Source organism: Neoarius graeffei, chromosome 12 (genome assembly GCF_027579695.1).
Source record: "Neoarius graeffei isolate fNeoGra1 chromosome 12, fNeoGra1.pri, whole genome shotgun sequence".
NCBI lineage: Eukaryota > Metazoa > Chordata > Actinopteri > Siluriformes > Ariidae > Neoarius > Neoarius graeffei.
In genome coordinates, this window is record NC_083580.1 from 12,281,898 (window position 1) to 12,353,434 (window position 71,537).

Genomic DNA, 71,537 nt, shown 5'->3' on the forward strand with positions numbered 1-71,537 from the left:
TCTTGAAAGATGCTGACTTTTTCCTATACCACTGCTTGAAGGTTTCTTCCAGGAACTGGCAGTAGGTCTGGGAGTTGAGTTTGAGTCCATCCTCAACTCGAAAAGGTCCAACAAGCTCGTCTTTGATGATACCAGCCCATAGCAGTACTCCACCTCCACCTTGCTGGTGTCCGAGTCGGAGTGGAGCTCTGTGCCCATTACTGATCCAGCCACAGGCCCATTCATCTGGCCCATCAAGAGTCACTCTCATCTCATCAGACCACAGCACCTTAGAAAAATCAGTCTTAAGATATTTCTTGGCCCAGTCTTGACGTTTTATCTTGTGTGCCTTACTCAGTGGTGGTCGTTTTTCAGCCTTCCTTACCTTGGCCATGTCCCTCAGTATTGCACACCTTGTACTCTTTGACACTCCAGGAATGTTGTAACTCTGGAATATGGCAGAACTGGATGCTAATGGCTGCTTGTTAGCTTCACGCTTGATTTTCCGCAGATCATGTGCAGTTATTTTGCGCCTTTTTTTTCCCCACATGCTTCTTTCGACCCTGTTGACTATTTGCAATGAAATGCTTGATTGTTCGGTGATCACGTTTCAACATCTTCGCAATTTCAAGAGTGCTGCATCCGTCTGCAAGACATCTCACAATTTTATACTTTTCAAAGTCTGTCAGATCTCTCTTCTGACCCATTTTGCCAGAGGAAAAGAGGTTGCCTAATAATTATGCACACCTGATATAGGGTGTTGATGTCATTAGACCACACCCCCTCTCATTACACAGATGCACAGCACCTGATATACTTAATTGGTAGTAGGCTTTCAAGCCTAAACAGCTTGGAGTGGGACAACATGCATTAAAAGGATGTTGTGGTCAAAATACTCACTTGCCTAATAATTCTGCACTCAGTGTATATAGCACATTATGTACAGGGTGTCCCAAAAAATGTAAACACACTTTAAATCATTGTAAAGTAGGTGTTTAGAATGTACAGACCTTAATTTAGTATTTTGTCATCACTTATTCTCAAAAACTGACATTCAGTCTGGTCAAGGCACTGCTGAGTACATGAAATCACAATTCTCTTGGAATTACTGCACTGACCTTCAGTGACTCTTGCAGGTCTCATAACAAACTTTAAACATCAGTTTGAGAATAGGTGGTGACAAAACAATAAAATGATGTCTGTAAATTAAACTTTGAATATTATGTACATTTTATTAAAGACCAACATTACAGTGATTTAAAGTGTGTATGCATTTTTTCGGAACACCCTATATTTACTATATGTGCAAGTGTATGTGTAAAAAACTTACTTAATGCCATTACATGTTGCTGTGAAGAAACAGAAGTGCATTAACATTCTCTGGGTCAAGGGAGGTATGCCTTGTACCTATGAGTTGTCCTGAGGTGTCTTTGTTTTTCACCTTACTTTGCAGGTCACTCTTCATTTTTTCTCCGTTGCATCAGAGACCGACTTTGGTTGCATCTCGTGTTCTTCATTTGATTTCGTGCCGCCTTTACAGCATGCAAGTTCCGGTAGCGGAAGTTAAAGCATTGTTGGAAGTGTAGTTCTTTAGACTGTTTTTGGTTCATTGAAAGAGGACTGTAAAAACGACGTTCCCACTCCCGTCCGCTGTAAAAACGACGTTTCCGCTCCTGTCCGCTCCCGTTGAATTTTTATTCCCGTCCCATCCCAATCACGGGATGAATAAAATTTTGATTCCCATCCCGTGGGAATCCCACGGGATTCACGTGACCCGCGGGAATTCCCGACAAATGTCATGCTCTAATAGACACAGACAACCATTCACACTCGCATTCACACCTACGGTCAATTTAGAGTCACCAGTTAACCTAACCTGCATGTCTTTGGACTGTGGGGGAAACCGGAGCACCCGGAGGAAACCCACGTGGACACGGGGAGAACATGCAAACTCCGCACAGAAAGGCCCTCGCCGGCCACAAGGCTCGAACCCGGACCTTCTTGCTGTGAGGCGACAGCGCTAACCACTACACCACCATGCCACCCCAGTATATAACGTATTTAGTTATAAAAGAGCACTCACTGGGCGAGGAGGCTGCCGTATTTGAGGTAGTGGATTGACATGAATCTTGTTCAGTTGACTCGGTGATCGTTTGGGAAGATTCTTCAATAATTTTGCGTTTCTTTCTGCACTCTAACATTTCGAGCCACCACTTTAGTACCATCTTTGATTTTGTTGTGGCCCATATTTTTTATTGGAGCCTAGTCTGGATCTGTAAAATTGTCGAGATCAGTTGGTTTCCCGAATGGAAAGAAAAAGCAAAATAAAAGCAGCGTCATCAAAAATTATATACAGCTGTTTTTAAAATGAAATAATCGTAGAAGCTTTTGATTGTCGGATCACGGCTTTGTTACGTTTGGCAGTGGCGAGTTTCTGCACGACCAGGCTATTAAACAATCCAATATTTCTTATATATTGCAATCTTTCATTAATAACTAGTTCGCAGCACATACCATTGATAAAATGTTCACTGCAGACTCGTATAGTTTTTGCTTTCTCGTCGCTTAGATCAGCCCGGTTTATGTTGGACAGCCATTGACGTCTGCGCTCTGTGGACAACTCTCTTGTTTTGTATCTTTCATTATTTATAATTGCTGGAATTCTAGAGAACGTATAAGTCCTCTTGTCTCGAATAGAGTTGCACCCGCATCCAATTACAGCTCAGAGTTGGCATAGCGAAGAAACAAAAGGAATTCTTGAGCGTAACGACCTCTCGAGCATACCTTCAAAAGTAAATGTGCGCCGAGCGAGTTTGTGTATATCCTCCAACATGACCCACTTCCGGTTCAAAGCCTCATGCGTAATTAGCTACAACATTACGTGCAAACAAGAATACGTTGATGAAAATCCGCAACAACGTGATACAGCAGCAGAGAAAATGCACAAAATGCAAGGGTGAACATGTAGAAGATAATAAATACAAATTAAGTATGTAGTTTTATTCTCGTTATCATCCCTGGTCATGGCACTACAAATGAACTATTTACGTACAGTGCAACCCCGTTATAACAAACTCCTTGAGGGACGTCCAAACAGTTCATCAAATTGAAAAGTTCATAATGCTGTCACACCAAACCCTCACATTTATATGTGAAACTTTTGGTATTTTTATAGGTTATGCAGACCTGTTTACTCCTACGATTTGTCCGTAGTTCCTACGATTTTTCAAAACAAAATACGGACTACGAATTCTTGTCCAAAAACTACGATTTATGGCCGAAATGTTGCCAAATGTTTCATGACTTACTTTATAATCATATTTATTGTGGGAATCGAACATCGATCGTATAGTCATGGGCGCGGCCATGTTTAATCACATTTAAGCCACGTTTACCGTACGTTGCATTGAATGCCATAATTGAGTTGCCATAAATGCATGTTCAGTTATTAACCAATGTCAAACTTTGTTAACTTGAAATTAAACTTTTTTGATGTTGACATTTTTTTCTTGTTTTGTCAAGTTGCCAGGTATCAATGACTTGTGATTTGTTAGTAAAGAGTGTGAGATCAGTGTAGCTGCCAATCAAGTATTAAGTCGCCTATTAGAGCATAGTATGGTCTCTGAAATATTTTTTCTTATTGTAGCATCCTAAATAAGTATTACTGCTAGTCTTCTGGTTATTTCAGAGATACTGAAATAATGAAATGTATGAGGAGTCAACAAGCAGACCTTAGAGCAGGGGTGGGCAATTATTTTTTCCATGGGGCCACATGAGAAACAGAAAATTTTGTGGAGGGCCGGACCATAAGGCTGAACTAAATTCTGCATAATATTAATTGTATTTCTTTATATAAAGCAGTAAATAACACTGTTTTTACAAGCTGCTAAGACTGGTAAGAGTATGGAAAAAACGAGGTTGCCTTACAAAAAATGTCATTTATTCAATCAAATTTCCCAAAACAATGGTTAACAAAATGTGAACGTTTGTACCATTTTTTTTTCAGTCACATTCACCCCAAAACACAATAAAGACATCACAATATTGTCTTTCTACTCCAAATATCAAGCAAGATACATCATGTTATAATAATGATGCCCACATTTGTAGTCTAATCACCTCATTTGTTGCTTTTCGCCGGAGATTGGCTCCGGCGCCTGCTGGTGACGTCACACTATGTGATTGGCTGGACCGTTTGAAGGATGACATGCAAGTTTGTGGTTGGTCTGGACAAATTACGGAAGTAGTTATCGCGGGATTAGGTTTCGTGGGATTTCATGTCATTTTCATGTCGCGCGCATTGCGTTTTTGTTGAACACAACTTCAAAATAAAAGCAATGCGCATTCAGTCCATGCATGAGGTAAAATTAGAAAATACGTTTATTTTGTAATTTCTCATTAACCTTACGCGGGCCGGTCAGAATGAACCAAAGGGCCGGATGCGGCCCGCGGGCCGTAAAATGCCCAGGTCTGCCTTAGAGTCTAGGCTTGGTAATATGAGGATTATGGAGCAGATCTAGAATCTTACATGGGTTTGCTTTTTGGTTCTCACAGGTGCTTAACTTGACAGAAAAAATAAGACCAGTGCTCGATTTTAATTTTTAAAATTTTGTTCATGTAATCTATCACTTACTTTCAACTTGAATGAGTACTATTATCTAATAGGCTGCTTTCTACTTTTTGTCTTCGATACAATACATAGATTGGACCCCAGTAAAATTCCTACTGACAGCTTACCAAAACTACTGACAAGATACTGCAAGACTACTGACAGGGCAAATTTGGGGTAAACAGGTCTGGTTATGGTATTGAATTTTTTTTTGTGTGTGCGCGCAAGTGACAGCATGGTGCTGACATCACACAGCGTGGCAGAAAGCTGTGTATCTGTGCTTTGGGGAAAGTACTAGTAGTTATACTACAAATAGTAGTGAAGTAGACATGAAAACGTTTACAGATGGAGTAATTCAAAATTCACTACATTCATTAATATATTTTTTTTAATTGTTACTAAAGGGGTCCAAAAAGCCACCAAATCTAGCGAAAGAGATGTAAGGTCAGCAGCACTGCTCATATTGAAAATGTTGACTGTTGGTTTGTTTGAACACAAATTCCCTTTCTGTTTTTATTAGAGGAATTCTGGAAATTCCCAGTTTAAAACCATCGAAGATGAACTGGTCACTGCGCTCATCAAAGCTGGGTGTATTCCCGAAAACCACGGCGATGATATGAAAAAGATGTCTTTCCAGAGATGTGCCAGGACCGACAAGGTGAGAGCAGGAAATCGTATTGTAACCATCTGATGTAACAAAAGTTTCTATCGCGGTACCTGAAGATATTTCAGCGAGACTCGAGATGTATCATGCAGGGATCCCAGACATCCGCTATTTAGCGGAATTCCGCTATTTTTCTAGCCAAAGTGGTGGTGTTTTTTTTTTTTAAATCTCTTGTATATCCGTTAAAAATGTTTGTTTAAGTAAAATGACCAGCAGAATACGTTCTGATTTGGTTTGCTTGTTTAGCGATGTTTTTGTCAGCTTCGTTTGTTCTCGTTGACATTCGGGAACACTCGGAAGTTAAATTGATGTAAATACCGCGAGACTGTACGCGATAGAACGAGAAAACAATATGGCTGCGCCCATTTGCTAGAAAATGTGTTTTAACTCCGTTTGTGCTTTTGTTTCTAATGCGTTGAACTTCATTCAATATGTCGTGGAAAAAAGATATCGTCCACAAAAGAGATAGCGGAACAGTGTCCGGGTTAGAAGAAGTATATTCTTCAAAGCGGGCGGCACGGTGGTGTAGTGGTTAGCGCTGTCGCCTCACAGCAAGAAGGTCCTGGGTTCGAGCCCCGGGGCCGGCGAGGGCCTTTCTGTGTGGAGTTTGCATGTTCTCCCCGTGTCCGCGTGGGTTTCCTCCGGGTGCTCCGGTTTCCCCCACAGTCCAAAGACATGCAGGTTAGGTTAACTGGTGACTCTAAATTGACCGTAGGTGTGAATGTGAGTGTGAATGGTTGTCTGTGTCTATGTGTCAGCCCTGTGATGACCTGGCGACTTGTCCAGGGTGTACCCCGCCTTTCGCCCGTAGTCAGCTGGGATAGGCTCCAGCTTGCCTGCGACCCTGTAGAAGGATAAAGCGGCTAGAGATAATGAGATGAGATGAGATATTCTTCAAAGCTACATTTTCATCTAATTTTTATAAATAACAATTTTCTTTTGCCACTTATGTCATTGATTACAAAATATGGCATCAAATAGATACACATTATTGTTAAATTCTGTTGCTTTTCTATGTTAAATCTATGTAAAAAATGTGTTCTATAGCATCTTTAAATGTTAAAATCTCAACAGCTTCAGGGGGCTTGCAGCCCCCGTGACCCCTGCTGATAGTTTCTTACAGTCCTCTATTTTTTTCAATTACTGCTGGGATCCCTGATCATGATATATAGGTTTGATGTTGTTGAACGATTGGGAGCTGTTTATTTAGTTGAACATTTGTGGAAGGAGTCTGCAGTGTTCGTGTTTAAGTATCGGTAGGTTTTCTGCCATGGAAGAATCTTCAGAATGGAAAACTTTGCACACAGAATGTTGTAATCCGTTAAAAATTGTAATCAGTTGCAAATAGTCGTATAAAAGGAATAAAATATTTTGGTTCTGATTTATTTTACAGGGCGTTTCTGCAGCTGGCCAGGTCGTATCTCTAAAGCTGTGGTTGATTGAAAACATTCTGGAAAAGATCAACACCCACCTTCCACCACAGATTAGAGTTCTAGGTGAGAGCGTGATTCAGATTTTTTTCTTTCCTCATCTTTGCATGCTGATTTAATAAAAAGTCTCCTCTGACAGGTTTGAAGAGAGTCACAGGCGGCTTTAACTCCAAAAACAACTGCGATGCCCGGACCTACTCCTACATGCTTCCCACTATTGCGTTCTCTCAAAAAGACACTGACCAAGAGGACGCGTCATTCCGCTTGGACCCCGAGACACTTCAGAAGGTTAACAAGCTCTTTGCACTCTACAAAGGCACGCATAATTTCCACAACTTCACTTCACAGAAGGGCCCTCGGGACCCGAGCGCTAAGCGCTACATCACGCAAATGTCCTGCGGAGAACCGTTCATCCGGCAGGGGGCGGAGTTTGCCGTGATCACAGTGCGAGGCCAGAGCTTCATGATGCACCAGATCCGGAAGATGATCGGCTTGGTGATCGCCGTAGTGAAGGGGTACGCACAAGAGGAGATCATCGAAAGGAGCTGGGACGAAGAGAAGGTCGACGTGCCCAAGGCTCCCGGCCTCGGCCTGGTGTTGGAGTGTGTGCACTTTGACCGCTACAACAAGCGTTTTGGAGGAGACGGTCTTCATGAGACCCTGGAGTGGAAGCAAGAAGAGGACGCTATAGCTGCCTTTAAAGAAGCGCACATTTACCCGAGTATAGTTGAGACGGAGTGTCAGGAGAAGTCCATGATCAGCTGGATGAGTACACTGCCGATTCATGACTTTACTGCCACGGCAACCGGCAAGCAAGAACGCAAGGTGTGCATTTTTAAAAAAACTCATATTTATTCCATTTGGTCCGTATTTCGCTCATGTGGCCAAAAGGCCGATGAGTTATCGCCATGGCGTGGCGTCCGTTGTCCATCTGTCGTCCACAATTCAGTTAAATCCTATCTCCTCCGTCAGTTCTCCACGGATTTCCGTTCTGATTGTTTTGTTGGAAAAAACTCATCATGCCGCACAAGACTCGGTCGTTGTTTTGTCGAATTTTTTGCTAACGAGTTACTAATTAGGTCAAATTAACAAATTTTCCAGGCCTCTCACTAGAATTGTATCTCCTCTCTCATTTCTCATCTGATTTCAGTTCTGATCTATGTTTTGCGTAGATCTTCGCTCAGGGAACAAAACTTGGTCGTTTTGTTTGTTGATTTTCCTGTTGTCAACCGTTTGTTTACAACTTTGTTTTCAGTTAAATCGTGTCTCCTCCCTTCATCAGTTCTCAATGGATTTCAGTTCTGATGGATGTTTTGGGTCGATCTTCCGTCGGGGAACAAAATGTAGTCCTTTTGTTGATTTTCCTGTTGTAAACAGTTAGTCGTGGAGGTTGGTCCTCTCTCACATCGTCACATTTCAGTTCTGTTTGATGTTTTGGTCGTCACGGTTGTTTTGATGGCAGGCCAGATGAGCTGCTTCGTCCTTGACGTTCTGGTTTCTTCTTGGCATGATATTAAGTAGCACTCGAGTGCCGGAAGCTGACTTATACCACACTGCTGTTGAATTCTGGAATCTGATTGGTTAGAAGGTGCTTAGTAAATTTCAGTGGTTCTGGCTGAAATTCAAATCACATGTTTATATTAATATGCTCGTTATCGTTTCTATAGTAACAACTCGTTCACAGGTAATTGTATGGTGGATTTTTTGCATAGTCCAAGGCTGATTATGTAACAAAGAAATACAATAATGGATATGGGGACGTTGTCTTTGAGGAGATTTAACATTTATTTCACATTTATAAAAGGAGTCTTTCATGTCAGTGCTTTGTAACAGTCAGTAGGTTTTCCTCCACGGGAAAGTCTTCAAGACAGAGGACTTTGTAGTTTCCTGTTTCTCGGAAACCAGCTGCTTTTTTTTTTTTTTTTTGTCTTATTAACTTTAATGGCGTATTCACACCTACGTTGTTTGGTCCGGACCAAACGAACCAAATTTCCCTTGGTCCGGACCTTTTGGGTTGGTCTGAATACAAACCACCGAACTCTGGTCCGGACCAAACAAGCGAACCGAGACCGAGCTGCAAGGCAAGGCAAGTTTATTTATATAGCACATTTCATACACAATGGCAGTTCAATGTGCTTTACAGAAGCAAAAACAAAAACAGTAAACAATAGAGAAATAAAATTACATAAAATAATTTTATTTTTAATCTAAAACAATTAATTAAAAGAATTAAAAGAAAATAATAAGACTTAAACAATAGTAGAAATAAAATAATAAAATGCCAAAAAGAAAAAAAGGAGAAAAAGAAACCAGCGGAATAAAATAGAATAAAATTAAAGTAAATTTAAAACATGCAGAGAAAGTAAAGATTATAAAAAATGTAAAAATATTAATTATTTAACAGAAAGCATCTGAGAACAGCTTGGTCTTTAACCTAGATTTGACCTAGCTGCAAGGTCGGACTCGGTCCGGACCAAAGGAACCCTGGTGCGGATCTTTTGGAGGTGTGAAAGCAGACCGGACCTAATCCGACAGTTTTGCTTTTTTGTACCTCGGGAGCTTCCGTCGTTTGTCGAGCATTATGGGAAACAGAGTCTTGACACTCCACCGCAAAGTGCAAACACTGTTTCGGTTGTCAAGGGAACCTTACAACAGTCGTTCAGTCATTCAGACCAGTGGTAGGCTAGACTACAGAGTACAGAAAATGAGTAGGGGCAAACGTGGGCCGAGGAAGAAACGCGTCCCCTTGTGGATATATGGGCAGATGTCCACATATCTGAGCTTTTGGAGAGAACACACAAAAATGCAGACGTGTTTGCTGTATTCAGTGAGAAAATGAAGAAGGGGTTCACGCGCTCCCCAGAACAATGTCGGCTAAAAGTGAAGAAACTCCGTCAGACCTACATTAAAATCAGGGACATTCTTTCAAAAAGTGGCGGTACTAGCGACGCAAAAAAGAAATTCATCTATTGCGTGAAGAGCCAGAACTGTCACAACATGATGTGCGCTCATCAGCGCTATCCTCCGTAGCCGCCTTGCCCTTTGTCGTCGTCGTTGATAAATTACTTGTACAACAGCATAGTAATCGTACAATTGTGAAAACAGTAAAAACTGGAAAAAGCATATAGCTTTGATGACATTAAAAAGAATAACAGCACGGAAAGCCTCCATGACTACTTTTGAACTTAACGCTTTGTGCGCGTGTCGTCTCTGACCAATAGCTGAACGGCCTCAGGGCGCGTGGCTTTGTTGACAGATTTTGGTCCGCTTACTAAAATGTACAGTGTGAAAGCGAACCGCACCAAAATAAAAAAATAAAAAAAACATTTGGTTCGGACCAAAGCAAGTGAACTATCGAACTATCCTGGTCTGAATACACCCTAAGACTGGAGAGGGAATAACAGTGCATATGTTGTGAGAATGTAAGTGATAAGTGTCTCACGGATCTTCCACACCATTAAATGTAACTATAAACGGATAAAATGTAAAATTGTAATTGTTGGCAGTGTGATGTGGTGTCAGAGGAATACTTTAAACCGAACGAAAAAAAAAAATTATAGGTTATTGTTTTATTCTTTACAGATAGCTTTAAATGAGTTTTAATTTGAGTGTGCAAAAGTTTGCGTACCCTTAAGACAAGGAATTGGTTTTATCTCAGCAGCAACTTAATGTCTGAGCTGTTTACAGGTTTATTCATTATTATTAAACTTTGTTTGAGATTATGGGTCTCCTCTTGTTTCAGGAGACACCCATTTTTAATATTCTTGAATACATTTTTTTGTCTAAATTTAAAAAAGAAAAGAAGTGACCATCTTGCCCAGAAATCATCAGGGAAGCAAACCTTTGTATTACTGACTTGTATGAATGTGTTGTAACTCATACCAAACCTTTCTCTAAAAAGAGAATATTCTTTTTTATTTTTTCCAGGATGAAGATGATGATGGAAATGCTTCAGACTGACACATCTGCAAATCATTTTTTCTTTATTTTTTTGTTTGTTTTCTCCCCCAAACCTGTTTTTATTTCGTGTTCCAGTGTTTTCAACATGACCCTTTTGAAATAAGCCTTTTATTTTATTTGCGGATTTTATTGATATTTGTGTTCTTTCATATGAAATGTGTATATATATTAAATGTCAAATTAGAAGTTTGGCCTCCGTGACCTCAATTTCATTTAAAATAATCTCAAACAGACCTGCTTGTGTGGTTTCTGACACTCGATTACACACTTCAGTGTTTTGTGAGGTGAGTGTATGATGAGGCCAAGAAAAAATAATTGTTTGTTTCCGGTTACCCGACCGACCGTTTAAAAAATGCCCCGACCCTAGACTTTTGTTAGATGTTAAAAAAAAAAAGTATTTTCGCCGACCAACAATACATTTTGAAAAAAAATATATCTGCATGACGATTTGCATAATATTGTCGATCTGACAAGTGACTAATTCTAAAACGCATATATCGGACAAGAAACACTCATTGATTTCTCACGGCCTCAATCTGACGTCATGACCTCTTTCCGGGAAACTCCGGCTTGTGTTGTACACAGCGTTAGGCATCATGGCGGCCAACGAAGTGTTCTCGATTACCGTGATCGGTTGCGACCACACGGAAGATTGTAAGACAATAAGTTCATTTTATAAGTTTTCAACTGTAAAAGAACTCTACGAACATTATCATCCTCCGCTGGACGAGTCATGCAAACAGTATACACACAGCGCCCAGGCTAACGGCGGTATCGATATCACGATGGAAGTCACGTTGGAAAGCCTGCTCAGCAATTTTGGCTTGCGGGCACTGACATTTGAATGTAAACGGAAGCCGGAGTTTCAAAAAATGTTAGCTATCAAAACAAAAATACTAAAAGTACACAAGGACGCAAAAGTAGAGGCAACAAAGGTGACAAATAATGCCACACCTAAAATTTATTTAAAAAAAAAAAAACTACCTACCCGGTATTTTGTGTGATAAAAAAAAATAAAATAAAAAGACCTACCTACCTACCCTATTTTTTTTTCAAGATGTAATAGGAAACAAACAATTATTTTTTCTTGGCCTGACTGACAATATGCACAACTTTAAACTGATAGTTATGATGCCCTTAAGCCTCGGTCACAACCGGCCGTACGTGCTCCTACGGCCGGTCTACGTGCAAGAAACGCACGGAGGGCGCGCGTGTGACGTGCTGATTTTCGAGCCGTAGACTGGCCGCAGACCGGCCGCAGAGGTTCTTTGTCATGTCACACAAACTCTACGGGCGCTTACGTTTTTTTCAGGTTGCAAGACAAACTTACGGCCAACGTGCGTCTTTCTCCACGAACAAAAAAAACCGCAGCAATTTGGGAAACGCCAAAAATCGCACGGCCAAAAAATCGTACGTCCGGTTGTGACCTAGGCTTTACTTGGACCACAGCACTACTGATTTCATGATTCTGATTGGTCAGAAGGTGTTAGTTAATTTTTTTTTTTTATAGCAGCAGCTCAGAACAACATCAGCATCTGTTGATGTTTTTTATTATGGAAAAAAAATCTGCTTGAATCAGTATAGTAGTAAACGATGATGGTTTGGAGAATATTATCTGAACCATCCTGATACAAACCTGTTATTACACTGAACATTCATGAAAAATATCCCTGTTTACTGCAGGGTTCTGGAGATCTTCAAATTATTTAATGGTTACAAGAAGTTTGGGAATATACTTTTCTGAAAGATAATGCAAACTAAAATGGAAACATTATATCTCCATCAAGAAAACTGCTGGAAAACCAAACAGGACTTGGAAAAAGATCAGTTCTCTGAACATTTCTATAATGTTCTGGTTAAGTATAAGCTGGTTGATAATGTTACTTTCACGTCCTCTTTGGAATTTTTTTGTTGTTGTTTGTTTGCTTGGCTTTTTATTGAGTAAAGTCAACATAAAGGCACCATGCAAGCATAAATTGTGAACAGTGGCACCAATTAACAAAGAATAATTACAAAGAGGAATAAAATAACAAGGGAATTGATCAAAAGAAAGCTAGGGGTCTTTAAAAAATCAAATTTGATTTTGCTGCTTCATGTTTGTGAAACATCACAAAAGTCTCTTAGCATTCTTATGTGTTATTTCGTGTAAGGAAAAAGACATACAAAGACAATTCCTCCATAAAACAGAAAAATGTGGTGGAACTCAATATATTTACATTTATGAATATGATACGTCATTAAATGAATAATAAGGCTAATAATCAGATCAAACGTTTGGAGGTCATTATTACGACGTGATGTGTTCAAGTGGTTCAAAATGGAAGGTGTGTTTTTAAACTTTCTTGTTTCATCAGTCAACAGAAGTTTATTTCGCCTTAATTAAAGAAAATGAAGAACTGAACAGTTAACGTGCAAAATTACTCCTTGTATCTTACAGCCTGCTGTCGGCATCACATTCATACTGAGCCTCTAAATTCCCAAAAGGCTATTTATTTATTTATGAAATCTTGAGTACCCGAGTTAATTATCTTGTGCGAACAAGATAATTTACTAGAAATTGAAATGCTTTTCTCAAGACTTCAGATACGGGGCGCCAAAAGTCCCGTAAGGTGATTATTATTTATTTATCTATCTATCTTGTGCACACAAGTTATCTTGTGGGAACAAGGTACAACCCCGATTCCAAAAAAGTTGGGACAAAGTACAAATTGTAAATAAAAACGGAATGCAATAATTTACAAATCTCAAACTGATATTGTATTCACAAGAGAACATAGACAACATATCAAATGTTGAAAGTGAGACATTTTGAAATTTCATGCCAAATATTGGCTCATTTGAAATTTCATGACAGCAACACATCTCAAAAAAGTTGGGACAGGGGCAATAAGAGGCTGGAAAAGTTAAAGGTACAAAAAAGGAACAGCTGGAGGACCAAACTGCAACTCATTAGGTCAATTGGCAATAGGTCATTAACATGACTGGGTATAAAAAGAGCATCTTGGAGTGGCAGTGGCTCTCAGAAGTAAAGATGGGAAGAGGATCACCAATCCCCCTAATTCTGCACCGACAAATAGTGGAGCAATATCAGAAAGGAGTTCGACAGTGTAAAATTGCAAAGAGTCTGAACATATCATCATCTACAGTGCATAATATCATCAAAAGATTCAGAGAATCTGGAAGAATCTCTGTGCGTAAGGGTCAAGGCCGGAAAACCATACTGGGTGCCCGTGATCTTCGGGCCCTTAGACGGCACTGCATCACATACAGGCGTGCTTCTGTATTGGAAATCACAAAATAGGCTCAGGAATATTTCCAGAGAACATTATCTGTGAACACAATTCACCGTGCCATCCGCCGTTGCCAGCTAAAACGCTATAGTTCAAAGAAGAAGCCGTATCTAAACATGATCCAGAAGCACAGACGTCTTCTCTGGGCCAAGGCTCATTTAAAATGGACTGTGGCAAAGTGGAAAACTGTTCTGTGGTCAGACGAATCAAAATTTGAAGTTCTTTATGGAAATCAGGGACGCCGTGTCATTCGGACTAAAGAGGAGAAGGACGACCCAAGTTGTTATCAGCGCTCAGTTCAGAAGCCTGCATCTCTGATGGTATGGGGTTGCATTACTGCGTGTGGCATGGGCAGCTTACACATCTGGAAAGACACCATCAATGCTGAAAGGTAGATCCAGGTTCTAGAGCAACATATGCTCCCATCCAGACGACGTCTCTTTCAGGGAAGACCTTGCATTTTCCAACATGACAATGCCAAACCACATACTGCATCAATTACAGCATCATGGCTGCGTAGAAGAAGGGTCCGGGTACTGAACTGGCCAGCCTGCAGTCCAGATCTTTCACCCATAGAAAACATTTGGCGCATCATAAAACGGAAGATACGACAAAAAAGACCTAAGACAGTTGAGCAACTAGAATCCTACATTAGACAAGAATGGGTTAACATTCCTATCCCTAAACTTGAGCAACTTGTCTCCTCAGTCCCCAGACGTTTACAGACTGTTGTAAAGAGAAAAGGGGATGTCTCACAGTGGTAAACATGGCCTTGTCCCAACTTTTTTGAGATGTGTTGTTGTCATGAAATTTAAAATCACCTAATTTTCCTCTTTAAATGATACATTTTCTCAGTTTAAACATTTGATATGTCATCTATGTTCTATTCTGAATAAAATATGGAATTTTGAAACTTCCACATCATTGCATTCCGTTTTTATTTACAATTTGTACTTTGTCCCAACTTTTTTGGAATCGGGGTTGTATTTGAATGTGGTTTATAGCTAGAAGACATCCCAGGTCACCAAAGATCAAACGAAAAACAACCATCAGAAAGGTATAGTGACTGATATGATGACGGTAGGAGATATTTATTAAAGATCTTCAATGTCATCGACTTGTACCAGTCAGAGGTAAACCTGTTTTACGTTTAGGTTTTTGACTTGCCAATGGCATCAGGATAGCAGGCTTGCTTGCTTATTTATTTATTTATTTATTTATTTATATGAACTTACAGAGAGACAGAAGCAAAAATCAAACGAAAAAAAAAGAACAGGGTTGAAAATCCCCAAAAGCAGTGCTCATTTAAACTGCTCAACAGAGTGTTCAGTTTAACAATGATTTTTGTGTTGCGTCGCTACTGGGAAGGTCGAAAATATGATTATCTGTTGGGTCAGCCTTCAAATTGGAGCCCACTTGAGGAATAGTGCATTAATAATACAGGGTTTGCCGAGGAGTCTGTAATATTTTCCTTGTCACCTCTGATCCTACATAAGGATCGAAGCAAACCTGCACGCTGTAGATAAAGCGCTGTATATTTCAACTGGAGCTGGCTGTTCGTCTCATTCTCAGATGGAGCTGTTTTGAACGCTCTGCTGATTGGTTTGGCAGGACCACGCTAAAGGTCTCACTTTGACAGTTTTTGCCTAGGGCCATCTTTCTGTCTCGGTATCTCCCCACTCCCCAGTCTTTCTGTTCGCTTGCTTTTATTTTGGGTTCTAACAGCACTTCATTGTCTCGCTTTTATTTTTTTTAAACCCAATGGGAAGATCAATGGAGTTGGGGGGAGATTGGGTTTAACACACGAGTATTGGGTGATTCTCTTTTTGGGGCAACATTTCATGTCTGCATGTTTTACTTGCCCTGATTTTTGCCCAAACTGTGCCAAATATTAAAAAATAAGGTAAATCAATGATGTGTCAAGTGTTTGCCAAACATTATATGCAATTCAAATGCATTTAAAATATTATTTCATATTTTACACACCCCCTGTGATGACCTGGCGACTTGTCCAGGGTGTACCCCGCCTTTCGCCCGTAGTCAGCTGGGATAGGCTCCAGCTTGCCTGCGACCCTGTAGAAGGATAAAGCGGCTAGAGATAATGAGATGAGATTTTACACACCTTTTTGGTATCACACGCACTTAATTTTACTGTGTCCCACAGTGCCAGGTAATCAACATCATCTAGTAGAATGACATAAAAAAATATATTTATATAAAAAACTCTTTCACAGTTGAATAGACCAAACTAAGTTTTATTAAATCATGTAATTTAAAATGGTAAAGTTCTATTTCTTATATACTATTTTAATCCTACTTTACATGTCTCAGTAGTAATTTTCCCCCCTGTTAGAATGAGTGTCATTGCGATGTAATAAAAAACTACAATTCCATACAAGCCATTTACAGGAAGTGACATCATTTTGGAGGCATTTTCAAACTGTGGAAACTGAGGCAAGCTTCTACTAAGAGTCTCTCCTCACTATTTTTTATCTTAAACATGTTACTCCCTTATGGGTCAAGCTTAAAGTTCCCCCCTGTTAAGCTAACTTAAGTGGAATGTTAATTCAGTTTTTTGTTTGTTTTTTTAATATTCAATTTAGTTATTAAAGTAGTGTTAATCTACTGAAGGTCAGATAGCTAATTTTTCATCTATTAAGGAGCTAGCATGAGATTAGTGAAAAATTTTCCACCCTGTCGGGTTCCCCCCTGTTAGAACTATGAGCCTAACAGGGGGGAATGGGAATCTTCCAGGGTGGAAATATTTAAATTATATTATTATTATTATTATTATTATTGTTATTATTATTATTATTGTTATTATTGTCGTTATTACTATTGTTATTGTTATCGAACCTGCAGTTCATGGCAAGCCCTCTTTACAGATGTGGGCTTTTGTCAACTAAACACCTGGAAGAGCTGACAGACGCATCCATGTGCAACACTGTGTCCAAATCCTGTGCCTATGGAGAATGTGGCACTTGTAAGACCACGGCCATCCCAACACTCCGGCCTGCCACAGGGAGCTGAGGGAGAATCTGCTGAGCCACGAGTGCCTGCTGCACATAGACTTTAGTGAAAATTATGTGTGCCAATACAGTGATGAGGTGCAGTCTGTGCATTTTGGGGGGGTCCCACCAGCAGGCCACCCTCCACACAGGCGTGCTGTATACAGCACAGAATCCTCCCCTTCCGTTCTGCTCAATCTCACCCAGCAGACGGCATGACCCGCCGGCAATATGTGCACACCTCCACCCAGTGCTGGATATGATCAAGCCAAAGTTCCCCGAAGTCAGCTGCCTGCACTTTTTCAGTGATGGCCCAGCGACACAGTATCGACAGAAGGGGAACTTTTTTCTTCTATCCAGGGAACCATTCAAAAATGGGTTTCAAGAGGTGACCTGGAGTTTCTTTGAGGCCAATCACGGCAAAGGGGCTCCAGACGGTGTTGGGGGCACCCTCAAACGTTCAGCAGACAGGCTTGTTTGCATGGGCATTGACATACCATCTGCTGAAATGCTCTACACAAAACTGAAGGAGCAGGAATCGGCTGTGCAGCTGTTTTTTACAAGGGAGGAGAGTGTGGAGGCCAAAGTGCATGAAATGTTACAGGTAAGAGTTTTATTTTACCCCAGACTTGTGCCACACCCACCTATAATGGCGTTTCAGACTTGTATTGATATGCACTCTCATTCATTTGCCATCTTTCTGTTGTATTTTAAATAGCTACCCCCATTGACAGCCATCAAAGGGACCATGCGCATACACCAGGTCCTCAGCAAACAGAGAAGCAAGATCCTCTACAGAGATGTCTCTTGTTTCTGTAGAAGACAGCAGGGGGTGATCGACTGCCCCTGCTATGAGCTGAAAGAGGCAGTCTTGCAAGAGGAGGAAGAGGAGGAAGCTCAAGGGCAAGAGATGACGAGAGCCTCTCGGCCAGAGGTATTCGGCGCCGACCATGTCGGAAGGTGGGTTGTGGTCGAGTACGACCACGACTTCTACCCTGGAGTCATAACTCGGGTAGAAGATGGAAATGTGGAGGTGGACTGTCTACACAAAAAAGGGATCAACAAATTTTACTGGCCAAGCCCAAGGCGAGATATAAGCTGGTACGATGAAAGCCAGGTGCTCTGCCTCATCGAGCCAACAGCCGAACCAACAGCTCATGCAAGATACTTGCAGCTTAATACAGCCACATGGAAACTCATTGAAGAGCAAATGTAATGAACCATAATGATTAACTGATATGTGAATGAAATTATATGTATGATGATATGTGATGATATATGTGATTTGTGTTATTGTTAGGCTATAATAGCTAAATGTTGTTGTTTTTATTATTGTTATAATGGCTAAATTGAAACGTATGCCATACCGCAGATGAAATGAAATATGTGATGATTTGTGTTTTTCATTGATAACTTTTAAATGTTTGTTCCTCAAACTTTTATTCACATCTTTTAAGGATTACATAACTAAATAAAAAATAAGTATTGTGTGAAATAGGTGTTGTTGTATGATTTTAAATACTGAAACACTGCTTCCACCCTGTTATATTCCATTCCACCCTGTTAAGTTAAATGTTTTTTTTAAATATTTTGACATAATCACTAAATCTTGTTAATATGTTTGTGCTACATTGGAAGGTTAGGAATATTAAATGCACCTATATATGTAGGTTTGAAGAGATGACAATTTGTTCAGTGATATCAGTAAAAGGGATGTTCAAAAAAGTCATTTCATATAGGATACACCCATATACTGTTTTATTATCAAATAACTTTTTATAGATTAAAACTAAATCCTATTATGGGATCAAAAAGGACAAATTATTACTATGAAAATGTTCTTATTCATCAATATTACTATATTGAACTATATGCAATTTATAGGTTAATGTCCCTAACAGGGTGGAACACTTTCAGCAACAACATTTAATAAAACTACCTGTAATTATTACTATATTCATCTCTGAGCTTGACCTTTATGCATTTCTTATAGTTAAACATGTCAATATTGAAAAACAATATGAAAAAATATATTCCACTAGTATTTTTTTCCCCAACTTTACAAACCTGAAATGTTGCCGCAAAAAGAGAATCACCCTATTGTAAAGGTAGTGCAGCAAGCAGCTTTGGGAAGCGTAACATATACCATCAAAGTCACTGTGTATACTATTTGTTGCTAAAGAGGCATTTAAAAGGTTGATGGCTTTCTATTTTTATTCCAGGGATTAAGTCTATAGGGGGCGAGAATGTACTGATTCTGTCTGAGCTATGCAGTAGCTTTGAAAGGTTGAAAGGTTTTTAAATATACACTACCGTTCAAAAGTTTGGGGTCACCCAGACAATTTTGTGTTTTCCATGAAAAGTCACACTTTTATTTCCCACCATAAGTTGTAAAATGAATAGAAAATATAGTCAAGACATTTTTCTGGCCATTTTGAGCATTTAATCGACCCCACAAATGTGATGCTCCAGAAACTCAATCTGCTCAAAGGAAGGTCAGTTTTATAGCTTCTCTAAAGAGCTCAACTGTTTTCAGCTGTGCTAACATGATTGTACAAGGGTTTTCTAATCATCCATTAGCCTTCTGAGGCAATGAGCAAACACATTGTACCATTAGAACACTGGAGTGAGAGTTGCTGGAAATGGGCCTCTATACACCTATGGAGATATTGCACCAAAAACCAGACATTTGCAGCTAGAATAGTCATTTACCACATTAGCAATGTATAGAGTGGATTTCTGATTAGTTTAAAGTGATCTTCATTGAAAAGAACAGTGCTTTTCTTTCAAAAATAAGGACATTTCAAAGTGACCCCAAACTTTTGAATGGTAGTGTACCCAATATTGTGTTATATCACAGTTCTATTGAGTTCTCAATTCTGGTCGCTTAGAAGGTGTTTACTGATGGGGTGTAATTCAAATCACAGGTTTCTATCACTGCATTCATTCCATAACAGTATACAGTATGTACACTATATTGCCAAAAGTATTTGCTCACCTGCCTTGACTCACATACGGTATGAGCTTAAGTGACATCCCATTCCTAATCCATAGGGTTCAATATGATGTCAGTCCACCCTTTGCAGCTAGAACAGCTTCAACTCTTCTGGGAAGGCTGTCCACAAGGTTTAGGAGTGTGTTTATGGCAATTTTTGACCATTCTTCCAGAAGCGCATTTGTGAGGTCACACACTGATGTTGGACGAGAAGGCCTGGCTCTCAGTCTCCGTTCTAATTCATCCCAAAGGTGTTCTATCGGGTTGAGGTCAGGACTCTGTGCAGGCCAGTCAAGTTCATCCACACCAGACTCTGTCATCCATGTCTTTATGGGCCTTGCTTTGTGCACTGGCGCACAGTCATGTTGGAAGAGGAAGGGGCCAGCTCCAAACTGTAAAAACAGTCTGCATGCCTAGGTGGTCGATTTTATACACCTGTGGCCATGGAAGTGATTGGAACACCTGATTCCGATAATTTGGATGGGTGAGCAAATACTTTTGGCAATATAGTGTATATTACTGTTTCTATAGTAATAGCTAATTTAAAGGGGCTTGGTATGACAGACACTCCACATAAGACTAATAATGAACAACACCATGTTATTTACAAAGATATGCTTTTCTTTGAGGAAATGTATATTTCAAAATTTTTGGAAGGAGCCTCCGGGGTCAGTGCTTTGTAAGAGTCAGACCAATAATTTTATAGTTTCCTACTCAAGGACTGTCAGACGAAGGGTTTTGCATTTTCTCAGGAACATAAGTTAGGTTGTTGTTGGTGTTGTTACTTTGTAGGACAAGGTTATGGTTTCACCTCCGTTTGTTTGTTTGTTTGTCTTTTCCCAACGCAACTCAAAAAAATGGATTTGATGGGGGTGTAGTGGTTAGCACTGTCACCTCACAGCAAGAAGGTCCTGGGTTCGAGCCCAGCGGCTGACGAGGACCTTTCTGTGCGGAGTTTGCATGTTCTCCTCGTGTCTGTGTGGGTTTCCTCCGGGTGCTCCGGTTTCCCCCACAGTCCAAAGACATGCAGGTTAGGTTAACTGGTGACTCTAAATTGACCGTAGGTGTGAATGTGAGTGTGAATGGTTGTCTGTGTCTATGTGTCAGCCCTGTGATGATCTGGCAACTTGTCCAGGGTGTACCCCGCCTTTCGCCCGTAGTCAGCTGGTGCTTGCAACCCTGTACAGGATAAGTGGCTACAGATAGTGAATGGATGGATTTTGATTAAATTTGGAGGAAAGATGGGCCAAGGAACAATTGATTAGATTCTGATGCAAATCTAGATATGTATGCAGATAGAGGATTTTTTTTTTTCTGTTCCTAATGTAACTCAAAAAGTAGTGAACAGATTTTGGTGAAATTTGGTGGACAACTTTAGTATTATCCTAAGTTCAAGTGATTTTGATTTTAATGTTAATAATATGTGGCTTGATGGAGGTATGCACTCTACCAAGCACCCTTCTAGTTTTCTAGTTTTAACTTAACTGGTGCTGTTAACTTGAAGAGAGAGGAAAAAGACAGGCTGATGAAGGACTGACTGTTTATAACTTCTCTGACTAAATTCCACAACATTAAATGTACCAGTGGCGGCTGGTAGTCTTTCAAACAGGGGAGGCTGGTCGGTTATGATATTTCCAGATTTTAAAAGAAAAAAGAAAAAACACATCAATTTTGCCCATACTCTTGCCTCTGATCTGGCTGATTGTTGGCAGGGTCACAAACTGTGAAATAACAGGTTCTTTTGGCCCATTAGCCTACTGTCCAATATACATGATGGTGGTGTTGGGGGGGGGGGGGGGGGGGGGGGGGCATATTTTAACATTTTATATTTTAAAATTGTGGCATGTTGTTTAAAAATTGATCATTATTGAAAGCAGCTCTTTGTCAGGAACCTCAGCAGTAACAGCAGAGTGTTCTGGAATAGGCACAAGCACTGACCTTGGGGAGCCAAACATAGAGCTGGGTGCCACACATTTCATTCAATGACACTTTCCCTATATTTTACTTATTTTGACTGAGAAATGTTTTATTGACAATTTTGATAACCCTTCACTTTTAATCCAGGTCTGTAGTGTGAAATGTTCTCGGCTGTGTTTTTGTTTAAAAATGTTTTCCAAATTGTAGCTGTGTTTTAATTCATATCCAGAAAAATATACATTCAAATATAATATACTCAGCATAAACATTTTAAATAGATTCTATATTTTTGGTCCATCCATGACATATTACTAAAGTAGCCTATTTACTGTTGTTGATGTGGGTCACTTGCTGTTAGCCAATTCACTTTCTCGTACCAGGAGAGCTGAAAGGAACGAGTATTATTCCCTACCTTTTTCACCAAGTCAATTTGAGGCGTTGGTCTACCCTGCTCTTTAATTTTAATTTTTTCCTCGAAAGGAAGACTGGCAAATGGCTTCGCCAAAATTAAATCAGCAATGCTTGGCATCCGTGCGCAGCTTTCTTGCTAGCTGACTAGCCCCCTCAAGTTCAAGTTCAGTCACTCAAATAAACGACATTTCTGGAACTAAGATAGCAAACTTGACAACACTATATTTACACTTTATTTACAATGAAAATATATACAAACTAAAAAAGCTGGTAGAAACCGTATGTAATGAACGAAATCGAAATGTAAGCCGATCTCTTACAATACACCACAGCACTTGCGAATCCTCATGGGACTGAACTGAAATTCACCGCTGCCTGTCTATAGTTGAAACGAGCTGTCAATCAAAGAAAATATCCGGCAGCTTTCACTAATCACCAGTCTCCTCGCGGAAACTGCCATGTCCCTCCCACTGTGAGGCTCGGAGTCCGTGGGCGGGCGTTTTCGCAGTATTTGTCCAATAATCGTCTTGCATTTTGAGATTGAAAAGTGCAGAGCTCCCAAATGCCATTGAAGTCCACTGAGGCTGGGCTGCATCGCGCTGTCACGAGGGGGAAAAACTCACGCACACATTAGGTGAACTGGGGAAAGTTATAACGGAATGATTTCGCACTGTAGTTGGGTTGAGCACATATATTTCTATGATTCTGGATCTGAAATAGCAATGTTATAAGGTCGGCTATAACATAAGCCTAGCGCAATTCATCCTACACGATGTTCGTCATTTTTAGAGGAGGCTGAGCCTCCCTCGTTGTCTTAGAGCAATCGCCCATGAAATGTACCTATATATGGATACAAGTTACAAAGCTGTGTTGTTGTTCATGAATGAATTTTTTATAAACTTACTTGTTGGCAAATTGCTGTGGTACAAGAGAAATAAAACACGCTGGTGTTATTGGAAAATACTCAATTTCAGGCCACATGCACAGCACCTTGTCAACGATCATTTTCCTTTAACAGCATGCCGTGTCATGAGGTGTCTCATCTCATCTCATTATCTCTAGCCGCTTTATCCTGTTTTACAGGGTCGCAGGAAAGCTGGAGCCTATCCCAGCTGACTACGGGCGAAAGGCGGGGTACACCCTGGACAAGTCGCCAGGTCATCACAGGGCTGACACATAGACACAGACAACCATTCACACTCACATTCACACCTACGGCCAATTTAGAGCCACCAGTTAACCTAACCTGCATGTCTTTGGACTGTGGGGGAAACCGGAGCACCCAGAGGAAACCCACGAGGACACGGAGAGAACATGCAAACTCCACACAGAAAGGCCCTCGCCAGCCCCGGGGCTCAAACCCAGACCTTCTTGCTGTGAGGCGACAGCGCTAACCACTACACCACCGTGCCGCCCGTCATGAGGTGTTTTTTTTTATTTTCTTCCCCAAAATAGTCCACTGCAAGTAACCTCTAATCCGTAGTATAGTTTATTTCCTCAATCAAAATAATTCATATTCACATCACATAACAGAATTTTCAGAAGAATATTTAGGAGTTGTGTGTGTGTGTGTTTGGTTAAACTGACTGCTCTATTAACAATTTTTTTTTTTTTTGTGGTTTATACCCTGAGAAATCAGAACAGTTAAACGAAGCAGAGGGTCCCGAGGACCTGCACAAGCAGGCAGAGCAAATGAAGCACCCAGTGAAGGAAAACGGTAAAAAAAAAAAAAAAAAGAAGAAACTGCACTTGCTGAAAAAGCGCTGACGCAGGAAAAAGACAAAGAACCTTTTCCCCCTGAAATGAGCAGACTTTTGGAGCTCAGTGATGCCCATCTAATTGCAACTAAATTTGACGGAACTTAATGTGTCCTGGTGGAAAATGTAATTTCATGTAGTACAGATATAAGCTTTAGAGCTGAAGCCCAATTAACCGGGCTGATTGATACACCAATGGGTTGAACATAATTGATTACTTGAAAAAAATTATGATGTGATGTAAACAGAAATGGATAGCAAGGTTCTTTAATAGGGTAGCGCTGCTATGAGCATCAGCATTTCTTTCGCCTGGATTTCAATTTGATTTTTCACTCGAGTCGAAATAGTTTTCAGCAATTTGCATTAAGTGATACTCCTTGTACGCGCCATGTACTGTAATGAAGTCCTGAAAAGAACTGACCACAATATATCTGGAATTAAATTACTGCTTGCATGCAGGCTTGGTTCACTGAGAACTAAATAGTGTTTATTTAAGTGACTAAACAAAATATCCATGATAACAACGTGGCATTTTTTTGTTTACATATTAAGTAAATATAGTATGTGTACTCTAAATATGGTGGCACGGTGGTGTAGTGGTTAGCACGGTCGCCTTACAGCAAGAAGGTTCTGGGTTCGAGCCCAGTGGCCGGTGAGGGCCTTTCTGTGTGGAGTTTGCATGTTCTCCCCGTGTCTGTGTGGGTTTCCTCCGGGTGCTCTGGTTTCCCCCACAGTCCAAAGACATGTGGGTCAGGTTAACTGGTGACTCTAAATTGACCGTAGGTGTGAATGGTTGTCTGTGTCTATGTGTCAGCCCTGTGATGACCTGGCGACTTGTCCAGGGTGTACCCTGCCTTTCGCCCATAGTCAGCTGGGATAGGCTCCAGCTTGCCTGTGACCCTGTAGAAGGATAAAGCGGCTAGAGATAATGAGATGAGATGAGATCAAGCAGTGGTGCCACCTTGTTGGTTTCTGGTCCAATATCTTCAATGCCTGTTTATACAATGACAACAAACAGTGATTCGCCTCAATCTTGGTGCTATGCGCCTTGTCGGCTATCAGCTCATGTACGATTCGATTTCGTGGAATATCTCATCTCATTATCTCTAGCCGCTTTATCCTTCTACAGGGTCGCAGGCAAGCCGGAGCCTATCCCAGCTGACTACGGGCGAAAGGCGGGGTACACCCTGGACAAGTCGCCAGGTCATCACAGGGCTGACACATAGACACAGACAACCATTCACACTCACATTCACACCTACGGTCAATTTAGACTCACCAGTTAACCTAACCTGCATGTCTTTGGACTGTGGGGGAAACCAGAGCACCCGGAGGAAACCCACGCGGACACAGGGAGAACATGCAAACTCCGCACAGAAAGGCCCTCGCCGGCCATGGGGCTCGAACCCGGACCTTCTTGCTGTGAGGTGACAGCGCTAACCACTACAGCACCGTGCTGCCCTAAATATAGTATGTGTACTCTAAATATGGCGGCACGGTGGTGTAGTGGTCAGCACTGTCGCCTTCCAGTAAGAAGGTTCTGGGCTCGAGCCCAGTGGCTGACAAGGGCCTTTCTGTGTGGAGTTTGCATGTTCTCCCCGTGTCCGCGTGGGTTTCCTCCGGGTGCTCCAGTTTCACCCACAGTCCAAAGACATGCGGGTTAGGTTAATTGGTGGCTCTAAATTGACCGTAGGTGTGAATGGTGAACCCTTGAGGATAGACACACAAGCAGGAGGTTGTTTCTTGACCTCTCTGAGCGCCTCATATCCTCCGACCACACGAGGGCGCTATTTACACTCTGACCCTCGGCGCGTGCTTCTTTCTCAGCGACAGAGCAGACAACATGGCGCCGTCCAAGAAGCCCAACGTGAAGAAGAGCGACGCCGAAAACGGCCAGACTTCATATAAACAAACCCTAAACACCAAAACAGAGCTTATATTACAGAGCAGGAAGCATGCGAACAGTATATTCGACCTGCTGGAATACCTCCAGGTAAGATTAGCTTGAGTTTTGGAGGAGCTCTTTGTTGGTCTCTCACATTGGTTCACTTTCTGTATTTCTTTCTAATCTGCAGTCTGAAAACGAGAAAGAAGTCGTTTTTGCGATCAGCGCCTGCCAGAGGTTATTCTGCAAGTTATTACAGAGAGGAGCGCTGTATGTTGGTCAACTACCAAGAGAAGAAGAGGTTCTCCAAGGTAAATGTAGATTTAAGTGCAACATTCCAAAAATGTTGGGACAAAGTACAAACTGTAAATAAAAACGGAATGCAATGATGTGGAAGTTTCAGAATTCCATATTTTATTCAGAATAGAACATAGATGACATATCAAATGTTTAAACTGAGAAAATGTATCATTTAAAGAGAAAAATTAGGTGATTTTAAATTTCATGACAACAACACATCTCAAAAAAGTTGGGACAAGGCCATGTTTACCACTGTGAGACATCCCCTTTTCTCTTTACAACAGTCTGTAAACGTCTGGGGACTGAGGAGACAAGTTGCTCAAGTTTAGGGATAGGAATGTTAACCCATTCTTGTCTAATGTAGGATTCTAGTTGCTCAGCTGTCTTAGGTCTTTTTTGTCGTATCTTCCGTTTTATGATGCGCCAAATGTTTTCTATGGGTGAAAGATCTGGACTGCAGGCTGGCCAGTTCAGTACCCGGACCCTTCTTCTACGCAGCCATGATGCTGTAATTGATGCAGTATGTGGGTTGGCATTGTCATGTTGGAAAATGCAAGGTCTTCCCTGAAAGAGACGTCGTCTGGATGGGAGCATATGTTGCTCTAGAACCTGGATATACCTTTCAGCATTGATGGTGTCTTTCTAGATGTGTAAGCTGCCCATGCCACACGCACTAATGCAACCCCATACCATCAGAGATGCAGGCTTCTGAACTGAGCGCTGATAACAACTTGGGTCGTCCTTCTGCTCTTTAGTCTGAATGACACGGCGTCCCTGATTTCCATAAAGAACTTCAAATTTTGATTCGTCTGACCACAGAACAGTTTTCCACTTTGCCACAGTCCATTTTAAATGAGCCTTGGCCCAGAGAAGACGTCTGTGCTTCTGGATCATGTTTAGATACGGCTTCTTCTTTGAACTATAGAGTTTTCGCTGGCAACGGCGGATGGCACGGTGAATTGTGTTCACAGATAATGTTCTCTGGAAATATTCCTGAGCCCATTTTGTGATTTCCAATACAGAAGCATGCCTGTATGTGATGCAGTGCCGTCTAAGGGCCCGAAGATCACGGGCACCCAGTATGGTTTTCCGGCCTTGACCCTTACGCACAGAGATTCTTCCAGATTCTCTAAATCTTTTGATGATATTATGCACTGTAGATGATGAGGTGTTCAAACTCTTTGCAATTTTACACTGTCGAACTCCTTTCTGATATTGCTCCACTATTTGTCGGCGCAGAATTAGTTACTTCTGAGAGCCGCTGCCACTCCAAGATACTCTTTTTATACCCAGTCATGTTAATGACCTATTGCCAATTGACCTAATGAGTTGCAATTTAGTCCTCCAGCTGTTCCTTTTTTGTACCTTTAACTTTTCCAGCTTCTTATTGCCCCTGTTCCAACTTTTTTGAGATGTGTTGCTGTCATGAAATTTCAAATGAGCCAATATTTGGCATGAAATTTCAAAATGTCTCACTTTCGACATTTGATATGTTGCCTATGTTCTATTGTGAATACAATATCAGTTTTTGAGATTTGTAAATGATTGCATTCTGTTTTTATTTACAATTTGTACTTTGTCCCAACTTTTTTGGAATCGGGGTTGTAGTTGTGGAGGAGAGGAACAATCACATCTGGTCCTGATCTGGGATTGATTTCACAGAACATGCACAAGGTGCTCAGGATATTGGAAATACACGAATATAACCTGAACCCATGTACACTTTCAGTGCCCTCATCCCCTGAAGGTACAGTATCTGGGTAGGAGTGGTCATAGTGCATTTAGATTTGCTTAATTGGCTGACACTTTGATCCAAATTTACGATTAAGGGTTTTTCCTCAAGGGCCTAACAGTGACAACAGTAATAATAATTATAATACATAGGGCCAAATTACTCAATTCTGATTGGTCAATCAAGGAGGGCTTTTTTTCCTTAAAGTGCATATCCTGGACCAAATTCGTTTTTTTTTTTTTTTTTAATATGAAAGAATGTCCCTTTACACACTCATCCAGAAGGGTAATTTTGCACAAGGCCATCTGTCTACAGCAAAAAAAACCAAAACACGTCTGGAAAAATCCCAAGGGAGTCTGGAGCCAGATTCGTGACGTCACCTGTGGAAGCGCCAGCAGGCTGCGCGAGCTTGCACGGTTTCAGTGCACAGTCTGTGTAGACCAAGTTTAGCAGCTAGCGATTTTGCATTGAAATATGGAATTGTCACCTGAGCGCAATCTTACTTCACCTTTGGATGAAGAATGTAATGTTGCTACACCCTCCTACGATACATCTGTTAACCGTTTTAATAATTACGCGATAACGTTGAAGAAATTTGCAGAAAACCACCAGGTCGTTTTCTCATAAACAAACCAGCGCTGATGTAGGATTCAGAAGGAGGCGTCCCACACGCGACGTCACGAAAATCAATGTTTCCTGGGAAATCCAAATGCCAAGTTTTTTCAGAGGCGGACCAATTCGCCTCAAATGGCTTGATTTTCACCTGAATTTTTCTGGTATTGCACAAGGTAAAAAAATTGCACAAAATGTGACATATTTTGACCAAAGTTTAATATAAAATAGGAGAATTACATTGATCTTGCTCCTGAGTTTACCCAAGATGTGCCCTTTAAGATCGCATGGTAAGGAAGACGTAGATTAAATTTTTGTCTTTCCCTCATTACAGTAGAGGCCTACTTGACTAGCGGCATATTCTAGCGATTGTAGTAATAACTCCGCATCTTTTATGGATTCTGAGATCTCAGATGATAATAATAATAATAATAATAATAATAAACTTTATTATACCCTCCACAAAGAAAGTTGAGGGGGGGTATATAGGAATCACCCTGTCCGTTGGTCCATGTGTCTTGTAAGCGCAACTCCTCCTAAACGGTTTAATGGGTTCTGATGAAACTTTACACAGTTGCAGTATACCACCTGAAGATGTCCATGAAGGAAAATAATCCCGAACCAAGGTCTTAAAGATACTCATTTTCGTACATGGGTCATTATCTGATAATGTGGCTGTTGTTCTACTCCATGAAATTGTACCAAATGGATTTAGACCCCATATATTATTGAGATGAATGACGAATAGGAATTTGAATCATGATATTGCAGGGGTATCGTTTTTGAAGTTCACACACCGTTCCAGTTGACAAATTTAGTTGGGGGGGGATATTCTATACTGAGTTTACTTACAGTCCGAGTTCATATAGTGCTCTGTATGCAATACTCTAAAGTACTTAACAAATTATATTCAAAACATGGAGGAAAAAATTACTTCATTGAAGAAACTACATATGGGAAAGCCATTTTATTTGAAAAATAAAGATACATTATTACCATTAAATACTTCTATTACATATTTTGTTGCTTTTTTTTTATTGGAGTTTTTGAGGAGTTTATATTTTGTCCTCGGTTGGTTCAGCAACACACACCGCAATTTTTTTCCTCAACTCATGGTATATGAGTTGATATCTTAGTAGTAGAGTAGCCAATCAGACCGCGTGATTGCTCATATCCAGTGAATGATAGAATAATCGATGATTGATTTTTTCCAATAACGGCACATCCCGAATTCTGATTTTCCTCTTCTACCAAAGTGACTTTTATCCATTTAGAGTTACATTAAAATTATATTGGCTTGCTTTTTTTTTTTTTCCGTGGTCTATCAGATATATTCCATTCAGCTAGCATGATACTGAACGAGTCGAAGTGAATGGAATATATCTGATATAGAGGGCTACCACATGACGTCACCGCGCTGCGAGATTTTGTTAGGCACCATATTGGAAGACCAAGTACATGCACTCACAATATAAAACAAAGTACAAGCGAGAGTAAAGTGACACAATGGATGATAATTCGGGTTATGTGAGTACATTCCCAGCTGCAGAATGGGCACGGTATGTGGAGAAACTGGCTGTGATTGATGGGTTTGACCCATATGATAAGACTCGCGGCAAGGGAGAATGGGAGGACCTGACACCAATTCTGCCATCTGTTTGCTACCCAGACATTGTAAACTATTTGTTGTTTACACCCAGTGCCTACACTGCTGATGACTTGAAAGCCTACAAAGGGCTACAGGCTTACAATTATGTTGTTAGTGGCTTGGGTCGTGATATTACAGCTGTTATTAAGAATAACCTACACATAGTTATGGCCAAGGTAATCTTGTTGATATCTTTTAATAATATATCTTTTCAGTTGAAAAATTAATACTTTTCGTTACTATTAAGGTATCCATAATTTAGGTTAATTTATCCAAATTATACATATGTATTTATGATCTATGCCTACACAACAACTATGCTTTATTTATATAATAGGAGGGAGAGCAAGCCCCAAACCATCCTAAATTATTATTATTATTATTATTATTATTATTAAATTGTAGAAGTCTGGGAGGCTTGCTCCTCATACAGTTATCAACTTGGGGCCAATTTAGCATGTTTTAAATCTGAATTTCTTGCGTTTGCTTACCTCAAAGTGTCCACAGATCATGCACAGACTTATCCATTATATCCACAGTTTTTTGCCAAGTCTCACACAGGTTTCTTTCAAGTCTACTGTTGGGCCAGTAAATCATAAATAAAACAGCTCAGATTTGTTTGTTTAAGTCGTTTGCCACTCCACTTTATTCTCGTGGGTTCACATACCGCTGCCGTTATTTCCCCCTAATCACGAGTTTGTTGGTCTTCCAAAATGGCGCAGGGTCGGTTTACTCCCGGTTTCGGGTGACGTCAGTGAAATCCCTCGATGGAGCACTTGCATGTGACGTCACAGCCGATCCAGATTGTGACATACGCCATCTTGTCGGTCAAACGCCATATTCCGCCTTCTACTTCTGGTTCTACTTCTGCTTTTACTTCTACCTTTTCTTCTGGAAAACCCTACTATATACAATTCTACTACAACGGCTGCGGCTACAAGCTCTCCCTACCTGTGCACGTTTTTTTATGTTTTTTGTGTGTATTTTTGCGTGTTGTTCGTCTGTACCGGACTTCAATATCCACTACAACCGTATGGACTTACTGGACATTGGTTTCCAGCAGAAAATGATGATTTGTAGCGATTTCCATCGCATGCACAACATTCCAGACGAGATAGCGAGACCAGCAGGGTCTCCGTGGATTGTTATCGGAGGCAAAGCGAAGGAGGCGGCGCCGGGAGCGGAAGCAAAAGCGAGGCTGCAGAGCCGGCCTGTTGACTAAGCTCAGAAAACAGCCACTCAAACCTCCACTGCTAAGCCTCTATCTCTCCAACGCCAGATCCATGTAAACAAGACGGACGATTTGGAATTACAGCTGGAATTACCTTATTCTATTCTATAATCGGCTGGTCAGTGCTATACTCAATACTTAAGTGACTTACCCATCCAATGAGGATTCTTGTTTACAAGATGCCACATCTGAGTCGCTGACAAATCCTGAATTTCTGTAAAGATAACTGTCCAGAGATTTATAGGCACGCAGTGCTTCACCACTGAACAGCGAGGGAAAGTTAATGAGGTAATTATACACGTCCGGGTATTCTGCTGGCATTTCAAAATCCGGTCGTGAAAACTCCGTCCGGTAAGCCATAAGGGTCACAAATCTGTAGATCGTTTATTTTAGACATATATCTAGTTATCTGTTCATTAGAAAAATGAGCCGTGTAGTCCGTTGGTTGAAATTGATCCATTCTGTACACGAGTGCAGCAGTATTCAGCTGTGTTTTTGACCGACAAGATGGCGGTTGTGTACTTTCCGGTCACGTGACTGCAAGATCTCTATACCACAAAAAGAGCCATTATTATTATTATACACACTCCTTTCGGGTGTTTAACGCGTCTTTCTCTTTCAAACTTCTCTCAAAACCTTCCCTGTTTGACAAGGCAAACCTGGCGGCCATGTTTGTTTACAAATTGTCACAGTTGCTCGATAGTGCGGAAGTTTTACGTGTCCAACGTGTGATGTCATGCTGTCTTGACGACAATGCAATATTGTAAACCATATTCAACGCTCATGCCGCCTTTTTCTTCTTTAGGGTTTTTTGGTGGTTGGCAAACCAACTTAAAGGTGCATTACCACCACCAACTCGGCTGGAGTGCGGAACAACAGATTTTTTCTGGGGGGGGGGTAGACGACTATATTCTTTTAGCTCTTTCTGTTTCTTTTAAATACTTGATGATAAAGTGATATCTGGCTTGATGTGCGCTGCCATTTTGTTTTTCTCTACTCACGGTATATGAATTTATTTATTTATTTATTTTTACTGATTTTGGATTTCTTTTATCTCTCCAGGTGACCGGGATGCAGATGAAAAGTACCACATATTTGTAAGACACCGTTATAAGAGCTGTGTGGAGCTGCTGCTGGAGAACATGAGCCATGAATCTTACCAAGTAAAGGTGAGTGAACTAAGCTATGAGGGCTGTTCATTTAAAAACCAACCAACCAAACAAACAAACCCAACCCTAGCTATTGTACATGTCTGTGTACGTGCAGTATGTGCTCAGTATCCTGTGGAACATGTGACACTTCAGAATCTTGTACGTCCTACATTGCGTTTGTATTTGTTATGGTAGGAGAGCGCGCTGTGTGCTATTATGAAGTTCGCAGCAGCCGAGGGGAAGCATCCTCTACAGAAACAGGACTGGACTGAGCATCACAGATTCCCCAAAGAGCTTCTATCAGTGAGTACTTCAGAAAACAAAATGCTTTCACTTTAAATGTTCCTCATTCAGGGATGAGAATTTTCCGCCGATTGGCGGATTTCCGACTTTTTCAGACCAAAATGATCGTTTTTGAGATCGATGTAAATCCGTTGAGATTTTTTTTTTTTGGGGGGGGGGTTTTGATTAACGATCTGTGGTCACCTTATAACGCAGACATCCCAAGTCTCCCGGAAGTTCCGGGAGTCTCCTGCATATTGATAGAAGCGAGCAAGAGCGTGCGCGCGCAACATTAAGGTCTGCATCACGCATCTTAGAATGTGCGCGTGCGAGGGAGACTGTGTGCAGTGTTGCCAGATACTGCTGACGTTTTCCAGCCCAAAATATGTTCAAAACCTGCCAAAATGCACTTAAAACCACCCAATCTGGCAACACTGCCCGTGTGCCTGTTCATGTAGCGCATGCCAGACAAAGAGCATCTTGATTGGGTTACTCAGCAAAATAAGCCAGTCAGCTTTCAGTGTGGGCGGGCTTTTATCTCTCTTCTCGAGGACCGGAGTTTTCAGCAGTGTTGCCAGATTGGGCAGTTTCCCGCCCAAGTTGGGCGGTTTCAAGTGCATTTTGGCGGGTTTTGAACATATTTTGGGCAGGAAAACGTCAGCAGTATCTGGCAACACTGGTTTTCAGTTGTATTGAGTCAGTGCAGCCTACAGGATCGGCATGGCAGAGAGAGAGCGCGTGCCCCCAAAAATATATATCAATTACATGTCATATATAAGTGTGTATCTTTTATAAATGGGATTAGCTTATCTAATGTAGCATGTTGGGGGAGAATCATAGTATCATATCTATATTTCTGATGAAATTTTAAGTATGATAGCATGTATAACTCTCCTACTTATTGCTCATTTCATGGGGGGGAATTGCTGGGATGTGCCGCGCGGGAGCGTCTGCCCAAATTTTTTAGGCTGAGATGAACTTATAGTTTTTGATTTAAAAAAAATTTCCAATTTGTAATGCCTATTGTACATGCCTGTTCTTTAATTCAAAATCACCATCTCGATCTTCAGATTGCCCGTATGGTATCTGTATTACATTACACAACATCCTGTCCAGATAAAACCTAGTTAGTCCACACAACAGTTGAAAGGGAAGTGATGAGTGATGTTGAATGTTGCCTGCTTAATATGCAAGAGCTCCTGCTACCATGATAACATCAGAAGAAAGCTTCAGAGAATTATATGACAGAACTTTTTCCTGGTTTGCACTTCATTTTAAAGGATTAGAGTATTCAAAGACATGAATAGCAAAAATGCAGAAATATAATACTGTAGAGCTCGTTTATATTAAAAGGTGCATTGATTTTTTGAAATCATCAAATGTGAATTGATTAAAAACAAGTCTCTTGTACCATATTAATCATTTTCACCTGGGAGTCCACCAAGAAGGGGAATTTATTTCCAAATAAATAGCAAATTTTTGCTGATAAAATTAATGGTTTTGGGGTGAAAAAAAAAAATAGCCAAAAATCATTAGCCCCATGGGCCCGGGCCCCACCCCGGTTTTTTCAGACTTTTAAAATATTTTTCATTGTCATCCCTGCTCATTGATGTAATTACAGTAAGTGCTCATTGTATGATTCACTTAGTCGAGCTGTCCTTATGAATTACTACATTATCCTTTACACACGCGCTATTGAATTCTCCAAGCTGATTGGTTAGAGCATGGTTGATTTCGTTTCCTTTAGTATAAATATGCAGGCGATTTTATAGAAAATTGCACATGCTGATTGGTCGAGAGATTCGGACTATTTCTCGATCATCACTTTGAGCGACTTGGTAAAATAGCGGCGAATCGCTTCGTCACCGTAAGTGAGGAAGAATTACACATTATGAAAGAAAATGCTGTTCCTAAAAGCACTAAAGACGCTACGACGTTTGGTCTCAAATTATTCAAAGGTAAGGTGGAATTGTGATTGGTTTTATCGATCTCAAAACAAAGTATTTTATGTGACTCGACGTAGATAAGTGACAAGTCTGAGTGTCATTCTTACATTTGCATGCTGCTTTTGAAGCTTGAAATAAATTATTTTTTTAGTTTTAAATAATCATCTGTGTATCTCATTATCTCTAGCCGCTTTATCCTGTTCTACAGGGTCACAGGCAAGCTGGAGCCTATCCCAGCTGACTACGGGCGAAAGGCGGGGTACACCCTGGACAAGTCGCCAGGTCATCACAGGGCTGACACATAGCCCATGTTTACATTAGACCGTATCAGTGGATCATCAGATTAACGTTTTTAAAACGATTAGTGTGCACACAGCAACACCAATACATGATTTGCGTGCACACAACAATACCAATACACGGATACGCTCGGCTCCGCAGGCATCCTGCGCTCCAAATCACTCCGCCCTGAACAGCGAGTGCCCTCTGGAGGGTGCGCACTCCGGCCCTGCGCAGCTCACAGAGCGCGCGAGTGAAGCGCACTAGCAGTGTTTTCGGGACTGAGCCGCTGTGTGTGTGAGCCCAGTGCATATCACTTACCACTCGCAAGTGGAAGGATGGCAAGCCTAAAGACAATCATAACTACACAATGGGCAGTATTTGCATCAGTATTTGCAGTATTTTCATACTTTTATACTCTTTAATGAAAGGTGATACAAGGCGGAAGTCCGCGCCGTTTTTCAGCAGTCGCGTCACATGACCAACGCCAGCGAATCAGGAAGGTGGATGTCACAGTGACGTTGTCCAATGAGACGCCAGCTAGAGCTCAGCACAGCGTATCCTCATATTCTGAATGTTTACACAGCACCGGCGCTGACACGATCTGGATTGAATACATGGACGCTGGCGGATTCCCGTTTCCAGGCGGTTTAATGTAAACGGACAGTGCATCCGCGAAGAAAACGAGACAGATACGGTCTAATGTAAACGTAGCCATAGACACAGACAACCATTCACACTCACACCTACGGTCAGTTTAGAGTCACCAGTTAACCTAACCTGCATGTCTTTGGACTGTGGGGGAAACCGGAGCACCCGGAGGAAACCCACGCGGACACGGGGAGAACATGCAAACTCCGCACAGAAAGGCCCTCACCGGCCACGGGGCTCGAACCCGGACCTTCTTGCTGTGAGGCGACAGCGCTAACCACTACACCACCGTGCCGCCCCGTGTATTTATACTAAAACAATTGTCCGTCTCAGGCTCGGTGAATATCGGTAAATAATAACCAAAACTGTCTCAGTAATTATTCACCGATATTCACTTCACTTTTGGTGAATACTTATTAAATAATGGCAGCGGTGTCAGTCGTTCCAGCTGCAAGGTTCATATTAACTGTGTTTGGGCTATATGTAGAGTGTTGAGGTGTGTGTGTGTGTTTGCAGGGGGTGGTGTGGGTTCTGCTCTCGGAGAAAGACGACATGGCTCTGCTGATCTCCAGGTTTCAGGAGTTTCTCGAAATGGATGATGTGCGCTACTATGTTATGAATTTGGCGCGCGACAACATGCACAAAGTGATGGACAGACACAAACGGGTGTGTAGATGGAGGGAGAAATGTTCAGACTGTGAAGACGTTTTTATTTTTCTTTCCTTGTCTTTTTTTCTCTCCCTCTCTCAGGACTGGCTTTAATAGTCCATACAAATGGAACTTTATACTATGTTTAAAAAAAAGTCCTTTTTATTTGGAAACAGCACGTCAGTTCTTTTTCGTTCCTTCTTTTCCCCTCCCTGCCATTTTCTTTTCTTTTGTTTATTTTTCTTGCTTTCTCCATCCCTCCCTGGCTTTCTGTTTTTCTTTCTTTACCCCTCCTGCCATTTTTTTATTTTCTTCTTCTATTCATTCATTCTTTTTCCTATCCCTTTCTCCCATTGCCATTTTTCTTTTTCTCCCATTGCCCTTTTTCTTTCTTTTTCTTTCTCCCGTTGCCCTTTTTCTTTCTTTCTTTCTTTCTTTCTTTCTTTCTTTCTTTCTTTCTTTCTTTCTTTCTTTCTCCTGTTGCCCTCTTTCTTTCTTTCTTTCTTTCTTTCTTTCTTTCTTTCTTTTTCTTTCTTTCTTTCTCCTGTTGCTTTCTTTCTTTCTTTCTTTCTTTCTTTTTCTTTCTTTCTTCTGTTGCTTTCCTTCTTTCTTTCTTTTTCTTTCTTTCTCCTGTTGCCTTCTTTCTTTCTTTCTTTCTTTTTCTTTCTTTCTCCTGTTGCCTTCTTTCTTTCTTTTTCTTTCTTTCTTTCTCCTGTTGCTTTCTTTCTTTTTTCTTTCTTTCTTTCTTTCTTTTTCTTTCTTTCTCCTGTTGCCTTCTTTCTTTCTTTTTCTTTCTTTTCTTTCTCCTGTTGCTTTCTTTCTTTCTTTCTTTCTTTCTTTCTTTCTTTCTTTCTTTCTTTCTTTCTTTTTCTTTCTTTCTCCTGTTGCTTTCTTTCTTTTTTTCTTTCTTTCTTTTTCTTTCTTTCTCCTGTTGCCTTTCTTTCTTTCTTTCTTTCTTTCTTTCTTTCTTTCTTTCTTTCTTTCTTTCTCCTGTTGCTTTCTTTCTTTCTTTCTTTCTTTCTTTCTTTCTTTCTTTCTTTCTTTTTCTTTCTTTCTCCTGTTGCTTTCTTTCTTTTTCTTTCTTTCTCCTGTTGCCTTCTTTCTTTCTTTCTTTCTTTCTTTCTTTTTTCTTTCTTTCTCCTGTTGCTTTCTTTCTTTCTTTCTTTCTTTCTTTCTTTCTTTCTTTCTTTCTTTTTCTTTCTTTCTCCTGTTGCTTTTTCTTTCTTTCTTTCTTTCTTTCTTTCTTTCTTTCTTTTTTTCTTTCTTTCTTTCTTTCTTTCTTTCTTTCTCCTGTTGCTTTCTTTCTTTCTTTCTTTCTTTCTTTCTTTCTTTCTTTCTTTCTCCTGTTGCCTTCTTTCTTTCTTTCTTTCTTTCTTTCTTTCTTTCTTTCTTCTGTTGCGCTTTCTTTCTTTCTTTCTTTCTTTCTTTCTTTCTTTCTTTCTCCTGTTGCTTTCTTTCTTTCTTTTTCTTTCTTTCTCCTGTTTCTTTCTTTCTTTCTTTCTTTCTTTCTTTCTTTCTTTTTCTTTCTTTCTCCTGTTGCTTTTTCTTTCTTTCTTTCTTTCTTTCTTTCTTTTTCTTTCTTTCTTTCTTTCTTTCTTTCTTTCTTTCTTTCTTTCTTTCTTTTTTTCTTTCTTTCTCCTGTTGCTTGCTTTCTTTCTTTCTTTCTTTCTTTCTTTCTTTCTTTCTTTCTTTCTCCTGTTGCCTTCTTTCTTTCTTTCTTTCTTTCTTTCTTTCTTTCTTTCTTTCTTTCTCCTGTTGCTTCTTTCTTTCTTTTTCTTTCTTTCTTTCTCCTGTTGCTTTCTTTCTTTTCTTTCTTTCTCCTGTTGCTTTCTTTCTTTCTTTCTTTTTCTTTCTTTCTCCTGTTGCCTTCTTTCTTTCTTTTTATTTCTTTCTTTCTCCTGTTGCCTTCTTTCTTTCTTTTTCTTTCTTTCTTTCTCCTGTTGCTTTCTTTCTTTTTCTTTCTTTCTCCTGTTGCTTTCTTTCTTTCTTTCTTTCCTTTTCTTTCTTTCTCTGTTGCCTTCTTTCTTCTTTTTCTTTCTTTCTTTCTTTCTTTCTCCTGTTGCTTTCTTTCTTTTTCTTTCTTTCTTTCTCCTGTTGCTTTCTTTCTTTCTTTCTTTCTTTCTTTCTCCTGTTGCTTTCTTTCTTTCTTTCTTTTTTTCTTTCTTTTTCTTTCTTTCTCCTGTTGCCTTTCTTTCTTTCTTTCTTTCTTTCTTTCTTTCTTTCTTTCTTTCTTTCTTTCTCCTGTTGCTTTCTTTCTTTCTTTTTCTTTCTTTCTCCTGTTGCTTTCTTTCTTTTTCTTTCTTTCTCCTGTTGCCTTCTTTCTTTCTTTTTCTTTCTTTCTTTCTCCTGTTGCCTTTCTTTCTTTCTTTCTTTCTTTTTTTCTTTCTTTCTCCTGTTGCTTTCTTTCTTTCTTTCTTTCTTTCTTTCTTTCTTTCTTTCTTTCTTTCTCCTGTTGCCTTCTTTCTTTCTTTCTTTCTTTCTTTCTTTCTTTCTTTCTTTTTCTTTCTTTCTCCTGTTGCTTCTTTCTTTCTTTCTTTCTTTCTTTCTTTCTTTCTTTCTTTCTTTCTTTCTTTCTTTCTTTCTTTCTTTCTCCTGTTGCTTTCTTTCTTTCTTTCTTTCTTTCTTTCTCCTGTTGCTTTCTTTCTTTCTTTCTTTCTTTCTTTCTTTCTTTCTTTCTTTCTTTCTTTCTCCTGTTGCCTTCTTTCTTTCTTTCTTTCTTTCTTTCTTTCTTTCTTTCTTTCTTTCTTTCTTTCTTCTGTTGCGCTTTCTTTCTTTCTTTCTTTCTTTCTTTCTTTCTTTCTCCTGTTGCCTTCTTTCTTTCTTTTCTTTCTTTCTCCTGTTGCTTTCTTTCTTTTTCTTTCTTTCTTTCTTTCTTTCTTTCTTTCTTTCTTTTTCTTTCTTTCTCCTGTTGCTTTCTTTCTTTCTTTCTTTCTTTCTTTTTCTTTCTTTCTCCTGTTGCCTTCTTTCTTTCTTTCTTTCTTTCTTTCTTTCTTTCTTTCTTTCTTCTTTCTTTCTCCTGTTGCTTTCTTTCTTTCTTTCTTTTTCTTTCTTTCTCCTGTTGCTTTCTTTCTTTCTTTCTTTCTTTCTTTCTTTCTTTCTTTCTTTCTTTTTCTTTCTTTCTCCTGTTGCTTTTTTCTTTCTTTCTTTCTTTCTTTCTTTCTTTCTTTCTTTCTTTTTCTTTCTTTCTCCTGTTGCTTTTTTCTTTCTTTCTCCTGTTGCTTTCTTTCTTTCTTTCTTTCTTTCTTTCTTTCTTTCTTTCTTTCTTTCTTTCTTTCTTTCTTTTTTTCTTTCTTTCTCCTGTTGCTTGCTTTCTTTCTTTCTTTCTTTCTTTCTTTCTTTCTTTCTTTCTTTCTCCTGTTGCCTTCTTTCTTTCTTTCTTTCTTTCTTTCTTTCTTTCTTTCTTTCTTTCTTTCTTTCTTTCTTTCTCCTGTTGCCTTCTTTCTTTCTTTTTCTTTCTTTCTTTCTCCTGTTGCTTTCTTTCTTTTTCTTTCTTTCTCCTGTTGCTTTCTTTCTTTCTTTCTTTCTTCTTTCTTTTTCTTTCTTTCTCCTGTTGCCTTCTTTCTTTCTTTTTATTTCTTTCTTTCTCCTGTTGCCTTCTTTCTTTCTTTTTCTTTCTTTCTTTCTCCTGTTGCTTTCTTTCTTTTTCTTTCTTTCTCCTGTTGCTTTCTTTCTTTCTTTCTTTCTTTCTTTCTTTCTTTCTTTCTTTCTTTCTTTCTTTCTTTCTTTCTTTTTCTTTCTTTCTCCTGTTGCCTCTTTCTTTCTTTTTCTTTCTTTCTTTCTCCTGTTGCTTTCTTTCTTTTTCTTCTTTCTTTCTCCTGTTGCTTTCTTTCTTTCTTTCTTTCTTTCCTTTCTTTCTCCTGTTGCTTTTCTTTCTTTCTTTCTTTTTTTCTTTCTTTTTCTTTCTTTTCTCCTGTTGCCTTTCTTTCTTTCTTTCTCTTTCTTTCTTTCTTTCTTTCTCCTGTTGCTTTCTTCTTTCTTTTCTTCTTTCTCTGTTGCTTTCTTTCTTTCTTTCTTTTTCTTTCTTCTCCTGTTGCCTTCTTTCTTTCTTTTCTTTCTTTCTTTCTTTCTCCTGTTGCTTTCTTTCTTTCTTTCTTTCTTTCTTTCTTTTTCTTTCTTTCTCCTGTTGCTTTCTTTCTTTCTTTCTTTCTTTCTTTCTTTCTTCTTTCTTTCTTTCTCCTGTTGCCTTCTTTCTTTCTTTCTTTCTTTCTTTCTTTCTTTCTTTCTTTCTTTTTCTTTCTTTCTCCTGTTGCTTTCTTTCTTTCTTTCTTTCTTTCTTTCTTTCTTTCTTTCTCCTGTTGCTTTCTTTCTTTCTTTCTTTCTTTCTTTCTTTCTTTCTTTCTTTCTTTTTCTTTCTTTCTCCTGTTGCTTTCTTTCTTTCTTTCTTTCTTTCTTTCTTTTTCTTTCTTTCTCCTGTTGCTTCTTTCTTTCTTTCTTTCTTTCTTTCTTTCTCCTGTTGCTTTCTTTCTTTCTTTCTTTCTTTCTTTCTTTCTTTCTTTCTTTCTTTCTTTCTTTTCTTTCTTTCTCTGTTGCCTTTCTTTCTTTCTTTCTTTCTTTCTTTCTTTCTTTCTTTCTTTCTTTCTTTCTTTCTCCTGTTGCCTTCTTTCTTTCTTTCTTTCTTTCTTTCTTTCTTTCTTTTTCTTTCTTTCTCCTGTTGCTTTCTTTCTTTCTTTCTTTCTTTCTTTCTTTTTTCTTTCTTTCTCCTGTTGCTTTCTTCTTTCTTTCTTTCTTTCTTTCTTTCTTTCTTTCTTTCTTTCTTTCTTTCTTTCTTTCTTTCTTTCTTTCTCCTGTTGCTTTCTTTCTTTCTTTCTTTCTTTCTTTCTTTCTTTCTTTCTTTCTTTCTCCTGTTGCCTTCTTTCTTTCTTTCTTTCTTTCTTTCTTTCTTTCTTTCTTTCTTTCTTTCTTTCTCCTGTTGCCTTCTTTCTTTCTTTCTTTCTTTCTTTCTTTCTTTCTTCTGTTGCGCTTTCTTTCTTTCTTTCTTTCTTTCTTTCTTTCTTTCTTTCTTTCTTTCTTTCTCCTGTTGCCTTCTTTCTTTCTTTTTCTTTCTTTCTCCTGTTGCTTTCTTTCTTTTTCTTTCTTTCTCCTGTTTCTTTCTTTCTTTCTTTCTTTCTTTCTTTCTTTTTCTTTCTTTCTCCTGTTGCCTTCTTTCTTTCTTTTTCTTTCTTTCTTTCTCCTGTTGCCTTCTTTCTTTCTTTTTCTTTCTTTCTTTCTCCTGTTGCCTTCTTTCTTTCTTTTTCTTTCTTTCTTTCTCCTGTTGCTTTCTTTCTTTTTCTTTCTTTCTCCTGTTGCTTTCTTTCTTTCTTTCTTTCTTTCTTTCTTTCTTTCTTTCTTTCTTTCTTTCTTTCTTTCTTTCTTTCTTTCTCCTGTTGCTTTCTTTCTTTCTTTCTTTCTTTCTTTCTTTCTTTCTTTCTTTCTTTCTTTCTTTCTTTCTTTCTTCTGTTGCGCTTTCTTTCTTCTTTCTTTCTTTCTTTCTTTCTTTCTTTCTTTCTCCTGTTGCTTTCTTGCTTGCTTTCTTTCTTGCTTTCTTTCTTTCTTTCTTTCTTCTGTTGCGCTTTCTTTCTTTCTTTCTTTCTTTCTTTCTTTCTTTCTTTCTTTCTTTCTTTCTTTCTCCTGTTGCCTTCTTTCTTTCTTTCTTTCTTTCTTTCTTTCTTTCTTTCTTTCTCCCGTTGCCCTGTTTTCTTCCTTTCTCTGTCTCCCGTTGCCCTGTTTTCTTCCTTTCTCTCTTTCTCCCGTTGCCCTGTTTTCTTCCTTTCTCTGTCTCCCGTTGCCCTGTTTTCTTCCTTTCTCTCTTTCTCCTGTTGCCCTGTTTTCTTCCTTTCTCTGTCTTTCTCCTGTTGCCCTTTTTTCTTTCTCTCTCTCTCTCTCCCGTTGCCCTTTTTTCTTTCTCTCTCTCTCTCCCGTTGCCCTTTTTTCTTTCTCTCTCTCTCTCTCTCCCGTTGCCCTTTTTTCTTTCTCTCTCTCTCTCCCGTTGCCCTTTTTTCTTTCTCTCTCTCTCTCTCTCCCGTTGCCCTTTTTTCTTTCTCTCTCTCTCTCCCGTTGCCCTTTTTTCTTTCTCTCTCTCTCTCTCCCGTTGCCCTTTTTTCTTTCTCTCTCTCTCTCTCCCGTTGCCCTTTTTTCTTTCTCTCTCTCTCTCTCCCGTTGCCCTTTTTTCTTTCTCTCTCTCTCTCTCCCATTGCCCTTTTTTCTTTCTCTCTCTCTCCCGTTGCCCTTTTTTCTTTCTCTCTTTCTCCCGTTGCCCTTTTTTCTTTCTCTCTTTCTCCCGTTGCCCTTTTTTCTTTCTCTCTTTCTCCCGTTGCCCTTTTTTCTTTCTCTCTTTCTCCCGTTGCCCTTTTTTCTTTCTCTCTTTCTCCCGTTGCCCTTTTTTCTTTCTCTCTTTCTCCCGTTGCCCTTTTTTCTTTCTCTCTTTCTCCCGTTGCCCTTTTTTCTTTCTCTCTTTCTCCCGTTGCCCTTTTTTTCTTCCTTTCTGTCTCCCGTTGCCCTTTTTTTCTTCCTTTCTGTCTCCCGTTGCCCTTTTTTTCTTCCTTTCTGTCTCCTGTTGCCCTTTTTTCTTCCTTTCTCTCTCTTTCCTCCTCCCTCTATCCCTCCCTGGCTTTCTATCTATATTTATTGACCCCCTCTGCCATTTTCTATTATTATGTTCTTTCCTTTCTTATTTTCTTTCCTTTTCTCTTTCTCTCAGGGAGTGGATTTTATAGCCCATAGAAGTGTAACTTTTATAAATGGCTAACTGAGTTGAAGAGGGTGTTGTTGGCAGGTTTGTTATAAAAGTGTCGGCAGTGAGCCAGCGTTATTAAGAGTGTAACTTCCACTGATGCACTGATTTGTGTGGCTTTGACAGGCCAAGGTGTCTGTGTACCAAAACAACGTTTTCACACTGCTCACCAACATCACTGTGCCAAGCCACGATTCAGAAATCACGAACTTCCTGGTCAAGCAGATGGGTGAGTCTCACTTTGTGTATCAGTCCTTGAATAAAGTGAACGGATTAACACACTGACACCATCAATACCTTTTCAGCTAAAAACAAGGACTGGAAGGCAGCCAAATTAAAAGTGAGTAAAAACCCGAGTGATGACTGTGTCGTGTTTTAAAGGTGCAATAAATGTAGAATATGGAAAAACTAACTGATTATAAATTCCTGCATCCTGCAGGAGCACAAGCGAGCGTTTGAGCTGATGTGGTTGACCTTCCTGAAGTACAAGGTGACAGTAAAACTCTCCTCACCAGGCTGGAGTTCTGAACAGCGCTATTTCAGGATGGATGCTGTTTAACCAGGATTTGTTTTTTCCTGCAGTTACCCATGAGCATGTATAAAAAGGTGCTGGTCATCCTGCACGACTCGATTCTGCCCTACATGGACGACCCGACGCTGATGATCGACTTCCTGACTGCAGCGTACAGCGTTGGTGAGTCGGAGTCTGTTCAGCCTGCCAGCTCTTTACTCCGTTTCGTTACAGACTCTCCAATCAACATGGTTAATAAATACCTTTTTGTATCAACAGTTCCTGGCCCTGATTTCAGGAGATGGTTAATTAACTAGATGAACTCGCTTTATTCGAGCGTCAGACTGAAGCTGTTCTGTCAGTGGAAACATTCGGTGTCACTCGAACAGATTGTATTGAGTTCCAGAGAATTACGCTACAGCGCGATGGGCCTGAAAAAACACTGCTGCTGTTTGTCCAGTTTTATCCACTGCCTTTTGTTCTGGGGTTAATGTTTTTTCTTTTCCACATTTCCCTCCCTTTTTTTTCCCTCCCTCTTCTAGATTTTTCTTTCCTCCATACCCATCTTTCTTTTCATCCATACTTTTCTTATTCCCTCTATACGGTACAAGCCTGCCTTTCTTTCTTTCTTTCTTTCTTTCTTTCTTTCTTTCTTTCTTTCTTTCTTTCTTTCTTTCTTTCTTCCATCCATGTTTTCGTATTCCCTCTGTACATGTATTTCTTTTTCTTTCTTCCCACCATACTTTCTTTCTTATTCCCTCTTTACAAGCCTTTCTTTCTTTCTTTCTTTCTTTCTTTCTTTCTTTCTTTCTTTCTTTCTTTCTCTTCCATCCATGTTTTCTTATTCCCTCTGTACATGCATTTCTTTTTTTCTTTCCACCATACTCTTTCTTTCTTATTCCCTCTTTACAAGCCTGCCTTTCTTTCTTTCTTTCTTTCTTTCTTTCTTTCTTTCTTTCTTTCTTTCTTTCTTTCTTTCTTTCTTTCTTTCTTTTCCATCCATGTTTTCTTATTCCCTCTGTACATGTATTTCTTTTCTTTCCCCCATACTCTTATTCCCTCTTTACAAGCCTTTCTTTCTTTCTTTCTTTCTTTCTTTCTTTCTTTCTTTCTTTCTTTCTTTCTTTCTTTCTTTCTTTCTTTCTTTCTTTTTCTTTCTCTTCCATCCATGTTTTCTTATTCCCTCTGTACATGCATTTCTTTTTTTCTTTCCACCATACTCTTTCTTTCTTATTCCCTCTTTACAAGCCTGCCTTTCTTTCTTTCTTTCTTTCTTTCTTTCTTTCTTTCTTTCTTTCTTTCTTTCTTTCTTTCTTTCTTTCTTTCTTTTCCATCCATGTTTTCTTATTCCCTCTGTACATGTATTTCTTTTCTTTCCCCATACTCTTATTCCCTCTTTACAAGCCTTTCTTTCTTTCTTTCTTTCTTTCTTTCTTTCTTTCTTTCTTTCTTTCTTTCTTTCTTTTCCATCCATGTTTTCTTATTCCCTCTGTACATGTATTTCTTTTTTCTTTCCACCATACTCTTCTTATTCCCTCTTTACAAGCCTTTCTTTCTTTCTTTCTTTCTTTCTTTCTTTCTTTCTTTCTTTCTTTCTTTCTTTCTTTCTTTCTTTCTTTCTTTCTTTCTTTCTTCCATGTTTTCTTATTCCCTCTTTACAAGTCTTTCTTTCTTTCTTTCTTTCTTTCTTTCTTTCTTTCTTTCTTTCTTTCTTTCTTTCTTTCTTTCTTTCTTTCTTTCTTTCTTTCTTTCTTTCTTTCTTTCTTTCTTTCACATCCATGTTTTCTTATTCCCTCTGTACATGTATTTCTTTTTTCTTTCCACCATACTCTTCTTATTCCCTCTTTACAAGCCTTTCTTTCTTTCTTTCTTTCTTTCTTTCTTTCTTTCTTTCTTTCTTTCTTTCTTTCTTTTCCATCCATGTTTTCTTATTCCCTCTGTACATGTATTTCTTTTTTCTTTTGTTCTTCCTTTCCTCCCTACTTTTCTGATTCTTTCTGTACAAGTAGTTTTCTTTTCCTCCATCCTCTCTATTTCCTCTGTACAAGTTTCGCTCTTTCTTTTTTTTTCCCTCCCCTTGCCCTTTCTTTCCTTCTTTCTTTCATACTCTTTCTTGTTCCCTCTGTACAAGTATCTTTCTTTCTTTTTTTTTCTTATTCGCTCTGTACAAGCCAGCCTTTCTACCACCCTTTCCACCCCTCATTCCATTCTGTTTTTATCTCCCACCCAAACGAAGTTTAACGGGGCATATAGAAACGGGTTTCGTCTGTCTAGTCACGTTTTCGTTTCCGGGCCATATCTTTAAAACTACTGGAGATATCTTCATGAAACTTTGTATACATATCAAGCAACATGTGAACTGGTGCCTTTTGCTATTTTGGATTTTTTGAAGAAAAAAGTATTTTTCAGATTTTTACATAAAAAAATAGATTTTGACTTCGTTTCTAAGAGCAATGTTCGTTTCTGGAGCGTATATCCAAAACTATTCATGATACGGATTTGAAACTTGGTATACATGTTAACAAGGTGATGTAGATGTACCTTTTCATATGAAGAAATTTAAAATTTTCACGTTTCCATGGAAACAATTTCAGACTTAGTCTCTCAGGTTAGTCTTAGGGGGTAGGTTTTGTTTCCGGAGCAGAACTTGAAAACTGAGTGGTACGGTCTTGAAAGTTGGTATATGTGTTGATTAAGTAATGTATATGTCCTTTTTGATACTAAGAAATGTGAGAAATGTTAATTTTTAGCTCACCTGGACCAAAGGTCCGGTGGGTTTATGCCATGGGCTGCTGAGGTCAGTGTAAAGAGGTAGGGTTGGTTTCCTGCGGCAGAACTTGAAAAATGTGACACATAATATCTTGAAACTTGGTATTTAGGGCGGGGGATATAGATGACTCTGTCGTCTTGTCTATTTTGCTTTTTCTTTCCTTTTTCCACCCTTCCTTTCATTTTGTACCTTCTTTTTGTTCTGTTTTATTTTAGTTTATTTTTTCTGTTCTTTGTAGCAACAGTGGATATTTGATTTTTTTTCTTCTCTGTTCTCCATCAGTGCATGAATCTCTACCTTCATTGTTGCTTGTTTGTAGTTATAATTTATAAATGTGGTTACAGTAAACCAGGGCTTTGAACCGGTTCAAGGAATGAAAACGAAAACCGGGAACTTTTTCTATTTCACATGGAACAGAAACGAAACCAGAAACTTTATTATTTTTTATGTTCCGGAACAGAAACGCTTATTAAAAATAATGGTAACCGGTTAATACCGGTTTTTATTTCGTTCCTCAAAGTTTCCGTAGCCTACAAATAAAAAAGTCATTCTACTCCTGCGCAAGTTTCTATGACCCGCTGGGGTTCACTTCCTGTGTGACGTTCGCTGACTGAATGGAGAGAGCGGGAGGGTGGACTACTATCACGTCTCCACATCTTACATAAGAGGTAAATATTGCAGTCTATCGTTATTCAAAAACGTCAATTTCAAACACGATATCAATATATTTGTCCACGTTAATGAGAGGCTTGCGAACATTAAATGACGTTAACCTCTGTTAGCCTATCAGTGCATAGGGCCTGACTAGCCTTTGGTAACACACTAAACGAATTATCTTTCATTTTTGGCACTTTTTCTGTTTGTGTAGATGGGAAGACATACTGAGAATCCAAATCGCCAACATTTGAAATAATAATTGTTTTGAATTATTTCTTGTCTTATTTAATGAAGGTTGTAATAGAATTGGCCTACATTTGGCTTAAACTGGATGAGACAGAGACATAATTTTATAGCCATTTGTTAAACAGCTGACAGGGAACGTAATTAACCGTTCCGGGAACGAAATTTTTTTGTTCTAACCGGTTCGGGAACGTCTATTTAATGGTGGAACCCAAAACCGGAAACGTTAAAATTCCGTTTCTGTTCGGAACGAACCAATAGGAAAAAAATTCTGGTTCAAAGCCCTGCAGTAAACTAATTGCTCAGAAAACACACAAGTATTAATTCCAGGATGGCACATTCTTTAAAATAAAATCCAAAAATATAACGTGAAAATTCAGAGAGACCTGCATCATGATGATAACCAATTACCACTGCACTTTTACAAACCGGTTTCAGTGTAGATGATAGTGAAGAGATCCTTCAAGGAAAACCCTGAGAGATGAATTCTAGATGGTTCTGAATGTAACAGAGATATATATTTTTAGTATTTTCCTCACCATCTTCCACCGTGTGTTGGACTTCAGGTGGTGCCATCAGTCTCCTGGCTCTGAATGGCCTTTTCATCCTCATCCACAAGCACAATCTGTAAGTACCAACAAACTGTCCGCTCTGAACAGCATGCAGTATTTCTTTCGTGATTCATCACAGAAATTGATCAGCAGATCTCTTGTTTATAAAACAGAGATTATCCTGATTTTTATAAGAAGCTGTACAACCTGCTAGACGTTTCTGTATTCCATGTGAAGTACAGAGCGCGGTTCTTCCACCTGGTCAACATCTTCCTATCCTCCAGGTAAACCTTTACAGCTTCAGATGACCACTCTACTCTCCCGTATACTCCGAAGGACAGCTCCAATGTGTGGGTTTTGTCTTGTTTTCTTTCCGCAGCCATCTACCGGTTTACCTTGTCGCAGCGTTTATTAAGCGGCTGTCTCGGCTCGCCCTGACAGCTCCCCCGACTGGCTTGCTCATAGTACTGCCCTTTATTTGTAACCTGATTCGCAGACACCCGGCATGCAGAGTCCTCATCCACAGACCCAGTGCTGCTGACGGTACGGCATGAACTTGACAACACTAATGAGAAAAGAAAAGCAGAAAAAGTTGTATATCGAGAATGAAAGTGTATTTTCTTTTCTTTTCTTCAGAGACATGTACTGATCCATATGTGATGGAGGAAGAGGATCCTGCTCAGTGTCGTGCCCTAGAGAGCAGTCTGTGGGAAGTTAAGGCAAGTTTCATATGAAATAATGTTGAATTGATTCTCCTGAGCTCAACATTTCTGTTTTTAACAAAGACGCTGAAGAGAGGTCGAGTGGCATGATTCTAAAGTAATAGTTAGATTAATACGGGACGGCCTTGGGCTGAAGTGCCCAAGAGTGGCGGCGCACACGTATGCAGCGGCTTTGCTCTCTTATGATGAACTAAATTTCGTTGTACATCTGTGCAGTGATGATAAAGGCATTCTATTCTCATCTCATCTCATTATCTCTAGCCGCTTTATCCTGTTCTACAGGGTCGCAGGCAAGCTGGAGCCTATCCCAGCTGACTACGGGCGAAAGGCGGGGTACACCCTGGACAAGTCGCCAGGTCATCACAGGGCTGACACATAGACACAGACAACCATCCACACTCACATTCACACCTACGGTCAATTTAGTCACACCAGTTAACCTAACCTGCATGTCTTTGGACTGTGGGGGAAACCGGAGCACCCGGAGGAAACCCACGCGGACACGGGGAGAACATGCAAACTCCACACAGAAAGGCCCTCGCCGGCCACGGGGCTCGAACCCGGACCTTCTTGCTGTGAGGCGACAGCGCTAACCACTACACCACCGTGCTGCCCACATTCTATTCTATTCAGAGTATTGGTTTAGATGAATAATGTTGTAATAATTATCTCCAGTTCATATAGGATAAGTGATATGTTTCAGTCACAGAGATGGAAGTGTCTTCATGATAATGTTGATCAATTTTACAGACTTGAACAGTAATGACTACTTGTTCAAAGGTTTACGGCTGTGTACAATTCTGTGAATCATGTCATACAGCCTTACACAGTCCACTCTTTTCAGTGTTTCCCCTACCATTATGTGGGGGGGCACAGTTCCCCCACCATAATACTGGGGTTCCCCCACCATAATACTGGGGTCCCCCACACACACACATACACACTTTGTCCAAAAAAACCCAGAAGTGCAGGCACTAGGACCATGCAGAAAGCGCGCTTTAATCTCTTAACACTTATTGAAAAAGATTTGTCAAAGAAATGTTCTATTGTAAAACAAATTGATTTAAAAATAATTATATGGTTAGTTTTTTCTTTTTTTTTTTTTATCAGACATCTAGTTTTAGGTTTGTTTACCTGACATGTTTCGACGTACGTAACTGTCGTCTTCCTCAGAGTGTCACCGGATGTTGTTGGTGACGCATCTTATCAGCTGATGTTTCCGAATATGTGACCTTCCTGTCTGGTTTGACAGGTCGGTCACGTCTTCTGCTGTCCGTTCGTCCCCTGCAAGATGGCACTCCAGGTATGGGAGAGCATGTACGCTCCCTCATCCCGGTTGATGGTCCTCGGGCTTCGCTTTCGAAGGAAATTTTCCACAAGAAAAAATGAACATAAAAAAGAGTGCGAAAAGGAGACAGCTACAAGACAAACCCGAACAATAAAAGAAAAGGCACAACAGGAAAATTACAAGTCAGCCATAACAGACCACTGCAAAAGAGAAAATCACATTATGGACTGGGGGAATGCCAGAGTCATCCGCACAGAAGATAACAAACATCAGTGCTGGATCAGGGAGGCCATGGAGATCCGAAAGCGAAGCCTGAGGACCATCAACCGGGATGAGGGAGCGTACATGCTGTCCCATACCTGGCGTGCCATCTTGCAGGGGACGAACAGACAGCAGAAGACGTGACCGACCTGTCAAACCAGACAGGAAGGTCACGCCTTCGGAAACATCAGCTGATAAGATGCGTCACCAACAACATCCGGTGACACTCTGAGGAAGACGACAGTTATGTATGTCGAAACACGTCAGGTAAACAAACCTAAAACTAGATGTCTGATAAAAAAAAAAAGAAAAAAATAACCATATCTAATATAAGACATAATGAACGTAATCGAGAGATTAAAAATAATAATATTGTAAAAAGAGTCCTATTGTGGGTGGCACGGTGGTGTAGTGGTTAGCGCTGTCGCCTCACAGCAAGAAGGTCCGGGTTCGAGCCCCGGGGCCGGCGAGGGCCTTTCTGTGTGGAGTTTGCATGTTCTCCCCGTGTCCGTGTGGGTTTCCTCCGGGTGCTCCGGTTTCCCCCACAGTCCAAAGACATGCAGGTTAGGTTAACTGGTGACTCTAAATTGAGCGTAGGTGTGAATGTGAGTGTGAATGGTTGTCTGTGTCTATGTGTCAGCCCTGTGATGACCTGGCGACTTGTCCAGGGTGTACCCCGCCTTTCGCCCGTAGTCAGCTGGGATAGGCTCCAGCTTGCCTGCGACCCTGTAGAACAGGATAAAGCGGCTAGAGATAATGAGATGAGATGAATCCTATTGTAAAAATTGTTCTAATTATTGTTCTAAAATACAAGTGAAGACTCGAAATGCGGTTCCTTTAACTGTTTGTTCAGGTCCAAATTCTCTGGTAATAGGAGCCTTGGGGAGGGGTCCTGCAGGTGACTCTGCTCCCCCCAAAAAAAACCTAGTAAACTTGGGGGGGGAAATGCTGCTTTTTATTTTCTTCTCTTCTGAAAGAAGACTTAATAGAGACTAATTTCTTTTTGTTTAAAAAAAACTTTTTTTTATGAACCTCCACCACAATCACCTTGTTTGTTTGTTTTTGTTTGTTTCCCCCCTTTTTTACTCTTTTAGACCCTGCAGAGTCATTACCATCCAGACGTTTCTAAAGCGGCCAAAGCAATAAATGAAGCTCTACCCGAACCCGAGGATGATATCAGCAAGCTGCTCGAACTGTCCACTTTTGAAGTGTGTACAAGAGCAATAATGTGTTTTATAAATGATATTATAACCTGAAGTTTGATGCACTTAACATTGTTTGTTTCCGTAGCTGATGGAGCAAGACCTGAAGAGCCAAAGCCGGTCAGTGCCACTCGAGTTCGATTCGGCTGCTGGTCTGCTTCAGAGTCCCAGAGAAGTGTTGGGCCTCCACTTCTCTCTAGAGTAGCCACTACTTCTCTCTGTCTCGTTGTTATTGTAATGTTCCACTTTTATTTACTAACCTTTCAACATTGAGAAAAAGAAATACAATTTTTAAAAAAAAATCCTAATTTGTGAAAGTGTGACTGAATCTAAAATAGAGGTGAACTGTAGTCCTTATAAGAATCTCAGGCAAGTTTAAGCTGTTACGCAAGGCTAGCTCGGCTCGAGTGGAGTGAGAAGCCCAAATTATAATTGCAATCTGTTTCACTTTTTTTGTACGTGACAACTGACAGTTCGATTCACTTCACTGAGCCTTTTTGATTACAGAAGTTACATCATTGCCAAAGCATTGAATTGACACACACATCTTCATACAATACAAACATAGTTAAATGAGGGAAACAAATATTTCTGTAACATTTTAATATTATGCAGGTTGAAGCCTAAATTATCATGAAATGAGTCTGTACAATGACGCACTGTCTCATATACACACACTGGCAGATCTGCCAAGTTGTTTGTTTGTAATATAGTGCCTGTTTGAACTATTTATATTTTCCGTATGTCACCCGAAACATATTTTCATAATTAACTTGACTGCATAGGCTTGTGCAAAAACTGTCATGACTATGGGATGTGAGCAAGTCTGAGATCCTAATGATAGCCTTATTGCATCATAAAATGTGAGCGCTTGTCATGATCCATTATCCAAATACAAATCATGCTGTTAGACTGGTTTACCAGGCGAAAGGGGATTGTGTAGTGTAAATATGGAGCTGTGGACCTGTAACTTTTTCCTGTTAACTAATTATTTTTATTTAATTCATTTTAATAGAAAACACAAATGAACTTTCTTTCTGCTTTGGTCACGTGATACTATAACAATGAGCATTCTTAATGGGATTCATTAATGCTCTGACCAATGCTAGTCATTCATTCACTCATTCATAGTGCTTCGGAGGTGACGTGGAGAATATTTTTAATAGCAAAGTGACGCTCCATACTTAAGAGAATACTTGTTTTTTGATGCCTTTTGTGACTACGATGTTTGTGTACCACCACAGGGTACCCAATCATAAGTTCAAGGTAGCGTATCTCATCGGTTGTTGCTAAAACCTGTGACACGGAACAGGACGTGACATGTTATCGCTTGGCCAGTGACCTCCCCGCGAGACGGGACAGGATCGACTCATGACATACGGGACGGGAGATTATGTCCCATCCCGTCTCATGTAATCGTCATCGCGCAAGATGGCAGCAATTATTCCATAGAGTATGTTATCCAAACTATACCATGACACCTGATAGGACAGCTAAGGTAAGGTCCCCTGGGACGGGACAGGACAGGTAATGTAAGGCCAAAAAAAAAAAAGTGTGTTTCCGTACCGCCAGACCCTAAACTTTTTTTTCGTTTTTTTCCCAGTCGCGACTTTTACATATAACCCAACCGCGTGAACCGGAAGTTTTTGTCACTCACTGGGAAAATCAGGGCTTTCCACAAGCGCCGGCTGCCGGCCATACAGCCAACTACACAATTAAGTCCAGCCGGCTACTTTAATGACTATTATTTTTGTAGCCCACAGGCTCTAAATATTAATTTTCGATTTTAACAAAATTAAATGTTTATCTAACGGACTGACAATAATGTCAAACTGAACCGCACTCATTTAAGTTGTGATTCGCGCTGTTTGTACCGATAATAACCACAAATTCCCCGCAGACTTCGTTGATGAAGGGAGAGTAACTGTAAAACATGCGAGTGCAGTTTTCGCACAGCATTGGCTCGGCGGCGCTAATAGTTCACCACGTGTTTTCTTGACCTTCGGAGCAGCATTTTGTGGTCTGCTGCTCAACAAATCTGGGAAGTTCGCCAGTAATCGACAGTCGAGATTGTCTCCTGATGGATTCACAACGATGGGTTCTGTATCATCTGTAGTCCCTGGAAAATGGGCCCTTTTGGGTTGTGCACACATGATTTCATGTTGGTCCAATTTCACTTTGGTTTGTATTTCCTGCAAACAGAGGCTTGGGAGTTTAATGCAGCAGGTAGAACTCAAAATCCATAATCTGAGTATCTGGTCTGAAAATCTGCTGGACTGACACCAGATTTGGTATTTTAAAGGGATAGTTTGGGATTTTTGACATGAATCTGTATGGCATCCCCATCAATAGTGTCGTGCAAACACACTGACTTACCCCTGACAGCATCCTGTGAGTCCAGTTCTTGTCCAGTTTTGGTCCAGACGAAAGTAGTCCGGCAAGTTTGTTGGGGTCACGAAAGTAAAACGTTTTTCGTCTCAAAACAGTGTATGTTCAAAAGAGTGATATATTTGCATCACAAAACCGTTGTCAAATAAAAAGCCAGACCTCGAAATCGCTTGGCACTATTTTCTCTCCCTTCTTATCACTGCGCGCTGCCGCCAGGTGACAGCGAAACGCAGACCCACTAAGCTGGTGGGAGACCAAGGCTGCACTCTATCCACGGCTTACACACGTGATGGCACGGAGGATGTGTATAGTGGCAGCATCTGTCCCCCCAGAGAGGATCTTTTCAAAAGCAGGACAGATTGTAACTGAGGAGAAATAGAATCAGAATTAACTAGTTAATTGCAGCAATTAAAGGAATAGGTAGGAAAAGGAAGGTGTAAAGACACAGCACAGCGCCTGAAAACGGGTTTTCAGGCACTGCGCACCCGTTTTCAGGCACTGCACGGTGTCTTTGCGCCTGCAGCGGTGCTTTGCCTGTGCTGTGGCTGAAAATGGTTCCAGATATAAATTGGTCTAGTAAATCCCTTCGTGTTAATTTGCATTGATATGTGTACTCGATGTGACTGTACAAGTCATGAGAAATAATTATAAACAATCTTGAGTTATTTAATTCACTTTTGTAACGACAATGCTTGCTGGACAATGCTTGATTACAGCGACTACGCTAAGCTAACCGGGGCATTTATAGATCAGGACAATGGCTGGGTCGGCTACAAAACGCTTTGGCTCACTCATCCAACTCTAGGGACTGCAGGGACTGACTCAATTTCATCTGGGGGTGGCGTACTCCTTTAAATCAAAAATAAAATCTCAGGAGCCGAAAGAGCCGTCTCCTTATAGTAAGAAGAGCCAAAAGAGCCGAAATTCCCATCACTAGTAAACAATGAATGAAACAGCCGTGGCTGTCACCTGGCGGCAGCGCGCAGTGATACCGAGGGAGAGAAAATAGTGCCAAGCGATTTCGAGGTCTGACTTTTTATTTGACAACGGTTTTGTGATGCAAATATATCACTCTTTTGAACACATACTGTTTTGAGACGAAAAACATTTTACTTTCGTGACCCCAACAAACTTGCCGGACTACTTTCGCCTGGACCAAAACTAGACAAGAACTGGACTCACAGGATGCTGTCAGGGGTAAGTCAGTGTGTTTGCACGACACTATTGGTGGGGATGCCATACAGATTCATGTCAAAAATCCCGAACTATCCTTTTAACACAGCTCCATGATGGACAGTTGAAAATTTCACATTGTTTGTCTATCCATCCATCCATCCATCCATTATCTGTAGCCGCTTATCCTGTACAGGGTCGCGGGCAAGCTGGAGCCTATCCCAGCTGACTATGGACGAGAGGTGGGGTACACCCTGGACAAGTCACCAGATCATCGCAGGGCTGACACATAGAGACGATTCACACTCAACTCATCCGCGACCTCCACATGCGGTGTGTGCGCGCGCACTCGACGGAGGCAGTAGTGTGTTGGGGCCGTCGGAGGGAACAGAAGCAGAGATAACGCTTATTTTGTCTTTCACCTAGAGCCATGATTCAAACTTTAAAACAGAGACAAAAATCTCCTGTGTGGATCTGGCATTCAACTTTTTTGCTAGGTTCTATACTTTTTGATCAGTCACAGATCAAACACCATGAGCACATCTGGAGAAATTCACACTTTATAATGGGTGTCTATGGCGTTACACACCAGCGGCGCTCAGGAGTTTAGAGTGTAGGCAGCTTGAAAAAAAAAAGCTCTAACTTTCTCATTTAAGCTGTTTTCTCAGCCACAATTTTCACTCTACACACACAACTTTCTCAAAAGTTGTAGTCACACATTGTGTGAATCAAGACAAGTGTCTCCCTGAGCGATAGGATTTACAGCTTTTGAATGAGAAGCCTGAAAGAAAGGAGAGGACAGCCGCGCTCTCCCATAGACTCACATTATAAACCTGGCAGCGCTTTTACTGCAAAATCAGAAAAGTCACTTGTTTTTAACTCGCTCTAGTGTCCACATTTTTTACACTAGGGACAAAAAAAAATTACATTAATGTGTTCATGGGAGCCTTGTAGCACTCAATGTGAAAGAATTTTGTGAATAGCTCCTTTCGTTTCCGTGTAAATCAGCGTTGTTCGAGGAGAGGGAACTCTGAGAAAAAGCGCTCTTTGCTTGTTATATTGTGTCTTTTCCCTGCACCGTTACCAAGGCGACGAGCTCCACTCAGGGAGCAGAGAGGGGCGGGGCTGCTCTCTCTCTCTCTCTCTCTCTCTCTCTCTCTCTCTCTCATGGTGTATTGAGCTGTTATATTTACAGAAAAATTCATGTTAAAAGGTGTCTCATGCTGCATCAGATTCATCAGAAGGTGGTAACTTAGGTGACCTGCAAAGAAATTCATTATATTTTGTGAAATTATTCCTGTCTAAATATAGGTTATGGCAGCCATCTTGAAAAAAAATTTAAAAAAAAAATGCCTGCCTACCGACCCTAATTTTGAAATCTACGTAACCGGAAAAACACACATTTTTTTTTTTTGGCCTAAGGTAAGATCCCCTGGGACGGGACAGGACAAACACTGAGCCCCATGAAAACTAAAGAAAAAACAAAAATAATTAACATAACATGGTCGAAAACAAATGCACAATTTTGCAGAGTAATGTTTACAGACTATGCTCTAAACGTTATACACCTTGCTCTGCTCAACCAAGGCCCAACCAAACCTCTACAAGGTAACCAAATGTGCACCATTAGCCTCTGCGCTGAAAGTCTCGTACTAAACCATGGTTCAACTAGTGCACTGAAGAATAACAACACACACAAACTTTCCATTGTGCATGAATGACAGCAGGATTACAGAGAGCAAAACTTTATAACGTAGCATGCTAAATCTCTGACGGAGGCACGTGGGGAATATAAACACAGCGGCGAGCGGCTGGAGCATAACAAATGCAGCTTTCTGTATATGTTGACGGCTCCACCTGTAACATGAATAACGAATGACAACCCTGACCATCATTTACAAACACGTTTTACACTCATCAGGAGCTCTGCTTTTAGTCAGTTCTAATTTTTTTTAAAATATACAGTATACACAGTGCCTTGCAAAAGTATTCATACCCCTTGAACTTTTTCACATTTTTCCACCTTACAACCACGAACTTAAAAGTTTTTGATTGAAATTTTATGCGATAGACCAACACAGAGTCGCACATAATTGTGAAGTGAAATGAAAATGATAAATGGTCTTCAAACTTTTAAGCAAATAAAAATCTGAAAAATGTGGTGTGCATTAGTATTCAGCCCCCTGTATCTGATACCTCTCATTACAATCCAGTGCAATCAATTGCCTTCAGAAGTCATCTAATTAGTTAATAGAGTCCTACTGTGTGTAATTTACTCTCAGCATAAATACACTTGTTCTGTGAAGGCCTCAGTGGTTTGTTAGAGAACACTGAAGAACAAACAGCGTCATGAAGACCAAAGACCTCACCAGACAGGTCAGGGATAAAGTTCTGGAGAAGTTTAAAGCAGGGTTAGGTTATAAAAAAATATCCCAAGCTCTGAACGTCTCAAGAAGCACTGTTCAATCCATCATTCAAAAATGGAAAAAGTATGGCACAACTGCAAACCTACCAAGACATGGCCGTCCACCTAAACTGACAGAGCGAGCAAGGAGAGCACTGGTCAGAGAAGCAGCCAAGAGGCCCATGATCACTCTGGAGGAGCTGCAGAAATCCACAGCCCAGGTGGGAGAATCTGTGCACAGGACAACTATAAGTCGTACACTCCACAAATCTGGCCTTTTTGGAAGAGTGGCAAGAAGAAAGCCATTGTTGAAAGACAGGCATAAGAAGCCATGTAGGGGACACAGCAAACATGTGGAAGAAGGTGCTTTGGTCAGATGAGACCAAAGTTTAACTTTTTGGCTTAAATGCAAAGCGCTATGTGTGGCGGAAAACTAACACTGCTCATCACCCTGCACACACCATCCCCACTGTGAAACATGGTGGTGGCAGCATCATGCTATGGGGATGCTTTTCTTCGGCAGGGACAGGGAAGCTGGTCAGAGTTGATGGGAAGATGGATGGAGCTAAATACAGGGCAGTTCTGGAAGAAAACCTGTTGGAGGCTGCAAAAGACTTGAGACTGGGAAGGAGATTCACCTTCCAGCAAGACAATGACCCTAAACATACAGCCAGAGCTACAATGGAATGGTTTAGATCAAAGAATATTCATGTGTTAGAATGGCCCAGTCAAAGTCCAGACCTAAATCCCATTGAGCATCTGTGGCAAGACTTGAAAATTGTTGTTCACAGACGCTCTCCATCCAATCTGGCTGAGTTTGAGCTATTTTGCAAAGAAGAATGGGCAAAAATTTCAGTGTCTAGATGTGCAAAGCTGGTAGAGACATACCACAAAAGACTTGCAGCTGTAATTGCAGCAAAAGGTGGCTCTATAAAGTATTGACGCAGGGGGGCTGAATACGAATGCACATCACATTTTTCAGATTTTTATTTGTTTAAAATTTTGAAGACCATTTATCATTTTCGTTTCACTTCACAATTATGTGCTACTCTGTGTTGGTCTATCACATAAAATCTCAATCAAAAACTTTTAAGTTTGTGGTTGTAAGGTGGAAAAATGTGAAAAAGTTCAAGGGGTATGAATACTTTTGCAAGGCACTGTACATATATATATATATATATATATTGAGGCTACAAACTCAGTATCTCTTGGCTCTGAATTAAGAGTCATGCCTGTAAACTGTGTAACTTCTCCCCATGACTTAATATTCTCTGGGCGGCATGGTGGTGGAGTGGTTAGCACTGTTGCCTCACAGCAAGAAGGTTCTGGGTTCGAGCCCAGCAGCTGGTGGGGGCCTTTCTGTGTAGAGTTTGCATGTTCTCCCTGTGTCTGCATGGGTTTCCTCTGAGTGCTCCGGTTTCCCCCACAGTTCAAAGACATGCAGTTAGGTTAACATGGCCTTGGGCTGAAGTGCCCTTGAGCAAGGTAACCCCTGGGTGCTGTAGTATGGCTGCCCACTGCTCTGGGTATGTGTGTGTTCACTGCTTCAGATGTGTTAAATGCAGAGGATGAATCTCACTGTGCTTGAAGTGTGCATGTGACAAAGTCTGCTTCTTCTTAATAGTTTGAATGTCATTCTCAACCCTTGGCTTTCAGTTAATTATCTGTCAGGAATGAGTGACAAACTATTTGCTTTAAGAACTGTTGGCGTATACTTGGTTGCTTCTCTGACTAATACTTCGCTTAGTCAGGATTTTCTCCAGGTTCTCCAACTTCCCAAAAACTTGACGGTAGGTACTTTGCCCCTAGCTGTGAATGTGTGTGTACATGATACCCTGGATTTGACTTGTCATCTACAACCCCGATTCCAAAAAAGTTGGGACAAAGTACAAATTGTAAATAAAAACAGAATGCAGTAATTTACAAATCTCAAAAACTGATATTGTATTCACAATAGAACATAGGCAACATATCAAATTTCGAAAGTGAGACATTTTGAAATTTCATGCCAAATACTGGCTCATTTGAAATTTCATGACAGCAACACATCTCAAAAAAGTTGGGACAGGGGCAATAAGAGGCTGGAAAAGTTAAAGGTACAAAAAAGGAACAGCTGGAGGACCAAATTGCAACTCATTAGGCCAATTGGCAATAGGTCATTAACATGACTGGGTATAAAAAGAGCATCTTGGAGTGGCAGCGGCTCTCAGAAGTAAAGATGGGAAGAGGATCACCAATCCCCCTAATTCTGCGCTGACAAATAGTGGAGCAATATCAGAAAGGAGTTCGACAGTGTAAAATTGCAAAGTTTAAACATATCATCATCTACAGTGCATAATATCATCAAAAGATTCAGAGAATCTGGAAGAATCTCTGTGCCTAAGGGTCAAGGCCGGAAAACCATACTGGGTGCCCGTGATCTTCGGGCCCTTAGACGCCACTGCATCACATACAGGCATGCTTCTGTATTGGAAATCACAAAATGGGCTCAGGAATATTTCCAGAGAACATTATCTGTGAACACAATTCATCGTGCCATCCGCTGTTGCCAGCTAAAACTGTATAATTCAAAAAAGAAGCCATATCTAAACATGATCGAGAAGTGCAGACCTCTTCTCTGGGCCAAGGTTCATTTAAAATGGACTGTGGCAAAGTGGAAAACTGTTCTGTGGTCAGACGAATCAAAATTTGAAGTTCTTTATGGAAATCAGGGACGCCGTGTCATTTGGACTAAAGAGGAGAAGGACAACCCAAGTTGTTATCAGCGCTCAGTTCAGAAGCCTGCATCTCTGATGGTATGGGGTTACATTAGTGCGTGTGGCATGGGCAGCTTACACATCTGGAAAGACACCATCAATGCTGAAAGGTATATCCAGGTTCTAGAGCAACATATGCTCCCATCCAGACGACGTCTCTTTCAGGGAAGACCTTACATTTTCCAACATGACAATGCCAAACCACATACTGCATCAATTACAGCATCATGGCTGCGTAGAAGAAGGGTCCGGGTACTGAACTGGCCAGCCTGCAGTCCAGATCTTTCACCCATAGAAAACATTTGGCGCATCATAAAATGGAAGATACGACAAAAAAGACCTAAGACAGTTGAGCACCTAGAATCCTACATTAGACAAGAATGGGTTAACATTCCTATCCCTAAACTTGAGCAACTCGTCTCCTCAGTCCCCAGACGTTTACAGACTGTTGTAAAGAGAAAAGGGGATGTCTCACAGTGGTAAACATGGCCTTGTCCCAACTTTTTTGAGATGTGGTGTTGTCATGAAATTTAAAATCACCTAATTTTTCTCTTTAAATGATACATTTTCTCAGTTTAAACATTTGATATGTCATCTATGTTCTATTCTGAATAAAATATGGAATTTTGAAACTTCCACATCATTGCATTCCGTTTTTATTTACAATTTGTACTTTGTCCCAACTTTTTTGGAATTGGGGTTGTAATTTGGGGTGTATTCCTTCCTCATGCCCAGTGTTCCTGGGATCCACTGCAACCTTCACGAGGACAAAGTGGTTCCTGAAGATAGAAAAAGAAGAAGGGGTGGAATATACTGAAGCAATTGCTTCAATATTAGGAGTCATTTTCTGTATGAAAGTGATTTCATGTCAGATTTAGGCTGTAGGAGGACATGGGAAAAGTTCAGAGGTGGTGAATACTTGTGCAACACACTATATATTGAAATGCCTGTGAATCTAGTATGTCGGTCATTTTTACAGGTTTCTGTGCCCAGACAGTGGTGTAACGATTTTTGTTTATTTCTTTTTTAACTACAATACTTGGCAAGAGAAACTTCCAGAAGTGGACAGTAACGAAGTACATTTACTTGAGTACTGTACTTAAGTACACTTTTTGAATATCTGTACTTAAGTAAAGTATTTTTTTTTTTGGAAACTTATGACTTCACTACATTTGAAAGACAAATATCGTACTTTTTACTCCACTACATTTCTATCAAGGTCTTCGTTACTAGGAAGCAGCTTAGAAAGTGGATGTTTTTTCTTTTCTTTTCGAAAACACGACTTATTTTTTCGCAGGTGACACTGAGACAGCCTATCATTAATCACTCGGGTCATTTCATGTCCATAAACCGTATAAAATCAAGTTCAGTGATTTCTCAGCAGCGTTATTTGAACTCGATCAATTGACCGCAGAATGGAAGGAGGCGGTTCTTCTGGGGAACGCATGCACCTGTGGTCATACCTAGAACCCATGTTTCAGTTTTCTGAAAGGATTAAAGATTTGTTTACCTAAAATGAACCACATCACGGCCTATAAAAACTTGCCGTCCAACCTGTGGAAGCATATTGAGGTCTGTAAACGTTTTATTCCAGGAGAAAGCTTGCAATGAAGCTGTCTGTGCTTTTAGAGCTAATGATAATGTTGCAATAACTATGCAGTCTGGGTCGTCAAATGACTTTCTCTGGATTTGCCCGCCAAGTTGCCGTAGCCTTGTCTACGACTAACGTTAACACATAGCTAGTTAACTTGGACACTGTTAGTTAGCATGTAAAAAGGGAGTTACATTAACATGAATAACGTTAGCTTAGCTGAAGTCCTTTGAGAAATATGTTTGAGCAAAATCTTGCCAAATAAACAATGTAGAAGTCTTTCTTTTCTAGTAACGTTAGATACCCAATATGGTTTTGAGCTTGATAAGAGTTTGCTAGCATCAGGTAGAGCTTCACTGACTAACTAGCTTAACGTTAAACCATCATGATGACACAGTGAAGTGAAGTCAAGTTTATTTGTATAGCGCTTTTAACAATAAACTGTCGCAAAGCAGCTTTACAGAACTTGAACGACTTAAAACATGAGCTAATTTTATCCCTAATCTATCCCCAATGAGCAAGCCTGTGGCGACAGTGGCAAGAAAAAACTCCCTCAGACAACATGACGAAGAAACCTCGAGAGGAACCAGACTCAAAAGGGAACCCATCCTCATTTGGGCAACAACAGACAACATGACTATAACATGAACAGTTTTAACATGAAGTCATGTTTCGTTGATCTTATAACGCTTCATTGCTGGAAACTTGAGTGCAAAACTGTTCACGCAGCATATGCGTTCATTTTGTGAATTCACAAAATAGTCCAGTCGGTTGCTTCAGAGGTATTATAGGTGTTGTGTCAATAATACAACAATGTGTTGACATAAAATGTACTTTTAATAGTTTTTAAAAGCAAGTACACTGCCGTTCAAAAGTTTGGGGTCACTTTGGAATTTCCTTATTTTTGAAAGACTGTTCTTTTCAATGAAGATCACTTTAAACTAATCAGAAATACACTCTATACATTGCTAATGTGGTAAATGACTATTCTAGCTGCAAACGTCTGGTTTTTGGTGCAATATCTCCATAGGTGTATAGAGGCCCATTTCTAGCAACTCTCACTCCAGTGTTCTAATGGTACAATGTGTTTGCTCATTGCCTCAGAAGGCTAATGGATGATTAGAAAACCCTTGTACAATCATGTTAGCACAGCTGAAAACAGTTGAGCTCTTTAGAGAAGCGATAAAACTGACCTTCCTTTGAGCAGATTGAGTTTCTGGAGCATCACATTTGTGGGGTCGATTAAATGCTCAAGATGGCCAGAAAAATGTCTTGACTATATTTTCTATTCATTTTGCAACTTATGGTGGTAAATAAAAGTGTGACTTTTCATGGAAAACACAAAATTGTCTGGGTGACCCCAAACTTTTGAACGGTAGTGTACTTCAGTACTTAAGGAAAAATTTGACTGGACAACTTTCACTTGTGGCGACACGGTGGTGTAGTGGTTAGCGCTGTCGCCTCACAGCAAGAAGGTCCTGGGTTCGAGCCCAGTGGCTGACGAGGGCCTTTCTGTGTGGAGTCTGCGTGGGTTTCCTCAAGGTGCTCCGGTTTCTCCTAAAGGCTAATTGGTGGCTCTAAATTGACCGTAGGTGTGAATGTGAATGTGAATGGTTGTCTATGTGTTAGCAATGCGATGACCAGGCGACTTGTCCAGGGTGTACCCCCCCTCTCGCCCTATAGTCAGCTGGGATAGGCTCCAGCCCGCCTGCAACCCTGTAGGACAGGATAAGCGGCTACAGATTATGGATGGATGGAACTTTCACTTGTATTGGAGTAACATTTGATAATAATAATAAATAAATAATAATAAAAAAACTTTATTTGCCAGGTATGTGAACACACGTGAGGAATTTGACTCCTGTTTCACTTCACTCTCTTCGTACAAACAGATAAGAAGCGTAGATAAAAAAAAAAGCTATGTACATGTAGAAGGATAAATATATGTATAGACAGCATAGTGCAAGGATGAATTAGTAAATATAAATATACAGTGTGCACAGAATGACGGTATGAGTGTGCAGATATTTCACAGTTGATGTTACTGATATTTGAGTCCGGTTTTAGCTGTTCATCACAGAGACAGCCTGAGGGAAAAAACTGTTCTTGTGTCTGGTTGTTTTTGCATACAGTGATCTGTAGCGTCTCCCAGAGGGGAGAAGTTTAAACAATTTATGACCAGGGTGTGATGGGTCTGCAGAGATGTTACCTGCCCATTTCCTGACTCTGGACAAGTACAGGTTTTGGATGGAGGGCAGGCTGACACCAATAATTTTCTCTGCAGACCTTATTGTCCGTTTGCTGACCGATCCAAACCAAACAATATAAAGTGCAATATCTCTCCTACCGCCGCCCCCCACCTTTTTTTCCTTCCCCCCTCCTCTCTTCCCCATATCTTATTCTTTTTATATATTTGTATATGTCTCATCTCATCTCATTATCTCTAGCCGCTTTATCCTGTTCTACAGGGTCGCAGGCAAGCTGGAGCCTATCCCAGCTGACTACGGGCGAAAGGCGGGGTACACCCTGGACAAGTCGCCAGGTCATCACAGGGCTGACACATAGACACAGACAACCATTCACACTCACATTCACACCTACGGTCAATTTAGAGTCACCAGTTAACCTAACCTGCATGTCTTTGGACTGTGGGGGAAACCGGAGCACCCGGAGGAAACCCACGCGGACACAGGGAGAACATGTAAACTCCGCACAGAAAGGCCCTCGCTGGCCACGGGGCTCGAACCCAGACCTTCTTGCTGTGAGGCGACAGCGCTAACCACTACACCACCGTGCCGCCCCATTTGTATATGTAAATACTTAATTTATTTTAATTTATCTAGAAGTTTTCTCTATTTCTTTTCTCTGTTTATCTGTAATGATGCTGCTGGAATCTTAATTTCCCTGAGGGAACCCACCCAAAGGGATCAATAAAGTTTTATCTTCATAAAATGATTTCAGCTGGTTCAAAATGCAGCCGCGAGGGTTCTCACAAGAACAAAAAGAACAGAGCACATTACTCCAATTCTAAGGTTCCTTCACTGGCTTCCAGTAAGCTACAGAATTGACTTTAAAGTATTGCTGCTGGTATACAAATCTCTAAATGGTACAGGGCCCAATTACCTCTCTGATATGTTGCAGCGGCCTAACCCAATCAGATCTACCAGATCAAAACAGAACAATGTACTATTAAAACCAGTTGTTAAAACAAAGTGTGGTGAAGCAGCTTTTAGCTACTATGCAGTACAGCTATGGAACCAACTGCCAGAGGACATTAAAAATGCTCCTGCTGTTGGCAGCTTCAAATCTAGGTTAAAGACCAAGCTGTTTTCAGATGCTTTCTGTTAAATAATTAATATTGTCTTCTTTACATTCTTTATAATCTTTACTTCTCTGCATGTTTTAAATTTACTTTAACTTTATCCTATTTTATTCTTTATTCTATTCTGCTGGTTTTTTTTTCTTTCTCATCTTATTTGAACTACTACTTCATTTTCATCTCATCTCATCTCATTATCTCTAGCCGCTTTATCCTTCTACAGGGTCGCAGGCAAGCTGGAGCCTATCCCAGCTGACTACGGGCGAAAGGCGGGGTACACCCTGGACAAGTCGCCAGGTCATCACAGGGCTGACACATAGACACAGACAACCATTCACACTCACATTCACACCTACGGTCAATTTAGAGTCACCAGTTAACCTAACCTGCATGTCTTTGGACTGTGGGGGAAACCGGAGCACCCGGAAGAAACCCACGCGGACACGGGGAGAACATGCAAACTCCACACAGAAAGGCCCCCGCCGGCCCCGGGGCTCGAACCCAGGACCTTCTTGCTGTGAGGTGACAGCGCTAACCACTACACCACCGTGCCGCCCACTACTTCATTTTATTATTTTATTTTTACTATTGTTTAATTCTTATTATTTTCTTTTAATTTCTTTTAATTCTTTTAATTAATTGTTTTAGAATAAAAATAAAATTATTTTATGTAATTTTATTTCTCTATTGTTTACTGTTTTGGTTTTTACTTCTGTAAAGCACATTGAACTGCCATTGTGTATGAAATGTGCTATATAAATAAACTTGCCTTGCCTTGCCTATCTAATCTAATCTAACAGTACTTTGACTTAAGTAATGAAGTTGGGTACTTTGTCCACTTCTAGAAACTCTGAGAAGCAACTCTTGGCCTTAGTGATTTTTTTAAAACGTGTTTTTAAAACAACTCGGCTTGGTGGTGTAGTGGTTAGCACAGTCGCATCACAGCAAGAAGGTTCCGGGTTCGAACCCAGCAGCCGGTGAGGGCCTTTCTGTGTGGAGTTTGCATGTTCTACCCGTGTCTGCGTGGGTTTCCCCTACAGTCCAAAGACATGCGATTAGGTTGATGTGGGGCGGCCTTGGGCTGAGGTGCCCTTGAGCAAGGTACCTGACCCCTGACTGCTCCCCAGGCGCTCTGGTGTGGCTGCCCACTGCTCGGAGTGGGTGTGTGTTCACTAGGGTGCATCAGTTGCCCCCTAAAAATGAAAAGTTCCTCTGATCATGATGCATTTTTGTTTTTATGTTCCTTTTGGTAAGAAAACACACTGGGTGAAATATTTTGACAAAATTCAAAAGTTTAATGGTGGCACCAGGAGCTCAAAGTTATGGAAAAAGCTGCTATTTTATGACTTTTATGACAAAATTTCAATCACTTTTCATGAAACATTATGGCACCTTATAGAGTATACCAAATATCTTAGATACTGTAGACAGTATGTCTAGAATGTCTAAAAATATTTGGAGGTTTATTTGAGGGTGTCACTAGCATTATCTATCAATGTTATAACCCTGGTTTTAAGCTTGTCGCCTATGCATATGCTAGCCCCTATTAAAGTTATAATGATGCTGGATTACCTGTTTTCAAGACAACTGATGATACAAGTGAAATGTTAAGAAGGAAATTCTCAATGTCTATTTCATATGTGGCCGTCTCAGATTTGGAACCATTACTCTGTCTTTTGCTACAACTTGCACAATGTTCTGGAATCTTTCTTCTATTGTGGCAGAACCAACTTTCTCATGGGCTAGTTTAACCCCATGCTCTGCCACATCATTTGCCACAATGAAGTTTGTGAGTGTTGCCTTTATCCTCTGGTAAGATGCCAAGCCATCCCATTGTGACACTGGTGTTGAGAGCAGATGATCATCAAATATATCAAAAGCTGCAAAGAACAGCCACGAGTCTTCACCTATGAAGTTTTCCAGTTTGAGATCCACATTTTTAGTACATATTCTAAATATATTATCAAGCACAGTTTGAGTTTTAGCTGTTCATTGAATCATTGTTCAACTACTTTTAAACAATACAAATGTATTATGAATCACATTAATGCTTCTCAATCCCTTGCAAAGGTTCTTAACATGATCTCTGGCTCACAAGAAATCAATAAATGGAGTCCAACATTGTGATTCAAACCTTACGCGAAAACATAAAATAAGCGTTTTTTGGCAAAAAATGAACCTCATGGTGCCACCGTTAGACTTCTGAATATGGTCAAAAAATTTTACAGGGGCGGCACGGTGGTGTAATGGTTAGCGCTGTCGCCTCACAGCAAGAAGGTCCGGGTTCGAGCCCCGTGGCCGGCGAGGGCCTTTCTGTGCGGAGTTTGCATGTTCTCCCTGTGTCCGCGTGGGTTTCCTCCGGGTGCTCCGGTTTCCCCCACAGTCCAAAGACATGCAGGTTAGGTTAACTGGTGACTCTAAATTGACCGTAGGTGTGAATGTGAGTGTGAATGGTTGTTTATGTGTCAGCCCTGTGATGACCTGGCGACTTGTCCAGGGTGTACCCCGCCTTTCGCCTGTAGTCAGCTGGGATAGGCTCCAGCTTGCCTGCGACCCTGTAGAACAGGACAAAGCGGCTAGAGATAATGAGATGAGATCTGTAATGATGCTGCTGGAATCTTAATTTCCCTGAAGGAACCCTCCCAAAGGGATCAATAAAGTTTTATCTAATCTAACAGTACTTTGACTTAAGTAATGAAGTTGGGTACTTTGTCCACTTCTAGAAACTCTGAGAAGCAGTTCTTGGCCTTAGTGATTTTTTAAACGTTTTTAAAACAACTTGGCTTGGTGGTGTAATGGTTAGCATGGTCGCGTCACAGCAAGAAGGTTCCAGGTTCGAACCCAGCGGCCGGCGAGGGCCTTTCTGTGTGGAGTTTGCATGTTCTACCTGTGTCTGCGTGGGTTTCCCCTACAGTCCAAAGACATGCAGTTAGGTTGACGTGGGGCGGCCTTGGGCTGAGGTGCCCTTGAGCAAGGTACCTGACCCCTGACTGCTCCCCGGGCGCTCTGGTGTGGCTGCCTACTGCTCTGGGTGCGTGTGTTAGGGTGCATCAGTTGCCCTCACTTTTCATAAAATCTGATGCATTTTTGTTTGGGTGTTCCTTTTCACCAATGAAGACATCCTGTATAATTTTTTGACCATATTCAAAAGTCTAATGGTGGCACCATGAGGTTCATTTTTTTGCCAAAAAACGCTTATTTTATATTTTCGCGTAAGGTTTGAATCACAATGTTGGACTCCATTTATTGATTCCTTGTGACCCAGAGATCATGTTAAGAACCTTTGCAAGGGATTGAGAAGCATTAATGTGATTCATAATACATTTGTATTGTTTAAAAGTAGTTGAACAATGATTCAATGAACAGCTAAAACTCAAACTGTGCTTGATAATATATTTAGAATATGTACTAAAAATGTGTATCTAAGATATTTGGTATACTCTATAAGGTGCCATAATGTTTCATGAAAAGTGATTGAAATTTTGTCATAAAATAGCAGCTTTTTCCATAACTTTGAGCTCCTGGTGCCACCATTAAACTTTTGAATTTTGTCAAAATATTTCACCCAGTGTGTTTTCTTACCAAAAGGAACATAAATACAAAAATGCATCATGATTGGAGGAACTTTTCATTTTTACGGGGCAACTGATGCACGCTATTGTTCACTGCTTCAGCTGGGTTAAATGCAGAGGATGAATTTCACTGTGCTTGAAATGTGCATGTGACGAATAAATAAAGGTTTCTTAGTTCCATTCATTGCTGTTTATCACGCACATAGACATATAAACATAGACGCCGCCTTCTGCGTAGAATCATACGTCATCCTCGCCGCCATATTGGATGTGGCAAAGTGGAGATTCTTCACCTGTCTCTAGTATAGCGTCTAGACAGTAGCCGAGAATAAAGATGCCTCATTCATGTGCTGCGTTTAACTGTACCAACAGGTTTACCGTCCAAACTAAATCACATGGGATTACCTTTCACAGGTGAGACTGGAAAAATACTTTTCATTGTATTTGGTCATTATAACGTAATTTTACGAACAGATTTTTCTGACTTTGTGGCGAATATGAAGGATTTTGACAGAACAGGTCAGACAGTCAGGATCAGAGAGGGAGCTGTTCCTTCAGTCTTCAGTTTCCCAGCTCATCTCCACCGGGTAGGTGTATAGTTATAAGCAGTGAGAATTGGATAATACAGTGCCACACTATGATGAACGTTTTTGAACGTATGATGAATATTTTTAACCTTTCTGAATGTGAAGGAATCAGTGATGTATTTTGTTTTGGGATGACGTTAGCATACATGTCAACCTTTGGTCAATCAAACCTGTATAACCAACCTCCAAAATCCGTATTTCCCTTCTAAAATCCGTATAAGATGCAAATTAAAATAATTTACCTAAAATTTGAATGATAATTAACAGTTATATATCCCAGTTACTTTTTATTCAATATTAATAACAATAAACCTTCAGAATGAATACAAAGCTCCAATGTTTGACAAAAACACAGTGTTATCAGCGTAGTTACGAAGGAAATACTTCGTTGTTTGGAGACAGGTTTCACCGAGCGGCTATTATGCGCGAGACTTCATATTAGCCACAAAGTCAGGAAAATCTGTTCGTAAAATTACGTTATAATGACCAAATACAATGAAAAGTATTTTTCCAGGCTCACCTGTGAAAGGTAATCCCATGTGATCTCGTTTGGACGGTAAACCTGTTGGTACAGTTAAACGCAGCACATGAATGAGGCATCTTTATTCTCGGCTACTGTTTAGACGCTATTGACCCATCCCACGTGACGTCACGACAAATGTGGCTGCCATTTTGGACATGAACTATCAGAAGTCTACCACAGCCAACAACGAGGAACGACGGCGAAGCATCAAAAGGAATATAGCCATCAAAGAAAGTTTTTACTTTCAGCAAGACTTCCATCATGCCATTATATTGTTGTGCACCTGGATGTAGTAACCATCAACACACAAGGCAAGATTTATCATTTTATCGGATTCCGACAGATGCTGACCGACGGAGAAGATGGATAGCGGCCATTAACAGGAAAGATTGGCAGCCCTCGGCATACCAACGCTTGTGTAGTGACCACTTTGTTGGAGGTAAGACGAATAAAATTAGCCAGGAAAGGCATTACATTGCTGTTAACTTTTTGTGGCGGCGAGTGTGTAACCAAATAGGTTAAAATAACCCATTGTAACCTCTTTGTTCTTCTGTAGTAGCTATTAGCTAACGACATTAGCTAATGTTGTGTTCCTTTGCTGTTGGTAGACTGTAGGACAGATCAGAGGTAATGTCCTACAAATAAGTGTTCAAAACAAGAGGAACATGTATTTGTCTCTTAAATCCAGGCCGTTTCCTGTAATCTGTAACAACGGTTGGAGAAAGTAATGGCAAATAGTGAGTGCACAAACCATAGAAGGTAAACTGTACACAGCGCCAGGGCAGTGTGATGGTATGTCTACTTTTAGATTGTGTTAGCTTATCAATGAACACACTCGTCACTCGACGAGTTTCACGTCTTTACGACGGATACTTAAATGTGTGTTAGGTATTATTGTTGCAGTCTAAGCAGTCATTGTAGCAGCTAGATGAGCGAGAACCGAAAGGGTCTGTGCCATAAACCGTTATTTCTGTACGGCGTTGCTAATGTGTCGTTCTCTAAGCCTGCTAACCTCAATTTTTGCAAATACCTCTCCCTCTGCTTGCCCTGTAAATGCCCTACGTCGCTGGATAGTGAAGGTGTTTTCTGCATCTCGCTCCTTTTTCTTTTATGTTTTTCGTTTGTCGTCTTCCTCGCATTCAGACCGATTCGAACCGAAGTCCACTTCATGTCCAAAATGGCGGTCGCGTTTACGAAGGTCACGTGAGTGGGAAGGGTCAATACCAGAGACGGGTGAAGAATCTCCACTTTGCCACATCCAATATGGCGGCGAGGATGACGTATGATTCTACGCAGAAGGCGGTGTCTATGTTTATATGTCTATGACTTCCCGGTTGGCGGGGTTCTCGCAATGTGGTGTGCGCATGATCAAAAGTGGAATGAAGTTTCGCTACCACAAGATAACGCGCGATTTCATAAGACTCTTTACTGGCTGTTTGTGCTTTCTGTGGTGTACAGTACGTTTGTAAATGTTATGCGCTCTTTTATCATCGTGGGAATTGATTATAGCTCTAAATAAATACTGAAGTTTTTTTTAAAGAATCCGTATAACTTTATTTATACGCCCGGATACTACGTTTATTGAATCAAATCCGTATAAAATACGGACATTCCGTATAGGTTGACATGTATGCGTTAGAACCTGGCCGAACTCAGTTTGGCGGTCATTCACACTTTATTCAACGAGAGTAGGTCTGTGTGGTGACTCAATAAATAAAACAGTACATTTTTATTTTCATTCACTATTTCCAGTTTTTCCACTATTTCCATCATTTATCATATTCAGTCTTGTAGGTTGGTTATTGTGGCCTCAGGTTTTGGTAGCTTGCTACGGTATGCTGACTGATTAGCTTACCTGAGCTGTCTATCGCGTATCTGTCGCTAGTTTGCAGTGTACAGGACATTTCGCACACTATTTATAACCA

The 71,537-nt window shown here is 40.4% G+C and overlaps 3 protein-coding genes across 3 annotated transcripts in view; all 3 read left to right on the forward strand.

The window, feature by feature from the left end:
• The window catches only part of pus1 (pseudouridine synthase 1), a 14,936-nt gene extending 4,108 nt beyond the window's left edge, over nt 1-10,828 (forward strand). Inside the window, exons 3-6 of the mRNA XM_060934989.1 lie at nt 5,109-5,246; nt 6,646-6,748; nt 6,822-7,507; nt 10,610-10,828. Coding sequence (XP_060790972.1) covers nt 5,109-5,246; nt 6,646-6,748; nt 6,822-7,507; nt 10,610-10,642 — 960 coding nt within the window. The 3' untranslated portion in view covers nt 10,643-10,828. The remainder of the gene's footprint in view (nt 1-5,108; nt 5,247-6,645; nt 6,749-6,821; nt 7,508-10,609) is intronic.
• Nucleotides 10,829-17,218: 6,390 nt separating this feature from the next.
• Nucleotides 17,219-18,225, forward strand: LOC132894868 (uncharacterized). The gene is made up of 2 exons (XM_060934990.1): nt 17,219-17,544; nt 17,659-18,225. Exons 1-2 carry the CDS (start codon nt 17,422-17,424, stop codon nt 18,154-18,156), a joined length of 621 nt encoding a protein of 206 aa, XP_060790973.1. The 5' UTR covers nt 17,219-17,421; the 3' UTR covers nt 18,157-18,225.
• A 7,627-nt stretch (nt 18,226-25,852) lies between these two features.
• Nucleotides 25,853-53,604, forward strand: noc4l (nucleolar complex associated 4 homolog). The gene is made up of 15 exons (XM_060935522.1): nt 25,853-26,013; nt 26,096-26,216; nt 32,491-32,597; nt 32,775-32,882; nt 36,254-36,403; nt 43,221-43,323; nt 43,400-43,434; nt 43,534-43,584; nt 43,677-43,788; nt 47,842-47,902; nt 48,000-48,110; nt 48,206-48,369; nt 48,463-48,545; nt 51,192-51,305; nt 51,388-53,604. The coding sequence occupies exons 1-15, from the start codon at nt 25,864-25,866 to the stop codon at nt 51,502-51,504; spliced, it is 1,587 nt and encodes a 528-aa protein (XP_060791505.1). The 5' UTR covers nt 25,853-25,863; the 3' UTR covers nt 51,505-53,604.
• Nucleotides 53,605-71,537: the final 17,933 nt, after the last annotated feature.

Excerpts from the sequence above, each read along its gene's own strand:
- LOC132894868 (XM_060934990.1), top strand. The coding sequence starts at position 17,422 with ATGGGCATTGACATACCATCTGCTGAAATGCTCTACACAAAACTGAAG. Across the intron at positions 17,545-17,658 it reads AAGTGCATGAAATGTTACAG|CTACCCCCATTGACAGCCAT; the intron begins GTAAGAGTTTTA and ends TATTTTAAATAG.
- noc4l (XM_060935522.1), top strand. The coding sequence starts at position 25,864 with ATGGCGCCGTCCAAGAAGCCCAACGTGAAGAAGAGCGACGCCGAAAAC. Across the intron at positions 26,217-32,490 it reads AGAAGAAGAGGTTCTCCAAG|GTGACCGGGATGCAGATGAA; the intron begins GTAAATGTAGAT and ends TTATCTCTCCAG. Across the intron at positions 43,324-43,399 it reads CTTCCTGGTCAAGCAGATGG|CTAAAAACAAGGACTGGAAG; the intron begins GTGAGTCTCACT and ends ATACCTTTTCAG.